Source organism: Notothenia rossii (genome assembly GCF_949606895.1).
Source record: "Notothenia rossii genome assembly, chromosome: 7".
Taxonomy (NCBI): Eukaryota; Metazoa; Chordata; class Actinopteri; order Perciformes; family Nototheniidae; genus Notothenia; species Notothenia rossii.
The window spans coordinates 7,073,093-7,144,849 of NC_136905.1; the positions used below are offsets into that span (position 1 = coordinate 7,073,093).

The 71,757-nt window shown below is 41.0% G+C and overlaps 4 protein-coding genes across 8 annotated transcripts; 2 read left to right on the top strand and 2 right to left on the bottom strand.

The window, feature by feature from the left end:
• Positions 1–1,250: 1,250 nt before the first annotated feature.
• On the bottom strand, positions 1,251–17,663 carry herpud2 (HERPUD family member 2). The gene is made up of 9 exons (XM_079691479.1): positions 17,522–17,663; positions 14,775–15,150; positions 12,608–12,685; positions 10,574–10,681; positions 8,190–8,344; positions 5,760–5,885; positions 3,998–4,339; positions 2,831–2,939; positions 1,251–2,034 (listed from the first exon to the last, which is right to left on the bottom strand). Exons 2-9 carry the CDS (start codon positions 14,919–14,921, stop codon positions 1,855–1,857), a joined length of 1,245 nt encoding a protein of 414 aa, XP_079547605.1. The 5' UTR covers positions 14,922–15,150; positions 17,522–17,663; the 3' UTR covers positions 1,251–1,854.
• A 2,809-nt stretch (positions 17,664–20,472) lies between these two features.
• On the bottom strand, positions 20,473–25,223 carry pkdc (protein kinase-like domain containing). Of its 2 annotated transcripts, none has more exons than XM_079691483.1 (3): positions 25,056–25,223; positions 22,351–22,733; positions 20,473–21,292 (listed from the first exon to the last, which is right to left on the bottom strand). In XM_079691483.1, exons 2-3 carry the CDS (start codon positions 22,719–22,721, stop codon positions 20,701–20,703), a joined length of 963 nt encoding a protein of 320 aa, XP_079547609.1. In that variant the 5' UTR covers positions 22,722–22,733; positions 25,056–25,223; the 3' UTR covers positions 20,473–20,700. The 2 variants fall into 2 exon arrangements, with proteins under 2 accessions (XP_079547609.1, XP_079547608.1); XM_079691482.1 differs by having other exon boundaries at positions 25,047–25,222.
• A 3,380-nt stretch (positions 25,224–28,603) lies between these two features.
• Positions 28,604–34,739, top strand: LOC307013420 (C-type mannose receptor 2-like; the record flags this gene model as incomplete). Its single annotated transcript, XM_079640817.1, has 6 exons — positions 28,604–28,726; positions 28,922–28,957; positions 29,345–29,719; positions 31,494–31,838; positions 32,911–33,005; positions 34,656–34,739. Exons 2-6 carry the CDS (start codon positions 28,924–28,926, stop codon positions 34,737–34,739), a joined length of 933 nt encoding a protein of 310 aa, XP_079496943.1. The 5' UTR covers positions 28,604–28,726; positions 28,922–28,923.
• Positions 34,740–41,040: 6,301 nt separating this feature from the next.
• On the top strand, positions 41,041–58,287 carry casp2 (caspase 2, apoptosis-related cysteine peptidase). 4 transcript variants are annotated; one of them, XM_079691466.1, is made up of 12 exons: positions 41,041–41,195; positions 42,518–42,680; positions 43,676–43,846; positions 44,148–44,306; positions 45,673–45,739; positions 46,381–46,472; positions 47,205–47,387; positions 49,199–49,327; positions 49,852–49,942; positions 51,933–52,121; positions 54,989–55,098; positions 56,527–58,287. In XM_079691466.1, the coding sequence occupies exons 2-12, from the start codon at positions 42,531–42,533 to the stop codon at positions 56,659–56,661; spliced, it is 1,476 nt and encodes a 491-aa protein (XP_079547592.1). In that variant the 5' UTR covers positions 41,041–41,195; positions 42,518–42,530; the 3' UTR covers positions 56,662–58,287. The 4 variants fall into 4 exon arrangements, with proteins under 4 accessions (XP_079547592.1, XP_079547593.1, XP_079547594.1 ...); XM_079691467.1 differs by having other exon boundaries at positions 51,933–52,109; XM_079691468.1 differs by lacking the exon at positions 44,148–44,306.
• Positions 58,288–71,757: the final 13,470 nt, after the last annotated feature.

Here is a 71,757-nt window from a genome sequence, read left to right on the forward strand (position 1 = left end):
GGGTTAGGGTATGAGCATGAGTGAGGGAGGTTAGGGCACTGTTATATTTCTTAAGGAGTACGGGGGGTTTCATAGGATTTGAGGTGTTATTTATTCATTTTATTATTATTATTGTGAAGGGATTTAGATCGTGAACCAAAGCGTATTGTCTGATCCACACTCGAAACAGAAAAAGCCAGTAAAGCATCATTAAGCTGGATGCCAACCGCCGTAAAACTCCAAGAAGAAGAAATCAAGGAAACACCCCCATACTTCCTTTTTCTACTCTCAGAAATGAAGTTGCTTAGTTAGTATACACATATGGGTTTCTTTTGCTCAAGAAAACCTATTTTTGGGACCTGGTAGAATCTTTTAAGAAAAGTTCTCGGCTAAAAAAGTGAAATTTCCATTCCAGTACGGACTGTTTAAAAATATTTGGACTATTTGAAGCGAATGTATTTGCAAGATTTTAGCTATACCAAGTTTCTATCCTCATGGTACATGTTGTAAGTTGCTTTGAATAACAGTGACAGCTCAAATAAACGCTTTCCTCGTTTGAATGGGGATGACTTATCACCACATGCTTGTATGGAGTTTTTTCCTCTCACAAAATAGCAGAACTGAGTGGTTGTTGGTCTTTGTCGTGTGTTCGAGTGCTACTTCCTGGTGAGGACGCAGGCAACGCAGTAGCATTACGCCTGTGTTTATATACTGCACTGCTCACAGGTTCATACACATCACCTGCAATTCAAACAATATTGCATCTCTGGAGACTGTAAGACATCCACAAATAATATAAATATATGGTTAACTTTAGCAGTAAGTATTTCATTTTCATTTGTCCAGTCGAAACTGCTTTGCGTTTTAATATTTCCTTTCTTTTGTTGCCTGCATTTTAGAAACAGCTTATTGTAAATTAAAAGAGATTGTTATTATTGACACTGATAATAATTATATGCCATTTATCATTTTTAAGAAGTCAGTTTCAAAGTCTCTGAGTGGTGGAAACAATATGACAAACATTTGGAAATATAGAAATGTTAAAAAGTAAATCAAATGTATGTAAATCAAAAGTATAGACGCACTAAACTTAAAGAATCACCGGTTTGAATAATAATAGTTTGCATGAAAACTATTTAATGTCCCATATAAGGAATTTAAATCAGCAACTACTTCAGACACTTCACCATAAGTGTGTGAGCAGCGCCACCTGCAGGACATCAGGGGAACTTCATGTTGAATAACAGGAAGTGAAACACATCAGACCGTGGTAACCGCAGCAACGTTTTTATTCAAAAAAAGCATATATTGAGGAGTTAAAGATGCATATACTTACATGTGTAAATAATGTTCAAATACACACAGTTGGAAAACAATGTGCTTCAGCAGCTGCAATGTCGTTACGCACATCCTCTGCAGGGATGTTATGTTCTAATGAATCTCCCTGAAATGGAGGGGAGATTTCTTTTTTTGGGGTGGGGGGTGGGGGGTGGGGTGTCACATCCCTTTTTAAAAAGTTTCCGAAGCATGAAGCTTAAAATGGAAGACAGCTCCTTGCGGGGGTTTCTCACCTTCATCACGACATCTCAATGAAAGAAAAACACTTTCAGCACTTACTCCACCAACACAACGTGAGATTCACTTTCTGGATATTCCTTTATTCTTTACACACTGCTCTCACATTTCAGAGGAGCTTTATCTTACACATCGGTCCATTAGTTGGCAGCATGTCGGAGCATGGTATCCGACAGGCTGGAAAGTCTCTGATAAAAGTGTATCTGAGCGTTTTGGGGGGTCTTTTGGGGGGCGTTTCTGGAGATACTTCTTTAGAGAGGTGCCTGCTTTCAGAGGGAGGGAGGCAGGGGGCGGGTCGGCCTAGTTGGCGGGTTGGGGTCGTCCGTCAGGGATGAGCGAGGTGAAGAAGGTGCTGATGAAGGACCAGGCAGTAGAGAGGAAGGGAGGCTCGGGGGGGGCAGCAGCAGCCTGGTCCTCTGCGACTCCCCCCCCCTCCTCCACGGTGTCCTCCTCCTCCAGACCCTCGTCCATCAGACGCTCCTGAGACACACACAACAGTGAAGATGAGATGCTATACGACGTGATCATAACATAAAAGGGGGCTCGGGCTTTTAGCTGCTCCCAAACTCTGGAACCCCCCCCCCTTCACATCCCACAGTCTAACACAATCACCACATTCAAGACCCTCCTCAAAACCCAACTGCTCAGATCAGCCTACTCACTGTAGTGCTCCCTATCGTCTAAATAGCCTGTCCCCATCATGTGAGTCTTCTCCATGATGGTATGTTTGTGTTTGATCATGTTCTGTTGCTTTTACCTCTTAGAATATTTACGGTGTCCTTGGGTGTCGTGAAAGGCGTCTTAAATAGAATGTATTATTATTATTATAACGTTTGTCTGTGTTTTGAGTGTGTCATTTAATTTATATAGCACTTTACGAGATTAGATTAGATGGAGCTTTATTAATCCCAGAGGGGAAATGAAGTAGTTTAACAGCCACAGGGTAAGATTGAAAAACAGGACAGCACAGATTCACACAGATGAATACAATTAAAGATACAAATAAAATGATATGCAGTTAAGTAACAATAAAATAAGAAATGAATTCAAATGAACATATATACATATTTGGCGTCAATACTCAAATGGAAACAGTAAGAGCACACACAGCAGTCGAATAAAAAACCCTCAATCGGTTCGGACAAAGAAACTACAGAACAGAAAGCAGACAGACTGGCGGAGTTATGACGTAGGAGTTCCTTGTTGTGTAACTTTGAACATTACCAAAACAATTCTAAATGAACTAAAGCAGGTTAAGGGACATTCTCCAACTCACCATTTCCTGTATGTCTTGGTGTCTCTCTGCTTCCTCTCGAGGCGCAGCTGCTCCTCCTCCTCCGACGTTCTGCTGATCCGGCCTGAAGGGAAACCAACCGGCCTGATGCCTGGAGGAGAAACGCAGACATCAGCAAACTCTCAGACTTGACTTCAATGCTCTTTAAAACCCTTCCACACATGAACAAGTTGAACTCAAAAAGAACAACAGGTGGGACCTAACCTTTGCCGTAAACACTCGGTCTGACTCCAGACTGAATGAGGTGTGAGGAATGTACAAATATTCAAGATTCAAAGGTTCAACCCTAACCCTGTACAAGGACAGAATATGAAATTAAATAATGTACTCTAAAGGTCCCATGTCATGCTTTTCCGGTTATCACCCGTCCCCTTGTGTGTTATGAAGGTTTTTCTGCATGTAAACGGTCTGCAGGGTCACAAACCCTCAAAGTACACCCTGTAGGGAGTAAAACTCTAACACAGAGAAGACCTCCCCAAAACGCCTCGTTGGAGATACGTCACTGTCCATTGATTCTTCCGGGTAACTCATGATGTCATGCGTTACCCGGAACCAAATGGACCAATCCGTGGAGCCGTTACATTAAGCCCCCGCTGATTGGTCCAAATTGACCAATCCACGGACTTCCTCACACACACACTCAGTGCAGGCAGCTCTGCTGATCTCTCCTCCCTGGCTGCAGGCTGATAACAGACAGTTGGGATCGCGGCAAAATGCTCTCTGCATTCTCACAGCGTTTATCAACCTTTCTCTGACTCAATATCAAGCCACACTTATTGTTTTTACTTTGGCTGTGACTTTGTGTGTGCTCAAGGTGAGTTTCGCTGTGTATCTCTAAACAAGGAAACCACACCTCCACGGAGCTCAGCGCGATTCACAAGGTCCCGACCAATCAGAGCACACTGTGCTCACAGGGAGGGTGGGGGCTGGAGCTATTGGAGCTACAACGAGCCGTTAAAGGCAGAGAGTGAAATTCAGTGAATACACGTAGTTTACAGAGATGCTGTTTGAGAAACCAAAGTGAGTTTGGGAAATTACACAATATAAATCTACTCTAGTAGACCTCAACAATGGAATTATGATCAGTGGAAATGGCCATGACATGGGACCTTTAAGACAAATATTCCTCTTTAAACCCAGGTGACTCACAGGTATACGAGCAGCATGGCCCCCACCACCATGGCGAAGCGGCTGAAGGAGGAGTAGAAGTAGACGATGCTGAGCAGCACTCCGGCGCGCGACACTGTGTAAAGCCAGTCCAGCCAATCACGGTTCAGCTCGTCGTCGTTCATCACCGCGCCGCCCTGCGCGTTCATCTGGATGTTGGGGTTGGCCGGCTGGTTCTCGGGCAGCGGGTTGGGGGCCGGGTTGGGTCCCAGCGGGGGGTTGGGCTGCACGGCTTCATTAGGCTGGGCTGGCTGATGGGGTGAGGAGGAGGGGGGGGAGGGAGGGGGGTCGCTGGGAGGCTGGGAGGCGGCTACTGCTGCTTGACTGGAGAGAGAGGAGGAGAGGGAGGGGTCAGGTGTTAAGAAGGAAATGCAATAATTAAACTTAAAGGTCCCCTATTATTATGTTTCTCATCAATATATAATAGTTCTTAGATATATATAAAACATGTCTCTGATTGGCTAAAACACCAAACAGATCATTGCAGCATTACCCATAATCCTCTCTGTTTCAGCCCTGTTTCCAAAGTGCTGATTCTCTGTCTGTTACTTTAGATGAAAATAAGGAGCCCCTCCCCACGCCCCTCTGAAAGACATTTGGTTACAAAGAACACAATGGAGCTCTCGGAGGAGATTCAGGTGATAAGGGGGGGGGGGGGGGGGTTACCTTGGTTGGTTATTGGCTAATGGTTACACAAGCCAAAAAATGGGAGGGGACACATGTTGATGTAGAAGAGACATGAAGAAGAGGGGACACATGTTGATGTAGAAGAGACATGAAGAAGAGGGGACACATGTTGATGTAGAAGAGACATGAAGAAGAGGGGACACATGTTGATGTAGAAGAGACATGAAGAAGAGGGGACACATGTTGATGTAGAAGAGACAGGAAGAAGAGGGGACACATGTTGATGAAGAAGAGACATGGAGAAGAGGGGAACATGTTGATGTAGAAGAGACATGAAGAAGAGGGGACACATGTTGATGTAGAAGAGACATGGAGAAGAGGGGACACATGTTGATGTAGAAGAGACATGAAGAAGAGGGGACACATGTTGATGTAGAAGAGACATGAAGAAGAGGGGACACATGTTGATGTAGAAGAGACATGAAGAAGAGGGGACACATGTTGATGTAGAAGAGACATGAAGAAGAGGGGACACATGTTGATGTAGAAGAGACATGAAGAAGAGGGGACACATGTTGATGTAGAAGAGAGATGAAGAAGAGGGGACACATGTTGATGTAGAAGAGACAGGGAGAAGTGGATTTTGCTTAATAGGTGACCTTTAAAGGAGTGATAAACAAAATGTTACCTTAAAATGCACTGAAAGCAGAACGGCTGTCAAAGTGTGAAAGTGTTTTCCCGGAAGTCTTTAAAATAGTAGGGTTTTAGTAAAAGTGTGTTTTTAGGAATTGGCCTGGATAAATGAGACTTGATATAGATTTGAAATATAGATGTTATTAAACACGGTCTATTTACATCAATTCATAGAATTTCTTTTAATGTTTGTAGGTTTGTTGTTCACCGTGGAGGCATGACGGAAAGAAAAAACGTTACTTCACAAATTCAAGATAACACAGTGGAAAAAATGTATGTAGGAAAGATCAATCTGAGGGTGTATTCGTTCAAATATACAGATTCGGTTTCATTTCAAATTATTCAACACTTTAAAAGTAAGAGAAAGAGACATAACTACACTGTAGCTATGCACACATGACAAGAAAAACCTCCAATCACTTACTACTGCATGTAGTAGTGGCGTGCGTACATCTGCTGCCACCACAGCATCTGCATGGGCATGTACATGGGGTGGGGGGGCATGTTGGCTGGGAGGTCGCCCTGCAATGGGACCTGCGCTCCGTCAGGCCTGTGGAGGAATAACAGGTCTGTTATTAAATGTGTCAACACAAAACAAACACACAGTCTAATGACAACAACAACATATTCTGTCTGCCGTATGCCTTAAAGGGGACCTATCATGCAAAATGCACTTTTGTACGTCTTTTCTACATGAACATGTGTCCCCGGTGTTCCAGAGAACTCACCAAGTGTCAGAAAATACAACCCTCTTTCTTTTCCTCCATACCCAAATCTCTAAAAACAGGGCTGCAACGGATCTGATACATGTGGATTCTGATTTGCACCTCTATGATGTCACAGAGGTGCACTCCGCCTGTATGGTCAACTCTCCACCTATCAGGGGAATGAGAGGTTGCCGTGGCATGGCAACAGCATAGCTACAGCATGGCAACAGCATAGTAACATGACGCTTGTGCCTCGCCCCCTCCTTTGCAGGGGGGGGGGGGGGGGGGGGGGGGGGGGGTCAGCTCCAGCTCATGCAAAGACAGAGCTGGAGTGAGGCAAAATGAGGCATGGCTAAAATGCATGATCTGTTTGGTATTTTGAAAAATAAAACGTATAAATATACCTTTTATAGGTATGGCCCTACAATATATTATTCAAATATAGCATGATAGGTCCACTTTAAAATGAACACATTTGGGTCGATACTCAAATGGATAAAAACACACTTTACAAAAGCAGTCACATAAAAAACCCTCAATTGGTTCGGACAAAGGAACTATAGAACAGAAAGCAGATTGGATAAGTCTCTGTTATTATACGAGTCAACACAAAACCAACAGTCTAATGACAACAACAACATATTCTGTCTGTCTTGTTAGTTTGCACTCCTGATTATCCACACAAACATTCAAACAATTAAACAGACTTGAAATGATGAAGGCAATTGCAAACGGCAAGGTATTACAAAATGCAAACCATACGTTGGTGTTTGATTTTCACCTCTATATCGAGAATTCATTTTCCTTTAGGTGTTCATTATGAATTGAACTAAAACACTGACAACAAATAAAAACGTGGGTATACAAGAGGGAGATTCAAAATATGAACCAAATTCATCATACCCTCATAATATAAAATAAACAAGGTTTGAATTGAAGTTAAACACTAAATAAAATACTTAACCCTTAGATGCATAACTGGGTCTTCTTTGACTCAGTGAGGTGGTTTTCTTGAAGTATCTTTACATTTTTTTATCATCTCATATTCCAGCTATTCCTCAAAAAACATGTTTTGGAAATCATGCCATTCAAATTTTAAATGTACATTTTAAGAAATTGTAGTTTTTCTATTTCTACCCCAAGCTTCCATAAGTGGGTCAAAAATGACCCGCATGCATTTTCTATGGGATCCTCTGGGAACCTTTGATTCTTATCACCTGTTGCTGTCAGGAATACATTCACTGTGGACCACACAGACTACATCACAAGTGACACCTCTCAGGGAGATTGTCTTACACAGCAAGATCTGATACCTGTCAGTATAATAATAATAATAATAATAATAATAATAATAATAATACATTATATTTGTATAGGGCTTTTCAAGTACTCAAAATCGCTTTACAATATAAGGGAAGGTTAGGGTGGGGGGGGTATAGGACTATCAAACTTGATCAACCGGCATGGATTGATGGGGGGTGGGCTATGAGTAGAAAAGAGGAGAAGAGACAAGTTTTGAAAAGGGACTGGAATACTGTGAGGGTCTCAGAATAGCGGAGATCTTTGCATAGATATGTTCAAAACGTGTAAAAAAAAAAATATAAGATTATAAATAGTGAAAATTAAATATAAAATATTTCTAGTGTGAACCAAAATATAATACTAAATATAATAAAAGTGATTTTTCTTAAACAAAATGACAAAAATGGCATAAAAACACATATTATTCTAATACGGGTCCTTTTTGACCCACTTATGGAAGAGAGTAGGGTCCAGGCACTCTGAGGGCATCTAAGGGTTAAACATATGATTTTCTGTTTATGTTGTATAGTTTATACTGCTACCATCTAATGGGAGATACAGGATCCCTCGATTCAATAAGGTCACACGGAAGCATCCTTTGTGCTCCAGTCAATCCTCTCAGTAGATACAGAGCTGAATCCAGATCAAATGCACACAGGCTCTTTGACCCTGTTTTCTCTCAGTGATCGTGCCGTTGTGTTAAATGTTTGTTGTTTGTTTTTCATGTATTGTATCTTGATATGCGTCTGTTGATGTCACACATGGAGCTGCTGTGATGTCACATTTCAGACTTGATCTGACCATTAAAGGGTTATCGTATATTGTGGTGTCAGAGGCTTGCTCACCACTGAGGGACTCCAGCGGGGCTCTGAGGGTTGGACTGGGGGAAGCCGCCGCGATACCTCAGGCCATCATAACTTCCTGGGACAGAAGAGGAGGAGGAAGAGGAGGAAGAGGCGGTCTGACTGGCGGCGGAGGCAGAGCTGGCACCGTCTGAACTCTGGAGATAAGAAATGTAACAGCCATTAGGAGCTGGGAAGGGCACATTGCTGCACAATTAAATAATCAATACACCGAAAATACAATGTGTTATAAAGGTGTGTTCAAATAGAACATGAAGCCAGTTTGAACAAGGTCGGGTGACTGCAAACATGTACTTAGTAAGGTCGGTATCGGCACAGATAATCTGGTGCGTCAGATTGTGTTTTCATATCTTTAATTACAAGTAAGTAAAGTACAGGAGTGTTTTATTACAGTGCTCCGAAAGGTTTTTTGTTTTATATTTGATGTATGCACCATGACATCAAGTCAAATTCTTCGTACGTGTCAACCTACCTGGCAATAAACCAGTTTCTGATTCTGATGACATTTCATTACATCCCTACAAATATCACTTCTGCAGTAGTTATGTTGGCTGTCTGAGGTCAGATACAGGGTGACTGTGAGGGAGTGCTGTTGTGGGTTCGATCCCAGCCCAAGCAGACAACATGTCGATGTGTCGTTGGGCAAGATACTGAACCCTGAGTTAATCCCGATGGCCAACGGTGTGCGAGTGTGTGTGAATGTTATGGCGCATTTCCACTGCAGGGCCTCGCTTGGCTTAGTACGGTATAGTTAGGCCCTGGTAGGCCAGGCTCACTTTATGCTGCGTTCCCATTACAGTTTAGGAACTGGGGCAGTAACTATAGTAACGCAGTGTAGGCGGAGCTGTGACGTCGTCTTCAATGAGAACCACAAAACCAACATCAGCCGTTAACTGTTAGCCCTCAGAGCTCACAGCTCCTCATATCTGTTCAGAAACTAGACAAAAGTTAAACAAGTCCAAACCACAGACTGTCTGTGTCATGGAGAATACTGTCACTGGTTTATTTATGTCTGTAGGCCGTTGTTGTGAGTGTGGACGGTCGGAGCATATACTGCGTTAGCTTAGCCGATCTCCATTCAGAAAACACGCATTTTAAAAGGTTTTTCTCCTGCCGTCTGTCTGCAGACTTGTCAAAGCATTAATTCATGGTTTTTAGTAACCGGTATCAGTATGTTGTTACTTCGGCATCATTTTGAAACGTGCATTACAATTAAATCACGGTCAAATATGTTCATTGTGTTGTAGTTGTAGCCCCCTTGCCAGCGATTCTCTCACTAGTTTAGCAAACTCAGCCCGACTCAGCCCGGTTGTTGGCCCGGAAAGAACCTCGATTTTGGAGAGCCAGAAAACTGTGAAAAAGTACCCGTTAGCTGGTACGTACGTCCCCTAGTGGAAACGCAACAAAAAACGGGCCGGGAACGGGACGCTCTAACCGCGCTGTAGTGGAAATGCGCCATTAGCTTTGCTTGAGCAAGTGGTGCTGCTCTGCATGAATGAGGTGTGAATGACTCGTAGCATTTAAAGCACTTCACGAGGGGCCGGAAAGACCTGATAAAGCGCTATAAAAGTACAGTCCATTTACCGTTAAAAAACCTCTCTTATAGTCAAAACCTGTTTGTTTTTTTAAAGGCCAAGTTTTGCTTGCCGTCTAATTCTTCTCAAGTGAAACGACAGGAATCCACCATCACGCGCCGGTTGGATGAGGGACGTAACGACACACTTACAATATTAAAGAGCTGAGATATTGTAAAGGATGGATGCCTTTCCTGGATTCTTTTAACAAAAACCCCCTGTGCCTCTGACTGCATAAAGCCCCCTGTTCCCTTTTATTTTATCTAATGAAATGTGTATTATTTATTGATTTGGGTGGGTATATGTGTATGTGCATATTAAATGTACCGTAATTGGTATATCATTATTAATTTGTAGTATAAATGTATTGCTATCGATGTACGTACGACTCTTTGTATCTATACATCTGCTCTGTTCTCTGCTCAGTGTAAATGCAAAATCATAAAAACAGTTGAGGGAAAAAAAGGTGACGTTTACATTTTCTTGAGGTTTAAAACAAACAGGATTTTGAAGATAGGGTTTATCTGAGTTCGATCTCTGCCAACACAACACAGAGCTCCAAATCAACACGGTTCAGCAGCTTCATGGATGTTTGTATAAGGATAAACAACACTGCTAACAAGCCTCGACTGTCACACACACATTGTTTGAGCCCCATAACAAAGGTAAATACAGAGCAGTGTGTGTGTGTGTGTGTGTGTGTGTGTGTGTGTGTGTGTGTGTGTGTGTGTGTGTGTGTGTGTGTGTGTGTGTGTGTGTGTGTGTGTGTGTGTGTGTGTGTGTGTGACTCACGCTGGAGTCAGGAGCAGAAGAGTTGGCCGTGGAGGGGCTGCGGGGGGAGGGCGAGGCGGGGGGGGTGTGAGAGGCACACACCAGGTGCATCATGTGGTATTCATCCTGCTGCAGGTCGACATGGTCAGAGCACGAGAGGAGGATGAGGAGGATGAGGAGGAGGAGGAGGAGGAGGAGGAGGAGGAGGAGGAGAGATCAGAGGGATAGGATTAGTATGGAGACGTCCAGAATCAGACACAACACTCCTCCTTTGTTGGTCCAACACATCAGAACAGCTTTCGTTTCCTTGGCAGATGGTTTCATTTCCCCCAAAGACTCAGACACGTGCCTTCTGTTCCAAGCTCCTCTAACGTGTCAGCTTTTCTGTCAGACATGATTTTTAAATGTATATTTTGGACAAGCTATTTGATTCTTTAGGGCAGTGGTTCTCAAATGGAGGTACGCGGACCCCTATGGGTACGTTGGAGTACTGCAGGGGGTACGTGAGATTTATTTTAAGTTAATGAAAAAAAAAAACATAAGTAATGCATTTAAACAAACTACTAATAGTAGATGAACTACTTTATTCAAAAGTGTACAGTCATTCTGGATAATAAAATGGGAAAAGTAAACGGGGTGCTCTCTTTTCCTCTCCTGACAGCCCGTCAGTCTCGTGCAGTTCGCTGAACCTGTACTAAGTGACCCGACAGTAAAGAATAAACATATGTATTGCTAGTTTAGCTAGTTCCAGGGTAGATAAACTAGCTAAGTGTGTTAGGTCTAACTCTAAGTGTATTTTGCTCCGCTCAACGGTCCGTCACAGCGGCGGAGCTGTGATCATGCAGAGCTGCGTGTTCTCCGTCAGCAGCAGCTGATCTGATCTCTCTCTCGCGTCCGGTTAGACTTCACTCGCGTTTATGTCCAAATCGATCAGATCTAGCTAGTTCTAGTTCATGAAATTACAGCCTGCTTATCAAAAGGACCTAAACAATAAGCGTTGCTTGTTTATATGAGGGGTCAAAATCCCATGCTCATAAAATGCTCATATATTTGATTCTCTTCATTCCCCACGCCCCAAAATAAAGAAATATACCAATTTTAGGAAAAGTAACGAAGTTTGAGCAGTGTGGGTTTTATATGAACTGTTACACATATTTCAAAACGTGAAGTGTAATAAGTGCAGTTTACCTCCCTGTCAGAATGACAAAGATCAGTTCAATGCAACTAATGTCGTCTCAGTTTTATTGCATGATGTTAAAATTGGTTTGCCATGAATTTAGTGATGGATTCTAAACATTTGAAATGTAGCATTTTATTGTTTCTGAGTTAAAAGGTTGTTGCTTTAATAAATCAGACACTGATGGTGCAGCGCTGTACTGTACCTCTATATATATATATATATATATATATATATATAGGCTTTTTTCAAACAAATTGTTTTTGCGCTGATCAGGGGTACGTGGCTGAATTTGTACATTATTGAAAAAAGTTTGAGAACCACTGCTTTAGGGCATATTTCGATTCAAAACAATTCCTAATTTAAAATCTATTCGGGATTTTTGAAAAGTTATTATTATTTTTCATTTGTCAGTGATAAAGAAAAACTCATTTAAACAACTGCTAAGATGAGGCTAGCTGTCTTTTTACTTCTTAAAAACTTAATTTCAAAATGACATTGAAGAAAGATAACTGCTTGCCACAACTTCCATATGGTGTTTAGGATTCATCTTTACAAGTAACAATATCTAGACTCTTCTGGAAAAAAGAATGTTTCAAAAATCTTGGATAATAATCTTACATCAATATTGTTTTCCCCATCCCTCATTTGACGTCATTTTACAGACAAAAACATGACTTGCCAAATACAAAAATGAACAGGTAAGATGACCATGACAATAACCGTTAGCTTAAATAAAAAACATTTAAAAGAACTAAAAACTTTTTGGGGGGATATTGGGAAAATATATTTGGGTGAGCTGCAAAATTATTGAATTTATTTGTCTCCCTTCCATAAGTTGACCTGCAGGAAACACATCAGATCTCAGCAGCTCTTACCTTTCTGAGCACGTCTTTGAGCTGCAGGTGGTCTTGCAGGAGTCTTCCTGAGTAAACCAGCCGCTGGTCTTTGGACAGCTGCAACACAAACAACATGAAGGTTGAGAGTAAGGAATACAAAGTGCATTTAGGTCACTCGTCTGCCCTTCTATCATTTCCACATAACAATCCTTTCTTCACCGTGTAACCAGATAAGGGTGGTTCTGCCGTGTAGAGAAAAGGCCTGAGAGTAAAAACCTAACCCAACAGAGGTTCAAAGTGTCTCCAAGCTCATAATAAAGCCTCGAGTGAAACCCTGCTCTGTGCTCTGCAGATAATACATTTGAAGGTGACAATTTCATCAGAAGCAGGACAAACTCCATGTGCCGATGAATATCAAGTTATATGATCATAAGCATCAGAACTGCTTCAACATGGAGGGTTTGGTGAGGTCCAACATGTCTTTGTGTCATCGCTGATGGAGAGCAGAAACATCAGCCTTTTGAAACCAAAACATGTTCATCTCTCACGGCCCGTCCACACAGCGGCGTGCGTTGAAGCTTGCCGGTGGGCGTGCCTGAAACTCGACCAACAACCAATCACAAGAATCTCCCGCCCCTGACACAAAAGCAGCGGTTTGATTGGCTAGAGCTTGTACTGGCATATGATTCGATTGGCTGACGCTTCTGCCGAGGCTTCAAAAGTTGAACATTGCTCAACTTTTGCAACGAGCCACGCCAGCAAAGCTCCGCGTCGCTTCCCACAATGCAGTTTGGCGAAAAGTGAGGTCCCATTCAAAGTGAATGGTGAAGCTTTCAACGCACGCTGCTGTGTAGACGGGCCGTTCTGTTTCTGCTTGCAGCTGTGTGCGGGAGAGGTTGTTGCTGTGTGGAGGTTGTAACATGATATGAGGCATGTTTGAATTACATTAGCTGGGAAAGAGATTAGATTTCAAATTTGACAAAAGCACGCCCAGTTTACACAATCATCATCTCTGTGCTTCACAAGGCTCTGTGCTGAATGTCACTTTCCAAAGGACACTTTCCCACGATAGCAGATAAATACAAATGAATGATTGTATTGTATTGTATTGTGCGTTGGCTTTTATCATTAAGCTCCTTTCTCCTTTGCTGCACCATCTGATTATTTTGACACAAACAAACTAGTTGGGGTTCAAACCTTCAATGACATTTGAATACCTGTTACTTGTTGCTAGGGTGTCAAAGCTTTGTATGTTCTTGTTAAGATGACCAAACGAAACAGAAACATCTTTGAAGGGTGGGTTTTTTCAGACTGTTGCAATACAGATACACATATTTTGAAGATTCTGCAGAGATTTAACAGGTATTTAAGGTGTAGAAACATACTGTATATGTAAACTAAGGTGTGCATTTGATGAATAATTACCTAAAGAGGATATTATTTTTAAATAATGTGTGAGAGCAGGAGGCCCGACAAACCAACACAAAGCACCTGTGAACGACCTCTACTACACAGTCGTCACTGAGAATAAAGACAGCAGCATTGTGTTGAGTGTTACTGATTGTTTGGAACCTTCTGAGCGTACAGGAAGTGGATTATGCTGCAGGACTGGTTTGAAAAGTATTTTTCGTCACAGTAAAAAAACAGCTGAGTTCAGAGCTGAAATGGTGAGTACATCGAAGAGAACATTAACAGCATGCTAACATTTTCAAGAAAATACGACATCTGTTCGGTTCCAGTGTTAAAAAATGTGAGAAATGTCTAACATCATTGTGAACAAAATATCTGTTGGTTTTGGACTGCTGGACTGAAGGCAAAACAATACATTTGAAGAACTCTAGGAAATGTGTTGCATTGGTTTAACTGTTTTGGAGAATAGCCGTTTAATCAATCAATTGAGAAACTGAATAGAAAATGTATTAATAAAACATAATTTATTTGTCAGTAATGGGTATCCAGAATAAGTTGTGAAGAGAACCTGTTCCTACTGTAGTTGTCCAGAAGTGTGGTTTTATTGTCTCGTGCTTTTACATTTGTTTCCTTGTCCTATTGGTTTTGTCTAAATGTATTTATTCTGCTATTTATAAATATATTGATGTACAGCACTTTGGTCAACTCTGTGGTTTTTAAATGGGCTATATAAATGAAGTTGGATTGGAGGTAGAAGTACACGAAAGGAAACCAGAGAAGGTGGAGAGCTACTCACCGGCTTGCTGGGGTACACGTTGGAGATGTGAGTCTTCAGCCTCTCCACGGTCCAGTTGAGGAAGCAGTTTATGGTCTGGTCTTCATACTTCTGGTTGGGGGCCTTCAGGACTAGGGTCACAGGACTATCAACTGCCCAGGAGTCCATGGCTCATATTACTAGCAGGCTCTGAAGAACCTGAGCTTAGTGTTACAACCCAGGACTGACCTGAGGAGGAAGGGACTTCAAATCCTCTCCATGCTGGACTCAGCTAAACCTCAAACTGTCCCTGCAAACAGACGAGGGGGGGTTTTCATCTACAACATCTCCGTATGAGAAGTTGGTGGTTTCCAAGTTTATCGATGGGAATTCTTCCGTGGTGTTAGTTCTTTGATTTCTGGTAAAAAACAAAAGAAAAGAGGAAGAGTCCCTGAGCTGTGGAGGAGGTATTTGATACAGGATAAAATGATCACATTAAAACAACATGTATTTAAATCTAATATAGTTTTTTTTAGGGATGCTCCGATCGCCGGAATCAGTATCGGCCGATACCGATTGCCGATCCGATCGAGTGGGCGGAGCTATGGGGATCTTCCATTTAAAGTGATGTTTAAAACTCAGTTAATGGGGCTCATTCACTGGCGCTTCCACAAACAACAGCATTATTACATTCAAATGAAGTATATTATTCAAGTTTACATTAACTTTGGAGAATAACACGGGAGAAATCAGCGGAAGCGCTCTCTTTTCCTCTCTCCCTCTCTCTCCCTCTCCTGACAGCCTGTCAGTATCGTCTCATGCAGCTCACTGATCCATTAATGAGTTTCCCGACAGTGAAAAATAAATATATTTATAACTAGTTCATCTTGTTCCAGAGGTAGATAAAATAGCTAAGTGTGTTAGGTCTAACTCTTAGTGTGTTTTGCCCCCCTCACCGGTCCGTCACAGCGGGCGGAGCTGCAGGATTTCTGCTTCCAACACGTTGCATAGCATACCACTATTTCATTGTCATTTTCGGACAAAATACTGCCAGACTGGTGAAGCCATTTAGGCGAGCTTGTTTTGCCGCACAGAGTGTTGTGTATTTTACGTCATGCGATCGGCTCTCGCGATCGGCCTTTTTAGAGAGCACCGATCGATCGGCAGAGAGTGAGTATCGGCTGATATCGATCGGCGGGTGATCGATCGGAGCTTCCCTAGTTTTTTTCATACACATAATACGTTTTATTTAAGTTATGTCTAATGTTCTGTCAGTTGTTATACCCTGGTCCTGATAGAAACTAAATCTTAATTCAGCTATGTTTTTTTATGAATTCAGAGGCTGTAGTTTGAATCAACACCACTTTAGACCGAGTGTAATGACGGCATAACTTATTGCAGGGTTGTTTCTATATGGAAAAAAACCACAATGTTGTTGTCCAATAAAGTGTCCGTCTGTCTCTGAATACCCTCCAGTTGGCACAACATGTCTGTGGCACTAAAAAATATTTTAATGAAGAGATGCAATTTTAAAAAGTGGTTATTCAAGTTATATCTTCAAACAACTTGGCCTCTTATAAATGTGTGTGTTTTTATTAAAAAAGTATGTTTAACAAAAAAACAGTTCCTTGGCAAAAACATATCGACATAGTGTTATGATACAAATAGGAGGATTCCAAAGAGTCTCACCTTTACATATTAACCTGACAGAACAAGCAGTAACTAGTTAAGATGAGCATGGAGGATGCGGCTCAGAAGATTCTAGTTTAGTTCATAATATGATGCACTTCTGAAGTTTGTAGGCAAAAACTAGAGGTGGAAAAAGTACTCGGATCTTGTACTTGAGTAAAAGTAGAAGTACCAGAGTGTAGAAATACTCTGTTATAGTAAAAATCCTGCATTCAAAATGTTTCTCAAGTAAAAGTAGAAAAGTATCATCAGAAATTACTTAAACTATCAAAAGTAGTCATTGTGCAGATTGGTACATTTCAGAATAATATATATGATATGTTTTATAATGATTGATCATGAAAGTGTTATCAAAGCTGGTAAAGGTGCAGCTAGTTTGAATGACTTTGTATACTGCAGGGTAGCTTGTGAATTTACTCCAGGTGGAACTAAAGTCTGATTTAAGTGTTGATTATATTAAACTTAATTAATCCAAATATCTAAAGTAACTTAAGGAGTAAAAGTACACGATTTACCTCTGAATTGTAGTGGGGTAGAAGTACAAAGTATCAAAACATGGGAAATACTCAAGTAAAGTACCTCAACATTTTACTTAAGTAAAGTACTTGAGTACATATAGTTAATTAGTTAGTTATAGTTCATTTACACTAGACTAGTGGCAAAAACATTGAAGCATAAAAAACGCGGATAAAGTTGGAATTTCATTTTGACTTCCTGACACCTGACATGTTGCGTCATCTTTACAGAATACTGTCAAAACAATGAACTAACTATAAATCATCCCGAGCCCGAGGCAAACTGAATCCGGGGATTAATATCATAATACACTGTTAACCAATACTACTCTAGTGTTCACAAAGCAACAAACACAATCATTCCTAGCTTTAAAAGCCAAGTATTCACTCCTGCTTAGGTGTTTGACCCTTCGTGAAAGCAGGAGAAAGTGTTAGCTTGTTGGCTAACACGTTAGCTTAGGTGTTGCTAGGTAGAATATTCGGTTGGCGTTGCTAACCGTTGGCCGCAGTGAAAACACAATTAACGGTATTAGTTTAACGACATGAAGACGGTCTATAAGTATCAGAAGAGGTTTATTATCGTACCTGTTTATTACTCTGGCTGTGTTACCGTCGTCTCTTCTTCCCAGCTCCCTTGTTGTTGTAATGTCGGGTGTGAGACCGGAAGCCACGACATCATCTTCCTCACAACAGCTGATCAGGGAAAACAATCCAGAGGTAAAGGAACTAAGCAATACTACACTGTAAAAATACTCTGTTACAAGTACAAGTCCTGGTTTAACCCATAAGAACCCGGACCCATTTCTACTTTTGGGGAAATTAAGAGGAACGTAATTTAGACTAAATAGACCACCTAGAACACATTTCTGACAAGAAACCCCCCCTAGTGTCAAATATCTGAAATGTGACATTATGTGACATTGGGCTTTAATGGTAAAACATCTCTTATTTATAACTTAATTAATGAGGATGATTTGTTTGGTTTAAATTAGTTTGAACATTCTTTGAATTGAAGAATAAAGAATATATTAACTCAATATAATTGAATCAGATAAATTAACTGAGCACATTCTAATTGTGCGTATATCTCACTTTGGGTTTACTGTGAAAGTGTAGGGTCCCGATGTGACACCAGTGTCACCGCGATGTTTGTCTCATTTGTTTCATATACATTTGATCAATAAATGTTTCCACAACAGGTTAAATGTAATAAAGGACATTTTCATTCTTAAATGGCTTGAATTTTACCTTTAGCAACCAACAAAAAAACTTGTGAAATGTAGCTAGTCGTTCGGTCACACGTGTTAGCCTGGCACATGGACATGTTGGACATGTTATTATGGGAACACAAAGTCACATGACCTGGACCATGACCCACCAAACTGTTCAGTGTGTGTCACTTAGGGACTTAATGAGATAAAATAAAAGCTAAAGCTGTATAAGGAACTTTCCAGAACATTTAAAGTTCAAAGTTCAGCTCCCCATTGAAATCAGGAAAGCAGATAGCTTGCTCATCTTCCGGCGCAGACTGAAAACTCATCTCTTTCGACTCCACTTCGAGCGATAGAATTACTAACAAAGCACTTATACTAATAAAGGACTGTTTTATCTAAAGCCAGTTGAGTAGCACTTGAAATGTTTGGCTCTATGAAACCTGATGTACTTATATGATTCTGTTTTCTTCAAGGTTGTATCTTCCTGGTCGAATGTACTTATTGTAAATCGCTTTGGATAAGCGTCAGCTAAATGCAATGTAATGTCATGTAATGTGACACCCGTGTCACGTTGGGTCCGTACTGGTTGATTTATTTGTCTGTATTTTAAAGCATTACCGCAAAGTTGCTAGTAACTACATTTGTTTAAAACATCTAGTGCAGACTGCAGAGGTGCCCAGTACGTCGACCGCGGTCGGCAATGCTGGTAGATCGCGAGTGATTCATAAAAAAAAAATCCAGTTCCGTTCAAATAGACTAAACAGGTTTTGATCCCTCCTCCCTTGGCCTCCCTGCCACTTAATTCAGGAGTTTACTTGATTGACAGGAAAAGCGACCTATCGCTTTCCAGTCTGTTAACCCAGAATGCAAAGCGATACAAAATCAGTCAAATGCTGGGAAAACTCAAATTATTTTAGAGGCAAGCAAGAGACAAACAACAAAATGAGTGCGGGACCGAGCAAAAAGCTAAAAATATACCACTTCCACTTGTCAACCCTCCCGATTTTCGCGGGAGACTCCCGATTTCATTGCCCTCTCCCGGTTTCCTCCCGGGGTCATATTTCTCCCGCATTTCTCCCGATTTCTGACAAAATCAGATTTACACACGACTGTTTCCACTCGGACTTTAATACAGCTACACCATTGTTTGGTTTCCATGGTAACACGTCTCTTTAGTAGCGCGCGCAACTCAAAGTGAAATGCTCCCGATTTCTGAGGTCTAAAGGTTGGCAAGTCAGAATGGCAAAAAGTGCACCACGATTCGATAAAACATTGTTGTTTCTTTTGATGTGAAATATTCTTTATTTAATTAATAAAAAGCAATGTTAATTTTGTTCACAATTTGTTTAGTTAATTTAATTATATGTTTTTTTGAATCAAGTATTCATCTTTATTGTCTTCATTGTTAGTTTCCACATGCCTAAAACAACCTCAAGCTAAATCTAAAAGTTGATGGCTAAATAAGAGCGTTTGAGAAATTTTGAAAGGCATAATAGTCCGAATAGTCGAATAATCGTTTCATTAATCGATTATCAAATTAGTTGTTTGTTGCAGCCTATTTGCCCCATGTATAAATAAAACGTGTTATTCAGCAACCGTTGCAATTTGGGATTTTATTTTTGTTTGGTAGACCTCGGTGAGCTGGTCATTTCAAAAGTAGCTCACCAGACAAAAAAGTGTGGGCACCCCTCAATAAAATGTGCAAAATTGCCTCCAAAAATTAAGTAAAGTAAAACTATAAAGTATAACATGACAATACTCAAGGGGAAGTAAAATAACCTCAAAACTGTACTTAAGTACTTGATTAAATGTACTTAGTTACTTTACACCGCTGGAGGTGGACAAAGTACAAATCCTCTGCAACAACAACAAAGTAAAAGTCCTGCCTTTTTTTATCTTCATATTGTAGAATAAAAAATTGCATCGAGACATTAAAACAATTCATATCATTCAAGCTGATCATTTCGAGCAATAACCTTGTTTTAATCATTAATACCTTTATTATGACATCACTGTATTTGTTGTAATACATTTCTTTTTACATATTTGTTGTTATAAATTGAGTTGAATCCTTTGAATTAAACTTCCTATCTTTTTTCAACATTTGATTCTATTTTATGTTTTTATTTAATGCGTTCTAAATTGTCACAAAACCTGATTTAGATAACGTCATGACTTTACTTTCAATAGGATAATATTTTCAACATCGTAGCCGGACATTTTTTTAAGAGAGAAAAAACCCAATAATATAGGAAAAAACCTAAAGACACTGAAAAAAGGGAAAAAATACAATCTTCGTATAAGACAAGCTAGAACCAGTGCTTACTTGTTTTTTTGTTTTGCTTTATTGAGATGGTACAATGTTTTCCTTTTCAAAAGAATGGCAGTTGAGTGAAGGGACAGAGCATTTTGCACACACTTCAATGTATCCAGAAGCCTTTCAAAAAGCATGCTTAACTGTACACAGGTTTTTTAAGGAACACATTTTTCCATTTACAGATTTTCAGGTAGCCTTCCAGCCACACTCCCACTTCTCCTAAATGTGTTTGGTTACAGCTTCAGTTTTCGGAGCACCTCCTTGGTCAGCTGTTTGCTGTAGCGGTTGATCTTCCAGTGTCCAGGCTTCCATCCCAGCAGAAAGCGATGAAAATCTGTCCAGGCATAATCAAACATCTCCCTCCACTCCGTCTCCAGGGCAGCAAAGTCCACATCTTTTTTCACAGATTGCTTCAGTTCACTAAAATAGTAGTCCAGCAGGCCTGGTACCCTCTTTTCACACTGCTTCTCCTCCATGCAGCTTCCTAAAAAATACACAACGTCCTTCATCCCACAGCCTCCTCCCACATACTGAAAGTCTACCGCCGCCACGTCCCGCCCACCTTCGGAGAAACAGAAGTTGGCTAACTTGGCGTCTCCGTGAACGATCGTCTTGAAGCGACATTCGTTGAGGATCTTGTCGATGTCCCCGGCTGCTGCTTTCAGCTCGGGATGGCCCATGGCCTCCAGCTCGTCGGGCCGGGTCTCCAGGTGCCAGTATGTGCCGACGGGCCACAGACCCTCAGGTTCCACGCCCAGGAAGAGAGCGTGGAAGTGGGCCAGCCAGCTGAGACAAGCCTTTATTTCTCTGTCCTTCACGCTGGTCCTACAGAGAAAACATCCTTATTTATACAGCATGAAACATTTGTATTCTCTCATAATGTCTCACACTTCTCCATGCCGTGGTACAACCTGACAAGCATGTAATAAACAGGATGTTGAAGAGGAATGGTCAAAAACAGAGTGCTCAGAAGAACTGCCAGATGTTGTTTTGGTTTTATTTTGGTTCTTTGAAAATGAATAACGGTTTAAAATGTTAAAATGCCTTGTTAGGGTATTTGCATCTTATTTTATGAGCTGTGAGAAGTATTTGCATGCATACATCATGCACCCAAAACTTGAAAACACTTGGATTCACTGATTGTATTTGGAAATATGAGTTTTCTTTTTAACATCATGAAGAAGAGGTCAGATACCACACATAACGGTGAGTTTTTAGTGCTTATTTGTATCATATTTTAGTCTAATTTGTATTGTTTTTAAGCAATAACTCAATAGGATAAAGGGGTTTTGCATTTCTTCACCTTATAAATATGTCCTGCCAGTGTGAAAAACATTAGCATTTCTAACAGTATATTTCCACCCACGTATAAGATTCATGACGAGCCACCAAAACGCCTGTATTTTTATTTTGTTTGTATTTCATGAAACCTTATTCCTTCCCCTGTGGATTATATGTTCTGAAAAGTAACATGCAATGTGAGCATTTTGACCTATGACCTCAATATTGATTTGTTGAATCCTGGCTGTTTATGTGGATGTATTTATAACGGAAAGTCTTTGAACAAATGTATGTTTTGCTCAACTGCTTCTCATCTAGGAAATAAGAAATGTAAAACATGATGATTCATTAGATATTAAAGTGACTGTTATTTTGTATATATTGATTGTTGTGCTTTTATTTAGGTCATAATGTGTGCATATGTATACATATTTGCACACATATTTTTATATATATATATTTGTTTTTGTACTCGGGATTGTGGGAAACGGTATTTCGATCTCTCTGTATGTACACACAAACTGAAAGGTTGACAATAACGTTGACTTTGATACACATTGCAGAGCTACAGACCGACCAGTATTTCTTACAAAATCTCATACCTCCTCTGATCATACCCGGCCACATCCAGGTCCTCCAGCACGATCAGCATCTCGTCTCCATAGGAACGAGCAGCCAGGCAGGCGGGGGTCCTGCAGCTCTGATTGGTGGAGAAGTTCTGGTACCAGTGAGTCTCCACCTGGTAAGATCTCACTTTACGTGTGTGTGAGCGATCTGTGTTCCAGCCGCCGGGATGCTCCGCCTCCTCTGGAAACTTGACGTGTTTGAGGACCACAGACGGCCAATCAGAGCCCTGCAGCTGCAGCCGCACGATCTCCCCGTAACCGCTCCACAACGTCTGGATCTTTGCCCCCACACACAGGGAGGAGGCCCCGCAGGCCTGCAAGACCAGATCCTGGTGTTCCGGCTTCATCTCCACTCAGAGCTGAAGAGGAAGTACAGTGTGTGTTTAACATCTCTGCTCTTAAAGGTCACCTATTATGCAAAATCCACTTCTTCATGTCTCTTCTACATCAACATGTGTCCCCTCTTCTCCATGTCTCTTCTACATCAATATGTGTCCCCTCTTCTTCATGTCTCTTCTACATCAACATGTGTCCCCTCTTCTCCATGTCTCTTCTACATCAATATGTGTCCCCTCTTCTTCATGTCTCTTCTACATCAACATGTGTCCCCTCTTCTTCATGTCTCTTCTACATCAATATGTGTCCCCTCTTCTTCATGTCTCTTCTACATCAACATGTGTCCCCTCTTCTTCATGTCTCTTCTACATCAACATGTGTCCCCTCTTCTTCATGTCTCTTCTACATCACCATGTGTCCCCTCTTCTTCACGTCTCTTCTACATCAACATGTGTCCCCTCTTCTTCATGTCTCTTCTACATCAACATGTGTCCCCTCTTCTTCATGTCTCTTCTACATCATAATGTGTCCCCTCTTCTTCATGTCTCTTCTACATCATAATGTGTCCCCTCTTCTCCATGTCTCTTCTACATCAACATGTGTCCCCTCTTCTTCACGTCTCTTCTACATCATAATGTGTCCCCTCTTCTCCATGTCTCTTCTAGATCAACATGTGTCCCCTCTTCTTCATCAACATGTGTCCCCTCTTCTTCATGTCTCTTCTACATCACCATGTGTCCCCTCTTCTTCAAGTCTCTTCTACATCAACATGTGTCCCCTCTTCTTCATGTCTTTTCTACATCAACATGTGTCCCCTCTTCTTCATGTCTCTTCTACATCAACATGTGTCCCCTCTTCTTCATGTCTCTTCTACATCAACATGTGTCCTCTCTGTGTAAAGAGACTCTGAAAGTTTTAGGGAAAAAGATTCTCTCTCTTTTTGTCCTGATCCATTTCTATAAAAACCTGTCTGAAAATGAGCTGATCAGATTTTGGCCACTTTATGATGTCATAACGATGTTTTGGCTTGTGTAACCATTAGCCGATCAGCAACCAAGGTAACCCCACCCCACACCATCACCTGAATCTCCTCCTAGAGCACCATTGAGTTCTTTGTAACCCAATGTCTCTCTGAGGGGCGTGGGGAGGGGCTCCTTATTTTCATCTAAAGTAACAGACAGAGAATCAGCACTTTGGAAACAGGGCTGAAACAGAGGGGATTATGGGTAATGCTGCAATGATCTGTTGGGTGTTTCAGCCAATCAGAGACAGGCTCTGTATATATCTGAGACCTGTGATATATTGATGAAAAAGAGTATTATAGGGGACCTTTAACTGGACTTTTCTTCAGACTGTACATTTATTCAAATTCAAATTCAAAGGTTTAATTGTCATATGCAAAAAGCTACAGTGTAGAAATGGCCATGAAATTCTTCTGACCTGAGCTCCTCCAACAATGCAACATATATAATAAAATACAAAAATACAAAATAAAATACAAAAATAGTGCAAGAGGTCTATATACATGTCAATAGAATATGATATGTACAAGAACAGAATATGAAATTGAATAATTGACATTAAGACAAAATTAAATAAGGTTTATTGCGGTGATAACCATTTAGATAACATTTATATTGAATTAGTATGCCATTCTTCACACACTTAATGCTAATAATATCCGACTTTTAAACTATGTTAGCTGTAATTTGGCCCTCCATGGCGTTTATTAACAGATAGTCTGCAGATTTGCATCTTTCACTTATTAGTTCCGTTTCATTTTTATATTGTGAGATGTTATAGCTATTTTCTATTTGCAATTTACAATTCAGAAGTAAATCATGTATTTTTACTCCACTACATGTATTTAATACATTTAGTTACTTCACAGATGTGGATGAATGATGTGAAATCTAATCAAGTGTTAAATCAGACTTTAGTTCCACCTGGAGTAAATCCACAAGCTACCCTGCAGTATACAAAGTCATTCAAACTAGCTGCACCTTTACCAGCTTTGAGAACACTTTCATGATCAATCATTATAAAACATATCATATATATTATTCTGAAATGGACCAATCTGCACAATCACTACTTTTACTGTCGCTACTTTAACTATATTTTGATGTGAATACTTTTCTACTTTTACTTGAGTAACATTTTGAATGCAGGACTTTAACTGTAAAAGAGTATTCCTACACTCTGGTACTTCTACTTTTACTCAAGTACCAGATCTGAGTACTTCTACCACCTCTGCTTCTTCCATCACTGGGAATAGTAATATCACACACATCTGGAGGATTGTTGGTGTCACTGTGTTATAGTGTGTGACTTACCTTACTCACAAATGATCAAGCTTGTTCATCCAAATAAAGCAGACATTATCTCTGTTTCCTTCTCAAACATTCAGTGTAATTGTCTCAGATATAAACCCTGCAGAAAGAGAATGAAACAAGCTTCTCTTTCCCCTCAGCTTCATGTCAGGTAGCAGGAAGTATTTTCTGTGTGACGTTTATAGCAGCAAGCACACAATGAAGTAAGCTTAATGAACACCACTGCCACCTGCTGGACCGGAGTGCATCCACAGCAACACTGTGTGCCTCTCATCCTGAATGTGTCTAAATGAAGTCGGCCTGGACACTTTGGGATCAAAGGGACAGGTGCATGGGATGACAAAAACGGTCAGTGAGTAAATATGGTATTTATTTACATTCTCAGCAAGAGGAGCAGCCAAAGACAATCTGGCAAATCTTAGTCAAATTTGAACACAGTCATGATACTCATTTTTTTATTCAGTTTGACTCGCATTTTCCAAGGATATAGTCTCTGAAGTCCACTGCGAGGGGGACCCAAGTTCCCATCAGCAAAAACACGTGGGTTTGCTATCCTGGCTCCAAAATGGTGGAATGAGCTCCGTATTGAAATCAGGACAGCAGAAAGCTTACACATCTTCAGGCGCAGACTGAAAACTTATCTCTTTCGACTCCACTTCGAGCGATAGAATTACTAACAAAGCACTTATATACTAACACAGCACTTACATACTAACACAGCACTTATATACTAACACAGCACTTACATACTAACAAAGCACTTATATACTAACACAGCACTTACATACTAACAAAGCACTTATATACTAACTAAGCACTTACATACTAACACAGCACTTACATACTAACAAAGCACTTATATACTAACTAAGCACTTACATACTAACAAAGCACTTATATACTAACTAAGCACTTACATACTAACAAAGCACTTATATACTAACTAAGCACTTACATACTAACAAAGCACTTATATACTAACTAAGCACTTACATACTAACAAAGCACTTATATACTAACTAAGCACTTACATACTAACTAAGCACTTATATACTAACTAAGCACTTATATACTAACAAAGCGCTTAGATACTAACAAAGCACTTATATACTAACTAAGCACTTACATACTAACTAAGCACTTATATACTAACTAAGCACTTATATACTAACACAGCACTTACATACTAACAAAGCACTTACATACTAACAAAGCACTTATATACTAACTAAGCACTTAAATACTAACACAGCACTTATATACTAACTAAGCACTTACATACTAACAAAGCACTTATATACTAACTAAGCACTTACATACTAACACAGCACTTACATACTAACAAAGCACTTATATACTAACTAAGCACTTACATACTAACAAAGCACTTATATACTAACTAAGCACTTACATACTAACAAAGCACTTATATACTAACTAAGCACTTACATACTAACTAAGCACTTATATACTAACTAAGCACTTAGATACTAACAAAGCACTTATATACTAACACAGCACTTACATACTAACAAAGCACTTATATACTAACACAGCACTTACATACTAACAAAGCACTTATATACTAACTAAGCACTTACATACTAACTAAGCACTTATATACTAACTAAGCACTTATATACTAACAAAGCACTTATGTTATATACTAATAAAGGACTGGCTTATCTAAAGAAAGTTGAGTAGCACTTGAAATGTTTGGCTCTATGAAACCTGATGTACTTATATGATTCTGTTTTCTTCAAGCTTGTATCTTCTTGGTCGAATGCACTTATTGTAATTCACTTTGGATTAAAGCGTCAGCTAAATGCAATGTAATGTCATGTAATGTTAAACTGCACTGTAACTTTTATTCATGTATTTTTCATTTTAATGTTTAATTTATTATCTTTGCTTTTTAATGACTGATTTTAAATGCCATTTTCTTAATGTCTTTCATTTTTGTAAAGCACTTTGAATTTCCTGGTGTTGAGAGGTGCTATATAAATAAACTTCTCTTGCCTAAGGGATAGACTTCAATAGGTACAGTACGTTTTAACACTTGTAATTTACCCCATGTTAACAAATGTCCTTTGGTGGGAAACAATAAGTGTGGATTTTGACTTTATGGTTAACTTACGTGATGCTAAAAAATAGGGTGTTGCATTGTGTAATAGAAACTTCTGGCGCATATAGTCGAAACACAATGAAACACGGGGAGAGCTGGAGCTTGATGGCAAGCACTGAAGATTTATTTGAAGTTACGAACGGAGAATTGACAAAGACACTTGCTGCAGCCAGAAGTTGACACAGCGGTATCCCAACCAATCCTCAAGGTTTCTACCCCAGAGCCTTGTATTTAGCTGGTGACAAGAGAATAATCAACATTGTGCTTAGATAGATCAGGCAAAGCACTAAGACACCTCTATCAGCTGACGCCAACAGGCAGGAATGAGGAGACAAAACACAAGGTTGCAGGCCTGTGCTCAGCGAGGGCAGTAAAAACGGATTAACTGGGTAAAAGTCAAAGTCAACTTTATTGTCAATCTCAAAATATGTTTGTAAACACAGAAAGATCGAAATACTGTTTCCCAGTCGCGAGGTACAACAGAAAAACACATTAAAATGCATACCGTTGCTACGCTGGAAGGGGGGGGGGGGAGGGAGAGAAGGGAGAGAGGGGAGAGAAGGGAGAGAAGGGAGAGAGGGGAGAGAGGGGAGAGAAGGGAGAGAGGGGAGAGAAGGGAGAGAAGGGAGAGAAGGGAGAAAGGGGAGAGAAGGGAGAGAGGGGAGAGAAGGGAGAGAAGGGAGAAAGGGGAGAGAGGTGAGAGAAGGGAGAGAAGGGAGAGAGGGGAGAGAAGGGAGAGAAGGGAGAAAGGGGAGAGAGGGGAGAGAAGGGAGAGAAGGGAGAGAGGGGAGAGAGGGGAGAGAAGGGAGAGAGGGGAGAGAAGGGAGAGAAGGGAGAGAGGGGAGAGAGGGGAGAGAGGGGAGAGAAGGGAGAAAGGGGAGAGAGGGGAGAGAGGGGAGAGAGGGGAGAGAAGGGAGAGAGGGGAGAGAGGGGAGAGAGGGGAGAGAAGGGAGAGAAGGGAGAGAGGGGAGAGAGGGGAGAGAGGGGAGAGAGGGGAGAGAAGGGAGAGAAGGGAGAGAGGGGAGAGAGGGGAGAGAAGGGAGAGAGGGGAGAGAAGGGAGAGAGGGGAGAGAAGGGAGAGAAGGGAGAGAGGGGATCCTAGGAAATTATTTCCCCAAAACATTGTACTGCATTATGTTGTGGTGAATAATAAATATTACAAGCACCAAAAAAGATTTCCATCCATTTGAGTAAAACATTACCAGGGCTCGTCGGTAAGCCCTATGATCTGTCAAATACAAAAAATGTCAATAGATGTTGTTAGGTTTGTATGTATCTGTACTTTGCCCCTAAACACTATTATAATAAAGTTTTTGCATTGTACACGTTCCAGAGATTGCACGTTTTACATAAGAGGAAGAAACATTTGTATAATGGATATGACACACTGGATGTAAACTCAACCCATGTATGTTCAAACTACATAACCACATAGCCCTGTGATCACAGAGGGGAGAGGGATTCAGAGCTGAAAAAAGAACATAGATATTATTTTTAAGAAGAAAAGACACAAACAATGCAATCAACAATTGACCAGTGAAGACTTAGCATACGTCAGGTAAATCATTTGTTCATCTTTTTATTATTAAATCTCAATATGTTAAAAATAAAACTCTTCATGCTATAATCTTTGGGCATTTGGTCAACTATTCCATGAGCTAATCCCACTTTTACATCTTGAACTTTGTCTGTTAAATTCAGTCTTTTAACAATTGTATTGCAGTATAACTATATCTTGTTTTCTCCGCCTCAGTTATGGATTGGATTCTAAATCCCATTCTACTTTCAGGTAAGTGTAACTCCTTTTACTTTCTCTAAGTGAACAGTCTCTGAGTAAACATTCACTTTCGTTTGACAAACCAATGGGACTTACAAGGATCAATTGTCACAATACTGTAGTTTCTCTCAGCTGCAGAATGTTTTTGATTTTCTATTACACAGTTTCTCTCCTCCAGATATCAAACCAACCAATTAACCAATCGTTAACTCAATCAATTACTACATTAATCAGTTAACAAACCAATCACTAACTTAATCATGCACTAACTAAATCAACCAATCAATCAATTCAAATCATAATTTAAATGGCTCTTAAAATATAAAAGTGTAATCGAATATCATTTGAGTATGTTTATGGTATTTTTCAGTTGAAATCTCCATGACTTCTCTCCCACAGCGCTGTGCTCTCTGTCTTCATGTGTACTCCAACCTGAGTTTGTCTTATTCAAAGAAAAGAAAACCTGGCGTGAGGCTCAGAGTTTCTGCAGAGAGAATTGTCTCGACCTGGCCACCATAGAGGACCTGGGAGATATAGAAACAGTGCTGAGATCTGTTGAGGGCCAGTACGATGACGCCGTGTGGATAGGACTCATGAAAGGGGAGCAGAGGTGGCACTGGTCCATAACTGAAAAAGATTTCTACAAGAAGGGAGAAAGAGAGGATTTCATTTGGGACATCCAAGAAGATACTGGTTTCAACTGTGGAGCCTTCAACAACGGGACACTGTTTGTCAGAGAGTGCATCACCACACAACGTTCAATTTGCTTTGATGGTGAGTGACACTTTTGGCGCGTTTCAACTGCAGCGCGGAGCTCGCTTTAAGCGTGCCGAGCCGTGCGGGGCCCGTTTTTGGTTGCGCTTCCACTTGGCCTAGTTTTGGCCCGATGCTACTTTTTCACCTTTTTTCTGGCCCGACTAAATCGTGGTGCTATTGAGTCCAACAAACAGGGCTGAGTTGGGCTGAGTCGGGCTGAGTTTGCTAAACTAGAGAGAGGATCGCTGGCAAGGGGCCTACAACTGCAACCAGATGAACATATTTGACCGTGATTTAATTGTAATACACGTTTCTAAATGATGCCGAAGTAACAACATACTGATACCGGTTAGTAAAAACCATGAATTAATGCTTTGACAAGTCTGCAGACAGACGGCAGGCGAGAAACCTTTTAAAATGCGTGATCTTCTTATTATACACACATGCATTTCCTCACATTCGGTCTACCTACGCTGTAAAATGTATTATCTCTTCGATTTACACACGGCATCTATTGCACGTCTGTCCGTCCTGGGAGAGGGATCCCTCCTCTGTTGCTCTCCCTGAGGTTTCTCCCATGTTCCCCTTTAAACTGTGGTTTTTTCTCCGGAGGTATTTCATTGTACGATGTGAGGGTCTAAGGACAGAGGGTGTCGTTTTCTCATACTGATATTCTGAACAAACTGCTGTTGTATTTGCTGTAAAGTGTCTTTACTGTAGGCTATTTTTATTATATGTACAGCACTTTGGCTCGACCAAAAATCGTTAAAAAATGTGCTACATAAATAAAACTTGATTTGATTTGTTGTCTAAATGGAGATCGGCTAAGCTAACGCAGTATATGCTCCGACCGTCCACACTCACAACAACGGCCTACAGACATAAATAAAGCAGCAACTGTATTCGCCATGACACAGACAGTCTGTGGTTTGGACTTGTTTAACTTTTGTCTAGTTTCTGAACAGATATGAGGAGCTTGAGTGCAAACAGCTAACGGCTGATGTTGTTTTTTCTGGGGTGCTCACGGGTGCTCATTGAAGATGATGTCACGGCTCCGCCTACACTGCGTTACTATAGTTACTGCCCCAGCTCCTAAACTGTAATGGAAGTGCAGCATTAAAGTGAGCCGGGCCTAATAAGGCCTAACCAAACCGAGCGAGGCCTGCGGAGGAAATCCGCCATTTGATTCTGGAGTCACACACACACACACACACACACACACACACACACACACACACACACACACACACACACACACACACACACACACACACACACACACACACACACACACACACACACACACACACACACACACACACACACACACACACACACACTTTAAAATATGTGCCTCTACTGTGACATGTTTCCATGCTTTTAATTTTTCTCATACTACCTCTTTTCACCCTCTGTCTGAAACCAGAGCCCAGTCTGCTCTGATTGGTTAGCTGGTCGGCTCTGTTCTGATTGCTCAACTGCTTAGAGATGTCCCGCCCCTTAGCCTATAACGTACAATGTGTTGGTGCGCTAGCCAATAGGAGAATGAGTGTTACATAGTGATGTCACTATGTTACAGATGTAAACAAAGGAGTCCAATGGAGGCGTTTCAGGCAGGGGTTTTAGCCTTTGCATTTACATGCACACAAACCAATATAACGCACTACAGTAGAAGGGAAACCCCAAAAAGCCTGTATACACAAGGCGCCTCGAAGGATGAAAACAATCAGCACCAGTCTTTCTAATACACAGAGAGACACAAAAAACGATAAACTTGTGGTTTCCTTCATAGGAGGAAAACAAGGTAGAGATCAGTACGTGCACGTTGCAAATGCTAGGACCTGGATTGCTGCTCGAGACCACTGCAGACAATTCTACACAGACCTGACCAGTGTGAGGAATGATGCAGAGTATCAGATCATCAGGGAAGTAGCCGGGGACCAGCAAGTGTGGGTTGGCCTCTTCAGGGACATCTGGGTGTGGTCGGACCAGACATTATCCTCATTCAGATACTGGAAAACAGGCAAAGCTGTTTATACCCCATCTGACGGAAACTGTGGAGCTTTGATGAAGAGCGTTTCTGGACGATGGGGAGAACGGCTACGCGCAGAAAAACACCCATTCCTCTGTAAATGTGGTGAGTTCTTCAATTTGATTCTTTCATATTCCCTGACTGTGTAGTTAATTTTTTGAGCTCATAATCTAAATTATTTTATTATTTGTGAGAACAGGTCAACATACAGTATATGTCCATTCAACAGTGTGTGTGTGTGTGTGTGTGTGTGTGTGTGTGTGTGTGTGTGTGTGTGTGTGTGTGTGTGTGTGTGTGTGTGTGTGTGTGTGTGTGTGTGTGTGTGTGTGTGTGTGTGTGTGTGTGTGTGTGTGTGTGAGCTTAAAGGTAGAGTAGGTAAGAATGGAGAAACCCGCTCGAGTGCGCTAGAATTTGAAAATACACAACCGAAAAAAATCTGCCCCTTCCTTCAGACTTCCTTACAGAGCCCCTCCTCCAACACACACAAATCCGCACATGACCAATGAGGGCACGAGATAAGTTTGTGCACGAGATGGAAGGCTGACAGGCAGGTGGGCCATCCAATTATCTGCTGCGGGCCGAGACAGATTGGTGGTGCTTTTTACAGCGCCACGGCTTCCACAGATGAAATATTTGTAGGCCTATATATTTATTGCCAAAGCATTTAATTTATTCATTGCTATCGGGATGTTAAGAGCATTCCATGGAATATAACAAGTGTTTCTGAAGTGAATTACCTTTAACTGTATTAAACAGGAATGTTCTGTGAGCTCAGATTTTATTTCTGCTTTTTTAAACTGCAGTATGTGCTCGTGTGTTTCATTGTTGGTGTGTAGGCTACTGCCTGATGATGCTTCATGAAAGGCAGGTTTTCCTATCAATAACATCTCTGAGAAAAGGACACATTTTAGACCCTAAATATCTTGGTTTTTTCTTCTTTTAAGGTCACATGGTTCAGTTGTCATACAGACAAAAACATCTTATTGGTTATTATTTTTCTTGTCTTTTGTATTTATTTCCATTTGATCTTGAGGTAATCCGAAAGCAAGAGAACGTTCTATATGTTGATACTCTGATTTGATAGCAAATCGCTGAATAAAGTTGAGTTTATAAACTACTCTGTCTTTTCCGGTCATGATGGAAATATTGAAACCTTTTGTGTCTCTCATTATATCAGGTCTTACTATGATGCATTTGAAAATGACGATCAGCTCACAGGACGCAGTGCTGGAAGAAAACCTTCCTGCAATGAAGAATGACCTCTTGATTCAAGTGAGTCCAAGGTCCCATTTTAAGTGTTGCGATAAAACACAGATGACATTTTGGATTCAAGCCAAATATGGCCATCTCCCATAAGCTATAGGCATGACAGGGGGGGAGTGAGAGACCAGGAGGAAAAATTGTTATTTAAGAAGAAAAAAAGATTTAAAAAAAAGAAAATCATAATTAAAAAAATTGTTGATTTGAAAATAATATGATACAGTACTATTACCAGGGGTGCACATAACTTGTTTGCCCTGGTTCTCAAAGGAGCACCTGGAGATGTTGCTTGGTGCTCATCCTTAAAATGAAATAAACCGTAGCTTTTGAGGGGGTCTTTATTTGCCAGACACACGGCACTGAACACACGTGCAGAGGTGAACACAAGACAACATTATCACCACCAGTAATCCTACAAGCTGTCATCACTACCCTCCTCCTGACTGTTCTCCTCACTGTCTTCCTCTCTGTCAGACATGGTAGCTGATGATGTAGGCCTGCTTCTTTCTCTCTGGTTGAGTCTGCGATTAGCTGCTTGCATCCACAAGTCAACAGAGCTGGTTTTGGGTCGAAAGTCTCTGTTGTCATCTTAGACAAGTGGATGTAATCAAATAAGTATGTGAACATAACCAATAACCTAATGTAACTTATTTTTATTTTTGTTGTTCGTTCATATCTTATTTTACCTTAACATTTATTTATTTATGCTTTTTTTTTTTATCTCCAGTTTTAAAGGATATTTTTGGTTACTGTCCTATAGTATACATTGAAATTCAAATTGTGCAAAAATTGCGACGGATAAATGAGAAAGAGGGTTAAAGTTCAAGATGTAAGATGTTTGTTCCCAATTGGGTGTATTCTGGATACTAGTGCAGTTGCACTACATACTGAAAGAAAAAAGTATGCAGCCTTATTTTTGCATCCATATGACCTTATTTGGTCGTATCATGTTATTCCGCTCTGCCAATAATAATAATATCAATAATAGATTTATTTCGTTAGCGCTTTTACAGGTGCTCAAAGACGCTTTACAGATATAATGAAAAGAAAAGAACAACAAATAAATATATATGGTTAAAGTTAAAGAAAAGCAATACAGAAACAATCACACATTAAAAGCCAGATTTAAGAGGTGAGTTTTTGTGAGTGTTTTGAAGGTGGTGAGGTCGGTGCAGTCTCTGATGGATTGTGGGAGTGAGTTCCAGAGGGAGGGGGCAGCGACGGAGAAGGCTCTGTCCCCCCAGGTCCGGTGCTTGATGCGGGTGGGGATGGATAGGAGGTTGGCTTCTGATGAGCGGGGCCAGCGGGAAGGGGTGTGGTGGTGCAGCAGGTCTGTGAGTTAGGGGGGGGGGCCTGGTTGTTGAGGGCTTTGTAAGTAATCAGGAGGACTTTGAAGTTGATTATCCATTAAGAAGGATCGTCCAATTCAAGTTGTCCAATTCCTTTATTTTTCAAATGTAATTGAGATTGAAGTACGAAAATTGTACGACGTACATTGGTGTACATTTATGCGACTACCATACTAAGACAATTCAACAATAGATAGGCATGTCAAATTTAAGTTTAAGATTTATTATTATTTCCCTGAATTTCTTGCACATTTTCCTGAAATAAAAAACATATTGTGAGCTATGTTTTTAATTTCTTTATTTTCTATTTCAGATCAAGAAGGAGCTGGCGGAGAAGGGTGTGAATGTTACGGAGTTACAGTGGAAATCTTTTGTAAGAGCTACAAAGCAAAACTAACAATTGTAATATTAACATGTGTCTGAATTATAATCCTGTGATGACTTTCTTGAGATACAGCAACACATCATTATCTTTATGTTGCAGTTATTATTTTTGATATGTGTTTATGCAGTGAATTATTATCTTTCTGGTCTATTCCTGCAACTTCCCTGAATGTGCATTCTCTCTATCCAAGAGGGGGCGTCTCCTCTGGTTGAACACATCAGGTTTTATAGAAGTTAGTGAGAAAATAATCTTCCTATCACTTCATGAACTCGCTATCACTTCCAGCAAACATATTCTTTATACGTTTACGGTCTCTATCGCTAGTTTCAAATCTAAAAATTGTGATTACTTAATAAATATTTAAAACAGTAAACAGTTTACTTATTCCATTTAAGACAATAAGCAGGCCCGCCCCTCCCTACACGCAGATCAAGTGGGGCCTCACATCGCGGAGGGGGCCTCACCTCGCGGAGGGGGCCTCACCTCGCGGAGGGGGCCTCACCTCGCGGAGGGGGCCTCACCCGAAGTGCAAATGCGGCGCACCTTTATGAGCTTATGCGGCGCAACTACTGTAAGCGTGCTCCACTACCAATCCCCCCCCCCACCCCCCGGGTGTTTTTTTTATGCTGAAACATTCAGACTGTTGGAAAAACCCAGAACACCTGGAGAAAACCCATTCATGAAGACTACATGGACTTAGAGGGAAAGGGGGAACAATGGGAATACATTAAATTAATATGGTATGGTATGGGGAAAAAGTGGGTTAGGGGGGTAGGGGGGTAGAGGGTAGGGGGTAGGGGGTAGGGGGGATGTAGATTGGCCATTTAATTCATCCCAGCTATCGTGAGGTGCTCCTGCTCCCTCTTGATCATTTTTGTTTGCTCAGTGGCAAATCTGAGCAATGGTTCCCCTGTCACTGTCCTGTGGGCTCGCAACACAACCCGAGCGGAACAGATCTTTACTGCAGGAGTGTTTGTTGTTGCGATTGGTGGGAGGGGGGTACGCTGCAGATTCTTTTCACTGTTCTTGTGAAGAAGTGGGAGGAGGGTACGCTGCAGATTCTGTTCACTGTTCTTGTGAAGAAGTGGGAGGAGGGTACGCTGCAGATTCCCTTTACTGTTCTCCTGCTTGGTGTCCCGGCTTTTAGGAGTGTCCAATCTGGGCAACCGCTCTCCTGTTTCTTTCCCACGGTTCTTGGATGACTCCACCCCAGTTGGGGCAGAGTGTCGTGCTACAGGTGCTCCTGGTGTTTTAATGGTTGGGGGGCGGGTTGGCCGCAGATCAGCAGTACTGCTCTCTCTGAGCTGGAACTTGTCCTTTTCCAGGTACTGCTTGATCTTTTCCTCCGAGGAAGGGGTGCGCTGCCATGCAGAATTTGCCTTCGTGGGCAACGGTTCACCTGCACCTTTTGAACCATGGCGGGTATCACCAGCTCTGGAAGGTGTTGGCCTCACATCCACCGTGGCTAGCTGCAGGCTGCAGCGTTCCCGATACCGTTTCATTAAGCACGCCCTGCTTAACGGGGCAGTACCGCGTTTGGGTAACCGCTCATCAGTTTCTCGACAGAAGTAATTGTAATCTGGCACCTCCTGTCCTGTCCGAGCTGCTGGAAGACGCTCGCCCTCCTGCTGCATGTATTGCTGGATTTGTTTCTCTCCCTCAGCAATCTGTTTCTCCCTTTCTCTGGTAGCATATAGTTCCTCTCTTATCTTCTGTTGAAGAAGGGCTTCATTTTTAGCAGCATCGGATAATAAAACCTTGTAATGCTTAATGTTGTTTTGTCTTTTTAAATACACTTCTAGTTTATTTTGCTCCTCAGACAACCTGTCACACTGTTTCATTTGATGTAACAAGTCCAGGCTGCCCTCTTTCTCCTCTCTCTCCTTCTGTTCATTCTCATGGTGTTTTTTCCCTCTGTGAGTGGCGATGCTCTTCAGAGCCGCAGCCCTCTTCTCCTTCGCGTCCTTCTGCCGTTTTATGACTTTAGCCTCGGCCTCGGCCACTTCCTTGGACAGCTTCACGTTCTCTCTCTGGATTCTCTGAGCAGCCTGCTGTTTGGTAGCATCTGCCAGTTTGTCTTTAACTATGTCCTTAGGAATCTGCCTCTTCTTGAACTGTTCTGACTTCTCCTGTTTTCTCTGCTGCAGCACTTCCTCTCTGTCAGCCTGAACACGTTTAGTTTCCTTCTCCTTCATGTTCCGTGTTTCTATTTCCCTTTGTCTTTGCCAGTTTTTTCTACAGATTTCCTCTTTGCGAAGTTTTAGTTGTTTGTCCTTTGCCTCCAGTTCTTTTCTTCGCTCATGTCTAAGCTTCTGTTGATGCTGTTCATCGAGGGCCCAGAGTTGGTCTCTTTCTTCCTTCTCCTGCTGTCTCTCCTCTTCTCTCAACAGCTTCTTCTCCTTCGTCCGCTTAATAAGCTCGTCTTTCAGAGCCAGCCTATCACGGCGTCTCTGACGAGTTTTGTCCTCCTCTTTTCTCTGAGCATCAATACATATCTGACGCACCTCTTCTTCCTTCTCCCTTCTCTGTTGGTCAGCCTTCCTCTCTATCCCTCTATTAGACGCAGCAATAACTGCATTGTCCTTTCTGATTCTTTCTTTTAAGAGGTCGCTATTGAACTTTCTGACACCTTCATTCTGGAAGAACCTCTTATCATTGGCTGCGTCAAGCGCTCGCTGCCAGTCCTTTCTCCTGAAATCCACCTCATTTGCAGCCGTCTCAGACCTATAGTCCTCCTCTGCCTGTTTGCACATCATTATTTGTTCCCGCCGCTTCAATATGCAGGCATTGTAGATTGGATGGGCCATTTCAGTTTGTTCTGTGTTGCCCTGTTGTGTTGGGAAAATACTGTCCGTACTGCAACCCGTGTTGTGTCTCAAAGAACTGCTGGACTCAAGACTCAAAACTTAGTCCTATAAGAATTTGGTTCAGACAATTTCAAAGCCATTAATGACATCATCGCATCATGTGACCTGATGAATTCAGATAGTGACCTCTTCACATTCTGTGTGACATCACTTGACTTTGTTCAAATATTTGCATTCCGAGTTGCCTAGTTACAGTTGCTAGGCAACCAACATCATTTAGTTGACACCTGATTCTAAACTAATGTATTCCAATCAGGGGCGGATCTATACAAATATTCATGGGGTGGCAAGAGGGTGGCAGGAGATGTTGAGGGGTGGCATCCCCTGGCGGAAGTATATGCTGATTTAATCGCAGTCAATGTTAACTTGGAAAGCCACAATATTAATAGTTTAACTCAATAACAACAGGATACATCATTGTGGCACATCAGTAAAGCCTTAAATATAAATATATAAGGTGGCAGACATAATTTAATGAATTTTAAATGAACAATAACAAATAAAAGACCAGCAGGGGTACCAAATCTATGCAGACTGCAATACGTACATTAATTAACTGTCTCGTCAATGTTTGTGTGAATTAATATGATAATATTTTACAATCATATTATTCCTATCAGCTGTCAATTACTTTTTTGATTTACATATTCATTTATTATTCAATAAACTACATCTTTTTGAGGAGTTAATGATGAATGTTCCTCAAGATGTTTGCTCCCCCTCCTTCAAATTTGAATGACTATCATATATTAAAAGATTAAAAGAAACAGTTCAGCGCCCCAAGACTTTACTGCAAACAGTTTCAACCTTGACTTCACATCAGAAAGAACAAACATTAAAGAAGTGACTAACTGCATCAATTAGGGTTAAAAAACGTGTATTCAGCTAAAACATATACATGGCTGCAGTTATTATCCAGTGGAAAGTCCTTACCTACTGGCCTAGTTAAATCCTTTGTGCCTGCTGTAGCCATCAGGCTGCACAACAAAGGGTCAACAATGTTACTGGACATAACTACACACTGTTTCCATACATCCATGCCAATATATGTAATATTAATGACCCAATATGTGTTCATTTTAATTTTCATTCATTTCTTACTTCATAGTTTATATGTCCCAATGTGTAACTAGCTATATATGCTCATTTTTATTTTTATTTTGTATTCATTTGTTATTTCATAGTTTTTCATCATTTGTATTTGTATCTTTGATTTTATTAATCTGTGTGAATCTGTGCTGTCCTGTTTTTCATTCTTACCCTGTTGCTGTTTGAACTACTGAATTTCCCCACGGGGATTAATAAAGGTCCATCTTATCTTAAATCAAAGTGGTTACTTTTTTTTGGCTTGGCAGTGTAGTTTTACACACCGTCTTATTTGACTTTCTCAGGACTTAAAACTGTTTTTTGGGGGCAGACCCCCACACAGAAAAATAAATATACACACATACAAGGTCATAATTGTAACAGTTTTTGTATGATCATCCATTCCGTGAGCAGAGCATCAAGTTGGCATGCTGAATGCGGCGATTACCATCTTGTTCAGAAAAACACCTCACAAACTTATTAAGATCCAAAGCTTTAGTGCGTTTTGATTCAATGCTGAGTACAGACACAGACTTGACAGTCTCTTCTCTGTCATTGTAGACCACAAATACCTCATTCCTTGGGTCCGAATCGGTCCGAATGCTTCTCGTTTCCGCCGTCCCGTTCAAATGCCGTCAATCGTGTTTCCACGTTCGTGCCAAGGACGGGGGAAGGGTTACAATGCTCGGGTCTTGTGCTGCATTAACTTGCACTCGGACATTAGAGACTTTCTCTCATAAATGTCCGATGAGCCACAACTTTTCTTTCAAAACAAAGCTGCCAACTGGGGTGGCAGCTGGGGTGGAAACGCTATTTTTTAGGGTGGCAGTTGCCACCCCATGCCCTGATTCCAATTAAAAGTACAGGTATCTTAATTAGAAGTAATAAATAGCATAAATATTAGTTTTGAGTACAAGTTCCCTAATAATGTTGAGTATTTCAGTATTATAATCTGTAATTACAATACTATGAATTCTGGGGTGGGGGGGGTTGGTTTATGTATTTGGGATTCGCCTTGAACTTTCCTCATGTAAGAGTTTGCCGGTTTTTCCTGAGTCAATGCGGGTTTTCCCACCACAAATAGTTGAGAATAAATGGCTTTTTTTGTGACAGGTCAAATGTAAGATAACCACAAGAGGGCTCCATATTCTTTATAAAACATTTTCTAATTACTGTACAATGCATGCATCTGTGCATTTTCTACCCATACATGCAGTTGATACAAATAAAACAAACGTATTTACACATCATAAACATGGGGCCAATTTCAGCCTTACATCTTTTTGACATAAGGGGAATCTGTAAATAGCTTTCATTTAAAAATTATGAATTTCAATTGGTTTGTGAAGTGTTTCTGTGTCTTAGCACAGTACTTAAGTGGGTTGAAGTATTTGACCTTAATTGACCCTTCAGACAAAAGTTTGCATTTGTTAATCCTGAGTCTGCATGTGCTTTACATTGAGAGGATGAAACATTTACATTGATCAGTGGATGTGACCGACAAAGCCTGCAGGAGAAGTTTCTAGTTTAAATCCAAGACATAAAAAAACACCGCCATGGGATCACTTTGAATTTTTTTATTTTAAACTGTGATTATATGAAAATGTATGTTGGACAAATGCAGGGTTTGTTTGGTGAGAGCCCAAAACAATGACAAGAGAAAAAACAATATGCCAATTAATGGAATAACTTGATTGATCATGTATAAAATGTTCTTACTGACAAACGTTTTGCAGATAATAACACATTAAGCACAGGATAATTGTATAACTGTACATTTTACATTCAAACAAATAAAAAATAGTTCAAAAGAATAAATCCCTGCTTTCTCCGCGTCATACAGTATTATGATATATTGCTGAATTATTATAGCTGATGCTTTGAGTTGGATCTATATTTTCACAGTGAACAAACAATGTATTTGTGAAATAGTGGAGTTAAAAATACAGAGTTTCTCTGTATTAGAAGTATAAAACAGCACGAATACTGGAGCAAAGTACATCTAAACAAAGTATTGACGTTTTCTTCTCAATATTCTGAGCTGCTGTCATGCTATATGAGTGGAAATCTGTTTACTTGGAATCCCATTCCCTTTGTTTACAGCCAATAACAGCCCATCATCTTGGAGATAAATGACTTCCCATTAGTCAAATGTTTATGACTATCTTCAACGAGCTCCTTATCAATTGGCTACTTATTTACAGATAACAGATTCAAATTCAAAATGCCCCTTTTAGCCCCACTTGTGAACTCCTTGTGGGTGGCACTAATCTGGGTGGCACCAATCTGTAAGAAGCCTTGTGATTGGATACTGGACACGTCACTCAAAATATAGTCTGCTCTCATTGGTCCTAAGCCCAAAACATGTATCCTAGAAGCCACGCCCCCTTTCATGCAGCACCCGTCGGAAGTTGCTGTGTGAAGTGGAGTTAAAAACGGGATTTTGAGGCAGTTTTTAAACTCTTCGACATTTCTTTGGACATTTTTTATATTCTGTTGCAGACACAGAATAACGGTAAGTCGTGGGTTTGAAAGGAATTACATATTGCTCACTTAAATGCAAGAAAAAAGGGGAGGTCCGAAGTCAGCTAGCTAGCTAGTTAGCATTTGTAATTATTAGCCATCACGTTTTAACTATCATTTAAAATCAACAACATTACAGTCTCTTACAATACATCGTGACATTTTGTTAAGCTTATTTTATTAAGATGTCTGTTTTGTTAGTTGTTGTCAACTATGAAGTTACCTATACCTTTTCATATCGTGGCATCGTCTAGCTAGCATCTTTGGCTTTATTTTAATTTTATAGTAAATTATAAGTGATTGATAATTATATTTTGTACTGGCACGATCACCGAAGTTTTATTTATAATTATTTAGCGAAATGTCCGATTAAGAAAGCCAAACGACAGTGAAATGTGCACCGATAGTATCTCGTCGCTATCTGAATAAATACAGAGGAACACACACTAGTGCTGTAGTAAGAGTAAGACGTTGGAGTTGTTTACATTCCCGGTCACGTTTTTCTGAATCAGAAATCCTCTATTAGTCCCGCAGCTGGGAAATGTACTGTATCAAAGCAAATCATTGGCATAGCAGGTTTACAAAAAGGCATGCAATAATAAAGAATAAGCTTATTGAATGTGGAGAAGACAAAAGACACACATTAGTCATAATAGAAGTACAAATCCATGGCTAAGAATCAGTGGTGTACAGACGGTACAGACACTAAGTACATCTACTCAAGTACTGTCCTTAAGTATAATTTTGAGGTACTTGTACTTTACTTGAGTATTCAAATGTTCTGCTACTTTGTACTTCTGCTCCACTACAATTCAGAGTTTAAAGGTGTAGTTTTACTCCATTAAATGTATGTAATACTTTTAGTTACTTTACAGATGTGGATGAATGATGTGAAATATAATCATCTCTTAAATCAGACTTTAGTTCCACCTGGAGTAAACTCACAAGCTACCCTGCAGTATACAAAGTCATTCAAACTAGCTGCACCTTTACCAGCTTTGAGAACACTTTCATGATCAATCATTATAAAACATATCATATCTATTATTCTGAAATGGACCAATCTGCACAAGGACTACTTTTACTTTTGGTTCTTTAAGTATATTATGATGCCCGAACTTTTGTTATTTTACTTGAGTAACATTTTGCATGCAGGACTGTTACTTGTGTTAAAGTATTACTACACTGTGGTACTTCTACTTTCACAAGATTGTCTGTATTGTGTAGGGGTCTACCAGGGGCCAGGGTGGTTATACAGTCTGACTGCTACAGTACACGGAGCCTCATGTGTCTTGTTGCCTGTCCTGTCTCTAGTCTACTGGGCAGTATGTTGGAGTGCGGCATGCAGGAGCAGGACAGACGGGCTCTGCAGAGAAACACTGCTGTCCTCTGCAAACAGCTGGTGGTGGACGAGCTGCTCATTCAGCTCCTACAGGCGGACAGCATCCTGACTGAGAGCATGGCCGAGGGCATCATGGTATGTGGACTCTGATATACAGGGTCCCCGCGGATCCTTAACAAGTCTTTAAAGGTCTGGAATTTTAGGAGGGGAGTTATTGAATGTTATCTGGGGCAGAATGAATGAGTGTGCAAGGGGGGGGGGGGGGGGGGGGCATTGGTTTCCATTGGTCTACTGCCATACGATTTTTCTTTTGTCAATGCGAAGGCAGTCATGTTGGGCAATGTGCACTGAATATCTCCCGTTATTCAAATGCCATAAAACTCAGTAACGGTTTACACTGTTGTTTAGTTCATCGATTTTTTTGTATTGGTATTATTTTTTCCTTTTTGAGGCCTTAAAAAGGTCTTAAAAGTCATTACATTTGTACTTCAAATATGTGCAGATACCCTGAGATATGATTATTATTATTATTATTATTATTATTATTATTATTATTATGTATGCTATAAGCTGTCTATCTGTCATCAGGTGCATTTATGTAATTTATTTTTAAGCCGAATTCATATGACTTTGAGCCTGTTTAATTAACCTTTTGATAGCACTTGGTATTTCAAATGTAATGCCGTATTTATTCATCTCAAGATTGTGTGATTTTCTATGTTCTTACTGTGCTCATTTGCATTTATAGACAATTTTTTGGTTTGCTTGTGTCTGTAGACAATACATCGTATGTTAATATTCATCTCAAAAAAATACTTGGCACTAATTACAGCATCTTAAGTGCTTTTCAATGATAATAAACATTCTTTCAGCTCAGCAGCAAAGGGCCTTTTCAATGATTGAAATACACATGTCTGCTTGAATAGCCTTCCCCTGGGGTCAATAGGATCAGTCACTTTTGGCTTTCCTGTAACTTGATTTTAAGATACATCTGCTTAAGGGAAAGCCTAAGTACATTGGTTTCTCCGTGGCTTGTTATAGTGGTTTGATGCCCCCTCTGAACCTCCAGCGTTAAAATGTTTTCATTATTTGTAATTGTTATGTTTTCTGGTTTGTCTCCTCTGCTGTAGGCAAAGCAAACATCTCACAAGCGAAGCTTTCATTTACTCCTTCTCCTGCCGAAGCGAGGGCCCAGAGCCTTCAGCGTCTTCTGCTCAGCGCTGCAGGAAACTGAGCAGCAGCACCTGTATGACCTGATCAGACAACCAACAGAAACATATAGCAAGGAGACATCTTTAAAGGTGAGTGTGAGAAGAGAAGTGCAGTGAAGTTTCTACACTGCTTTCTGCTCACAGGTTATTCAGCCTGAGGAAGAGCCAGAGGGAAGTGCAGTGCGACTAGTCATGTCTGAAAAGATGAAAGAGGTGGTCAGTGACTAGGATCCTTGCAGGCATGTGTCACTCTGAACAGAAGCTAAAGCCTAGAGAACTTTATGTCATTAAAAATCTGTCTTTTTTTACTGAGATTTGTCAGCTAACAGTTAGAGAAAGAAAGTTTCACATTTCCTACGACAGTATGGTGAAGTGAAATGGTCTTCCGCAGACGTCCTCAGTAGACAGAGGAGAGGAGAACGAGGTGCGCAGCAGCTCATCAAGCCCAGTGCGAGCCGCAGATAGCTGCCTGCCCTCAGAGTCTCCAGGCAGGGAGGAAGACAGGAGCTCACAGAGGACGAGGAAGAGAGGAAGAGAGGAGCAGACACATGTGAGAATCATAAACCACATCCATCTTGTGTCAGACAACAACCAGATGATGAGGTAGTCAGACCGCAGGCAGGAGGATATTTAAGTCAGGAGTGCAGGTGACCATGACCACAACAAGCAATCACTGCTGCCACAGAGAACATCCTTCATTATAGCGCTAGGCATAATGGATAATATCTAACAATATTCCTCACTAAATACCTCAATATGGCTAAGATGTTGTACCGTTAAAAATGTTTACACAATGAGATTGTGAAATCACTCTACTGTAAGGCAGTGTATCTGTCCTCTTATCAAAGAATAGAGTATAATCAATAAGTGTAATGTTAAGGTGCGAACAGTGTCAGCCCAGGTGCTGCAGCAGATGGGTGTGTGTGTGAGAGCTAGTTCACACGGGGTTGAACAAGAGTGTGTGTGTGTGTCAGGTGTGATTCAAATGGGGGGATGGGCACATAAGGGGGGGGAAACTGTGTGTGTGTGTGTGTGTGTGTGTGTGTGTGTGTGTGTGTGTGTGTGTGTGTGTGTGTGTGTGTGTGTGTGTGTGTGTGTGTGTGTGTGTGTGTGTGTGTGTGTGTGTGTGTGTGTGTGTGTGTGTGTGTGTGTGTGTGTGTGTGTGTGTGTGTGTGTGTGTGTGTGTGTGTGTGTGTGTGTGTGTGTGTGTGTGTGTGTGTGTGTGTGTGGACAGCTGTATTTGCACACTGCACTCAACAGGGTTCTTACGGTCATTAAAAACCTGGAAAAGTCATGGAAATTCAAAATGCTAATTCCAGGCCCTGGGAAAGTTCTGGAAAACAATATTTTTCCCAAAGTTTTGTAAAAGTCATGGAAATGTAACTAAAGTTGCATCAAATATAATTTATATTTTATCTAATCGCTGAAATAGTAATACTCTAATGATAATAAATACTGTATAGTAATGAAATAAAATGGCATTTAGCTGACGAGGTGTTTTGCTGGTGAGAGATTTGAGTTGCTTTAGCGTGTAGAAGCTAGTAAGCCTACTATTTGATTTGTTTTAGATAGGACCAACATGTTTCAGACCTTATTTTCCTGTTCCATGTTCAAATAAACCATTTTCAGTGGTACCGCTGAGAAAGAGTAATGGACCTGGAACATTAAGTAAAGGTCATGGAGAAGCATTAGGAAAAGTGTATGAACCCTGACTCAAACATTGTTTGTTCATCGTCCAGCCCAAACTTGGATAATATAACCAGGAAAAGACAAACAATTTTGCCGTATTACGATCTTTACAATATCCAAAATGTAAAAGTACATCAAGTCTCATCTTACCACATGGATGTGATATTGAAATAAAGTGTTAATCAGCTATTCTAATGTTCTGATGTTTGCATGGTTTTGAATTTCAGAGGTCAGTGGACTCTTCTCTTCCACTTCCCACTGAAGAGACGAATGCCAAGAGAGCGAGGACACAGGGTGAGTGTGGCCTGCATTCAGGTTCAAATACTTCTCACTGTGTTCAATGTTGCTGTCAATATTGTTCTGTTTCCTTGGAGACAAGGGGTGGTGTCAGGAAAAACGGCTTTATCTGTTGTCTAGTTTAAATGCGCAGCGGATTGAATTTAGCTCAGCACAAAGCAGCAGCTACAGAGAGTCCAATCTGTGAGCAGTGTTAAAGACAATCTTATTTCTGATATGCGTACGTGTGTTATTACTCTATTGTTCAGCTACTGTCGGCACCTACAAGCGACACGCCCAGAGAGTGACTCATTCACAGCTCAGAGTGTATTGAGTTTAACTGCTGGCGGCAGCACACAGCGATGTGAGAACCTGGCATCAGCACTTATCTTGCAACACGCAGAGTTCAACTTCCTAATTGTGTGTGTGTGTGTGTGTGTGTGTGTGTGTGTGTGTGTGTGTGTGTGTGTGTGTGTGTGTGTGTGTGTGTGTGTGTGTGTGTGTGTGTGTGTGTGTGTGTGTGTGTGTGTGTGTGTGTGTGTGTGTGTGTGTGTGTGTGTGTGTGTGTGTGTGTGTGTGTGTGTGTGTGTGTGTGTGTGTGTGTGTGTGTGTGTGTGTGTGTGTGTGTGTGTGTGTGTGTGTGTGTGTGTGTTGTGCAGAGTCCATGGAGCTGAGTCTGGATGCAGACAGTCCCATCAAAACTCCCGTGCTCCCGTGCTCTCACGACTTTTACCTCTCGCACTTCCAGCAGGTAAACCTCTGCCTTGTTTGCAGAAACGGACTCTGCTTTTAGATTCGATGATACAAAGTATTTTGATAAGCAATTGGTTTTGTTACAGTAGCATGTTATGAAGGCATTGCACTTGATGTTTCATACACTAAAGACAACACAAAGAGCTTTACAAACCAACCAAGAATGCAGTATACAGAGAAAAACTGTTCATAGGCAGAGCAACTTATAACTTTATAAAAAACAATTAAATAAAAATAACAGGACTGAATAAAACGAGAGCCAATACAATTCAGTTAAAGGTCTTATGGAGGCTTTTCCACAGTTGTCTGCAATAAATATATCAATTATCTATATAATACACTCTATCAAATGTACAGAATAAGCTCAAATATACAAGAATGAACCAACCTACTACCAAGAAAATATAAACACAGTACACCATACTGTATATATCACACAGGTTCAGTTAAATATCTCATTATGATTGAACAAGGACCATGCCGACAAATACATCGATTTTAACAATCAATAAAGTCTCAACCCGACAGACAGTTTAAAATACAGATCTATAAAATATGTACAAGCTGTATTTACTTTTGAAGGTCATAATAGTATTCAACGTAACGTGAACAAGCAAGGTGTCAAAGCCCGAATAGAAATATTGTTTTCCATAAGAAGGTTCTTTTAAAACCATTCGATCCCGTCTTCCCCTTTCCCTTTCTTCACCTTGCACCTTTGTTGATTCTCCAGTCCTACAGAGTTAGTTCGTCCCCTCGTGGCTTGGCGCTGGTGATAAGCAACGTGACCTTTGACCCCTGTGCTGCGCCTGAGCTTGACACGAGGAAGGGAGGGGAGGTGGATGACGATGTCCTGAGGAAGGTCTTCACCGAGCTGGACTACAAGGTCACCGTCCACAGAGACCTCACGGCCCAGGTAACACACACACACTCACTCACTCACTCACTCACTCACTCACTCACTCACTCACTCACTCACTCACTCACTCACTCACTCACTCACTCACACACAGACACACACACACACACACACACACACACACACTCTCTCTCTTTCATACACACTCTATCTTTCTCTCTCTCACACACATACACACACACATATACATACACATGTACACGCTCTCACACTCACTCACTCACTCACTCACTCACTCACTCACTCACTCACTCACTCACTCACACTCACTCACTCACTCACACTCACTCACTCACTCACTCACTCACTCACTCACTCACTCACTCACTCTCTCTCTCTCTCACACACTGAAGCAAACTCAATGTGTATTTACGGGATGTGATTTCAAACAGAAAACCATTCATGTTATTTCCTGGCCAACGCTTGAAAAGGGAAGTTGTAAAAGGGAGAGGAAATACATTCTGACCTTGAATCATTTAGAGAGCGTCGGCGTTGGTAGAAAGAGACTGCTTTGGTTCCCATTTGCAGCGTGGCGGCGTTTCCACAAAGCAAACACACTTTACAATCTAGTGTGTTTCTTATCTCTTGTTAAAGATGTCACCTTTAAACCCAGGAGCAGCTACTCCTGTATGTAACGGCGGGACAGCTTTACCAACAGGGCTGTCATGGTTTGCTCACTTGAGTCAGATCGTAAAGGGGTCCAGCTGACTGATTGGGGAGCCACAGCTAAACCTGGAGACCCTCAGGCTGTTATCCAGCTCCATATTAGACGATGACTCCCACCCTCTGCACTCAGAATTCAAGCTTTTTCCTTCGGGCCGGGGGTTACTTGTCCCAAAGAGTAGAACGAAGCGGTCCCAGCAGCTAATGCACAAATTAACACATCATTGAGGCGTCACACAGATGCCTATTTTTATTTATTTATGAATTTTGAATATCCATGTTTGTACTAGTGTTTTCCTTCTTAAAATGTTTTTGAAATATTTTTGAGATTTGGTTGAGCAGGGTGTACTTTTACTTTTGACGAGTCCTTTTATTAGAGATGTGCCGGTTGTTTGTGTTTGTTCTTAGTGTCAGGATGGATCCCTTGTCTTTTTCTCTGCAAACAAAATGTAGCTACGGGTAGGGCTGCTCGATTATGGCAACAATCATAATCTCGATTATTTGGGTCAATAATTTATATCACGATTATTAAAAACGATTATCCATTTACTTTGAAAACATCCATTTATTTAAAAAAAAAAATTGAACTTTATGTTTTTAACAGTTGATCTTGAAGTAGAATTCAACTGAAAAAAAAAAAGAGTTTTATTTCGATTATGTTGTTTTCATAATCGTTGCAAGCCAAAATCGTAATTGCAATTAAAATACGATTAATTGAGCAGCCCTACCTACGGGTACAAATAAAGAACCTGAACCTGAGGGTTGCATGATTTGGCAAAAACAATCAATTGCAATTCTTTTTTTTCCATTTGCAACAGCAATACAAATGTACCATATAAAGACGGTGTGATTATTGAAAACCACATTCACAACATCATTGAAATGTTTTTTTTAAATTATGATTTTTGATTTTATTTGAAGAGGATCTGTACCAAACACCAATCCCAATTGTAGTCTGGGACTTCTCTGCAGCTCCACAAAATAACACTTGGATATTTTAACATATCTTACCTTTACCAAAAATTGTACTTTGAAAACTATACTCGTCCATTTTGCAATTTCAATATGATTCTGTTGGAGTGCAGCCCTTATTTACCAACATGTATTTGTATTTAAACTGAAATAATCCCTTCTTCTTTGTGCAGGACATGAGGACGTGCATTGAGAGCTTCACCCGGCGGCCGGACCACCATTCTGGGGACAGCAGCGTTGTGTGTCTGCTCTCACACGGGGTGGAGGGGGCGATATACGGTACAGACGGACAACTCCTAAAGGTGGGTGTGGAGGGAATTCTTAAGATTCATGGACAAAGTTTGTCTTTTGTGATATATTTAATAAAGTAATAAAGAAAGTCAATATACAAGTGACATCGATCTCAAATGCAGGAACAGCTACTTCCTCCTCAGGAACACAGCTCACAGTCACACTATATAGTCGAGAGAAAAGCCAACTGGTCCCACCCTTAAAGTCTCTTAGGCATCATCTAAACATCCCCACCATTAAACCATAACACCCCCTCGTCCTTAACCATTTGCAAATCCCCCTTTCACACTTCCTTTGCCCTCCTGCAATGTAAACCCTCAACATGTGTCTCTGTTAAACACATACAAGACTAAAAATACAATTTAATTTAACAGAGTAAAAGGCAATCAGACTATAAGGCTACATGTTTTAAACGATGATATGATCATTTGACACAACATTGAGTTCCTTTATGTATATATGTAGTTTATGTATGCAATGTTTTTGATTGCTTACTGTTGTTAGATATTTAATTGTGTCCCTTGTTGACTTTCAGCTGGACTGGGTGTTTGAGTCCTTTGACAACGCGCACTGTCCGCTGCTACAGAACAAACCCAAGATGTTTTTTATTCAGGCCTGCAGAGGAGGTAAGGCTCTTATGATGATACGTTACACCCTCTATCGTCATTCATTATTGACATACAATCTAATCTATGTCACGATATATATTGAAGGGCCAGGGTGTCACTCAGTTCTTCAAAAACACCTGCACTCAGCGTTTCCGCCAGGGGGGCGTCTTGCCGTCATTTGACGCCCTTATTCAGTTCGGGACGCCCTGGACTCGAGCCGATGGCGTCCAAAAAATATTAACAATTCGAGAAAAGATCGAGAGTTTTTATCGTTTGAAATAACGAAAAGGAAAGGAAAACTGAGGGTCCGGGGTAAACTGTGGTGGACGCCCTCTCAGCCCTGGTCTGGCGGAAACACACTACTTCAAAATCGCTTCAGCATCGCAATGTTCACAGTCTCAAAAGACCCCTCGCAGGGCGTGAAATAAAGCATATTAACCCACACGTGACTCACTTATAGAGGGGTCTGTCTGACTGAACATCATTTACTACAAGTTAAGGCTTCTTACATTCACAGAGTTTGTTTCTAGAGAGTGACATGTGCTGCACACTGAACCACAAATTGTAATCATCAGTGATGCGTTTTAACAAACGATCAAAGCCAGTCGCGCTAGTCCTCTAACGTAAAGTGAGAGCTTCGATGATCACAAAAAACACCCAAAAATGAAGATTTGGTAGCAAAAAAGATCAGTTTAATGGAAATAAAAGAAGGATTTTGACTAAAAACGGATACTTTTCCTCATTTTTTCATTCAATAGTTTTTGCATTAAACATAAATTGGGATCTAAGTTCTTTCCAAAATGGTGCAGCCTCACACGTTGCACTAATCTATGAACCGAAGGAGAAGTCCTTTATTCATCCCACAGTGGGGAAATGGACCTTGCTAAAGGAAAGGGACGGTGCAGATAAGAGAGTAGTGGGTATTAAATAAAAACACACATTAGATGGTGCTGTTTGGTCTTGTGCGTTCATTCAGTTTTTTCACATATGTTGTGTAAATATTGTTAATTTGTTTTTATTGATGTCGTTTAGCGACGTATTGTTCTTTCTGTGTCTTTGTATGCACCACATATACCAAAGCAAATTCCTCGTATGTGTAAAACTACTTGGTAATAAAACCGAAACAGTGAAGCACATGTTAATAAAAGAAAATCAATGAAGTGAAGATATGGATAATGGCGTCTGTTAAAGCTTCTATCAGATTGGTTAGACCCCCTTCCATATAATCAGACGTTGTGCTGTTAGTGAGAGGACAGTTTCCAGGCGGTCCCTCAGCGTGTCCAGATGTTGTCTCCTGTCGCCCTCCTGACCTCTGGGACAGGTGACGACTGACACATCTGTCCATCATCCACACATCTCCAGGTGCTGAGCACAGTGTGCCAACACGTCATAGATGGGCATGGGTCTTCAATAAATCGCAGGATAATAGTCAAGTCAAAGTCAATCTCAAAATATGTTTGTCCACACAGAAAGATCAAAATACTGTTTCCCACAGTCCGAGGTATAAAAAAAACTCACACATTAAAATGCAACAGGGGCCAGTGCCCCCGTAACACTGACCAGGGACCCCCCCTGTAGCCCCCCTCCAAAATAAAGTTACAATATTATGATTTGTTGGAACTAAATCCAATCAGAGACGCGGATGTACAGTGGAGATTAAACTGCTCAATACCTTTTTATAAAAGCAAATTAATTTAATGAAATTGTCACTTACATTTACTAAAACAAATACATTTACTAAAAAGAGAACATTTACTAAAACAAATACCAATTACTGTATTTTATGTTTATTTTAAATGATTAATTTATACTGTCTTTTTAACCCGCTCTCATTGTGCCCCTCTCATGAAATGACTGGCCGTAGCCCCCCCAGTAAAATTGGTCTAGAATCGCCACTGATGCCAACAACATCCTTAGAATGTCTCCTACACCAAGTCTACAACGATAGCACAAATAAAAGGTTTTAGGTGAATTCAAAATGTTAAAAAGTAAGAATCTTGTGTTCCAGAGGAGATGGACTGTGGCGTGGAGCAGATTGACGGCCCGATGAGGACCTGCTCCCCCAGCTGTGAGCAGAGAGACGCTGGGAGGGAGGTGGATGCCTCCTCCAGGCAGGGGGGGGGGCTGGGGAGGATCAAACTGCCCCAGCGCTCTGACATGATCTGTGGCTACGCATCGCTTAAAGGTCAGAGCATTTGTAAGTCTGTCCCTTTTGATACTCTGGGCTGGATTCATAACAATAATAATAATAATAATAAAGCTTTATTTATATACAGGGGGTCCGCGGGGTCTTAAAAAGTATTAAAAGTTGATTAATCAATTTAGCGAAAATGAAGGCTATTAAAAATTATTAAAGGGCATTTCCCAAGGTATTACATTTTGTAGCTTGTTTCAATAAGTATATGAATTGTCCAAAGAGGTTGTGTTCTACAGTCTGCCTGAATGTAATCATTGCGTAGGTGTGTAGTGTGATTCTGTGTAGTTTATTTATGGAATCCCGTTGGATTTGACGCCATCTTAACAGGAGATCGCACGCTCACTGCTTGATAGCGCGCGACGGTCCGTTTACGCCGGTTGCTAAGCAACATCGTTATGGGGAAATGCAAGTCTGCGTCCAAATGGTTGGAAGATAAGGAGGAAGGACAATCAATACTGTATATAGTGAATGTGAGGTAAAGTGTGTCGCCAAGGTAACCGGTTAGCACTCCAAGTGGCGATGAGGTCTTAAAATGTATGGAAAGGGTCTTAAAAAAGGTCTTAAAAGGTTTTACACTTCACTTCAGGATTCCTGCATATACCCTGTATATACTGTAGCACTTTTCATGCAACACATGCAGCTCAAAGTGCTTTACAAAATGACACGTCAAAAGTTAAAAGCAAACAACAAGAAATTCCCCTCAGATTATTTGCTAAGAACTTTTAAAGGTACTTGCAGCAACATAAAACATTCGATCAGGTTGATAGACACAAGGAGCTAAAATATTAAAAAATAATGATTTCTCTCCGACAGATAAGACTCAAGACAACTGAGTCGATGCAACAATATAATGTTGTGTCATCATCATGACTCATGTCTGTGTGTTAGTCATCTGAACTGCTGTTCAAAGAAACAGTGTTGTTCTTTACTGAAGCAACATTTCAACCAGCAGTAACAAACCATCGTGTTGAGTTTCTACCAGTGAGGAACAGGTTCTGCAACTAAACTAAATATGAGAGAATATCTGTGCTTTATGGGGAACGCCACTGGTTTAAATGTGTTGTGGAGTCCTACTTGTTACAATAGCATGCTACCAAGTCATAACACATAAAGGAAATATCAATCTGGAGATTTCACAATATAAAACAACCCAACTACTGCATGAAAAATATAAACATGAGTTAATATTTAGTAAGTAAGTTTTTTTTTTAATTCAATTTAAATAAGGGAACAATTGTATAAAGCCTTTTGTGACTTCAGAGACGCACTAAGACTCATAAATCGCCTTGAGTCAGGTTAGTTACAGAAGAATACAGGAAGGGCTGGGCCGCTCTCTAGAGGTGAGGTATGTTGCCTCATAATTTAAAGGGGACCTATCATGCAAAATGCACTTTTGTACGTCCTTTCTACATGAATATGTGTTCCAGGTGTTCCAGGGAACTCACCAAGTGTCAGAAAACACACCCCTCTCTATTTCCCTCCATACCCAAATCTCTAAAAAAGGGTCTGCAACGGATCTGATACAGACTGATCCAGATTTGAACACTTCTGTGACGTCACAGAAGTGGCGCTACGGCTATTGGGCCAACTCCACCAATCAGGAGGAGACAGCCACGCACATTGCCGTTGGAAAGCGCTGGAGACGCTGTAGTACATATGTCAGGCCTGTAGATGGTGCTGTTCTCACAGAATCAGCCCATGCAAAGACAGTGTTAAATTGAGCGAAATGAGGAATGGCTAAAATGCATGATCTGTTTGGTATTTTGAAAAATAAAAAGTATAAATATGCCTTTATATAGGTATGGCCCTACACTATATTATTCAAATATAGCATGATAGGTCCACTTTAAATTAAAGGTGGGGTAGGTAATTCACTTCAGAAACACTGTTTGTTATATTCCATGGAATGCTCTTAACATCCCGATAACAATGAATACATGAAATGCTTTGACAATAAATACATAAACAAATCTCATCTGTGGAAGCCGTAGTACTGTAAAAAGCACGACCAATCATCTGAGCCGGCCCGGCTAAAGTAACTGGATGGCCTACCTGCCTGTCAGCCTTCCATCTGTGCACAAACTTGTAGGAGGCTCTGTAGGGAAGTCTGAAGGAAGGGGCAGATTTTTTTCGCCTGCGTACTTTCAAATTCTAGCGCACTCGAGCTGGTTTCTCCATTCTTACCTACCCCACCTTTAAGCTCTCCAAAATATTTCATTTATTTTGTTACAGAAAGTGTTGGCAGCTCATTCGTTAAAACAGAAGCTTCAGATTCATTATAATAAGGGGGAAATATGAAGAGTACATTTCAAGCTTGTTTTACAAATAAGTTATTGGGCTTTTTTCTTATCAACTAAGATATGTTAGAAAATGTTTCCAACTTGAATTGACAGAATGTATTTGAACATTGGGCTTACGAACACATGAATGCTACACTGTAATATATGTTTAGATATATTTAAGAAGTACAATAAGAGCACAAGTTTCATGTGTGGGCCATATTCAATTACACTTTAAAAAATGTGCTGCGGGCCGCTTAGTCTGCCTTTGGTGAAGTCAACATCTCTAGGGGTTCAACACTTAAAGCTATAACATGACTACTGAGAACAATATGTGGAGTAAAACCTCAACTTTCAAAAAATCTGTACTTTGCGAGTCTGAACGTGTTAGAGTAAGAACAAAGGAAATGTGTCCCAATGGCTTTAGTTCATACACTGTCCCTTCATCTCTGCCTTCCTCTATTTCACTCTAAGGGAGATTGAACTGTTGTTGTATAAGAGGTTTTTTGACTTTGTGTAAATCCCAGACCCCACCTTCGTCTCTCTCGACACATTAACCCTCCATCGTGTGATCTCTCCCCCCTGAAGGCACGGCAGCCATGAGGAACACGAAGAGAGGCTCGTGGTTCATTCAGGAGCTGAACTCCTCCCTGCGCCTGAACGCCAGAGACACTCACCTGGCAGACATCCTGGTGCAGGTGAGCCAACACATCGCCTGCTCTCACATATCTACATTTACAATGAACGTGTCATCGTGTCATATCTTGAGTATATGTTTCTTAGTGCTTCCTTTTCTTATTATTGATTTGTTGTCTACCGACTGGTTAGCTTTTCAGCGTTTGGTTATTTGTTTTTATTGTTTTTTACTAAGTTATGTTTGCTCAAGTTTTCTTTTATTGTCACATTTCTTTTCTCCTTAGTAGATTAAGATGATATTGAACAACTAACCAAATTGTAAGAGGTTGTTCTCTCACAATATCTTAAAACTATTTTATTAATGATCAGTAATTTGGAAATAATGACTTGGGTGGTTGGGTGGGTAGGTAGGTTGGTAGGTAGGTAGGTAGGTGGGTAGATGGATAGGTAGGTAGGTAGATGGGTGGGTAGGTAGGTAGTTGAATAGGTAGGTAGATGGATAGGTAGGTAGGTAGGTAGGTAGGTAGGTAGGTAGGTAGGTAGGTAGGTAGGTAGGTAGGTAGGTAGATGGATGGATAGGTAGGTAGGTAGGTAGGTAGGTAGGTAGATGGATGGATGGGTAGGTAGGTAGATGGGTGGGTAGGTAGGTAGGTGGATAGGTAGGTAGGTAGGTAGGTAGGTAGGTAGGTAGGTAGGTAGGTAGGTAGGTAGGTAGGTAGGTAGGTAGATGGGTGGGTAGGTAGGTAGTTGAATAGGTAGGTAGATGGGTAGGTAGGTAGGTAGGTAGGTAGGTAGGTAGGTAGGTAGGTAGTTGAATAGGTAGGTAGATGGGTAGGTAGGTAGGTAGGTAGATGGATAGGTAGGTAGGTAGATGGATAGGTAGGTAGGTAGATGGATGGGTAGGTAGGTAGGTAGGTAGGTAGGTAGATGGATAGGTAGGTAGGTAGGTAGATGGATAGGTAGGTAGGTAGGTAGGTAGGTAGGTAGATGGATAGGTAGGTAGATGGATAGGTAGGTAGATGGATAGGTAGGTAGGTAGGTAGGTAGATGGATAGGTAGGTAGGTAGGTAGATGGATAGGTAGGTAGGTAGGTAGGTAGGTAGGTAGATGGATAGGTAGGTAGGTAGGTAGGTAGATGGATAGGTAGGTAGGTAGGTAGATGGATAGGTAGATGGATAGGTAGGTAGGTAGGTAGGTAGGTAGGTAGGTAGGTAGGTAGGTAGGTAGGTAGGTAGGTAGGTAGGTAGGTAGGTGGATAGGTGGGTGGATGGGTAGATATAAAGATTGATAGATAGAAATATATATATATATATAAAGACATTTCTACAGTAGAAGACCATTAACTTCATCCAGGTGACAATTCCCGGAATTTACCAATTACAAATGTGTGTTGTGAACAAATAACGATAATAAAAGAATGAATAAACTCAGACTAAATAAGTGTTTAATCTCCTACAACTTTAGTCATCCTGTATTTCTGATTTCTCCAGGTGAACGGGCGTATTAAGGAGCGGGAGGGTTACGCCCCCGGCACCCGCCACCACCGCTGCAAAGAGATGTCGGAGTTCACCAGCTCTTTGTGCAAAAACCTCTACTTTTTCCCCAAGTACCACCCGCAGTATTGACATGCAAATAACCACAAAACACACACACACACACACACACACACACACACACACACACACACACACACACACACACACACACACACACACACACACACACACACACACACACACACACACACACACACACACACACACACACACACACACACACACACACACACACACACACACACACACACACACACACACACACGGAGAGCAGAAGCCACTACAGATCATTCCACTCCAATTACTGCCACACACTCGCACATTCCTCTTTTACAACTTCATTTATATTCTCCGTGTGAGTCCATACACACTCTCTCGTTAAAAAAACCCGGAAAGGGAAACAGAGCCAGCTTATGTTAATCCGCATGTACTCGGAAATGTGCAATGTATGAGTACACAACTAACTCCTGTCTCTGTGTGTGTCTATGCCAGTTAGAGGGTTTAGTTGATAATACTTTGTTAGTTTTGATTTCCTACTGCACAGCTACTTTGAGGATTCACTCTCTCCCTTTTTAAAAATGTATTTTCTACACAGGTCTATTTTTGTTGCTTTATTTTGTACGAGATAGTTTTTATAAGGATGTTTAAGCCCGTCCTCTTTATTTGTATATAATGTTTTAATGTAATTTCGTGTAATTTCGCGTAGTGACAGGCAGGGGGCAGCACATCAACTCTTTTTCCATCAATGTTATCCCTTATGTGCAGTTCGAACATGATCTCTGTTGTCATGATTCCAGCTTTTATTTTTCGGTTAAAATAGGCTGAAGTGATGACTTACCAGTTTCTTTGTGCAGCAGGAACAAATCTGTTCTCACAGGTTTTCCCTTAAGAAGAGGGGAAACCAAACAGGGCAGCTTCAAAACAAGACCTTGAAATGTTTCATTTATTTTTACGCTTTTGTTTGACGACGTTCAACCAGAAAAAAAATCTGCTTTTTAATCCTAAATGTCCCCCACTGTATATTTCAGCGGTGTGTTACTGTATATGTGTCAGGGTGGGTGGGTGGGGGGGGGCTGTGGTGCTACTTGTGGGGTCTTCCTCCAACCGTGTGAACTCTGACCTTTAAGCTGACTCCTTATAGTGTCTCTCCTTATGTGGGAGCTGCACATATTTGACTGTAGCTCATACAGTACGGATGTATTAGTCTTCCATTAACAATATGCAGTTTTTCTACCGCAGCCTGTGCCATGTGACGACGATCTTTCAGACGAATGTGTGACCGTGGAGCTCTCAGAGAATATTGAATATGTTTGACAATCCATTCCTGAAGGCCGTGTGAGCTTTGATGTTTCCCGGGAAAGCCCGGAAGTGTTTGTTACAACAGTGTTGTAGTCAAGGAAGAGTTGATATGGTCCAGGCAGAATTGATTGTTAATCATCTGTGTGTGAGGCGCTTGGGTTCAAGTTAACCCCGGTCTGGAAGGGGCTCACCTTTCTTATTTTAGTTTTCTGTAATAATCCAAACCCAAACATCCGAGTGGTGTAAGAGGTTTACTCTGCTGTACTCAGACTGTTTGAAGGTGGATGTTTGCTGCCAAAGCTCTGCTGTCGGTCCAAGAGATTTTATTTCTGTCCAAACCAATGACTGCCAAATGTTCCACACAATAAATGGGCCAATGATTTATAAACAAGACAACCTGGTGTGTTTTTTTTACAGCTGCATGAGCATTTGATGCTTTTCCTGTTGCTTTTGTTTAAGCTGAAATCCAGCTGTGTGAGTGTGAGGCACTGATGATAAAGAGAACAGGAATCACAATAGAGGCGAAAATACCCAGAAACCCAGGATCTTATGCATCCACTGCCTTTTCCTTAAACCCCGCCTCCTCACCATTACCTAACGTCCAATCTCAGGGGGTGTTTCTCAATGTCGAGTAAAGCTGCTCCAGAGCCACTATTTCAAGCAGACTGTTCCAATCTCCAGCATACTTGGAATTCTACTGAGCCCGGCGTACTTCGTAGCGGGAATTATTTTTTTTAAATCCACACAATGCTTTGCGCACGGACCAATTTCCCCAAATCTGTGGTGGAAAATGTAAGGTGGGGCCTCTCATGACGCACACCTGCACACCTGCTCGTCTGTTCCACTCTTTGTTTTCCGAATGCCAGGAAGGATTCTTGCCTCGCTTCTGAAGCAAGTGACTCGGAAGACATGTGCTACCAAGCAAGCGTACTCGATATTGAGAAACACCCTCAGTTTAGTGAAATGCCATAGAGCGGTGCAGTGAGGACGAACTTTTGTTGGCCGACCCGGAAGTGAGCATCGCAAGGGGTCCCTTGACAAAAAGACAATAGGATTTTACCATTAGTTTTCGGAATATTGCAGGAAATAAACTTGTTTAGAAAACGTTCACATTCGTTCATCAGCATAATCTCTACATATTAACACCGATTTATGATTTTTTTTTTTAAGCGTAAATGCAAACTTCAGAAGCAAAAAGCTAACATTATGCTATAAAGGAAATGAATCATGGTCACATGACGTTGCACGGCTAAGCTAAAGGCAGATAATGTTTGGTGTGATGACGTTAGGCCGTCTCATTTAGTCACTTGCCGTATTTAAGACATGTAAAAAGCTTCAGACTGATGTGTCTTATGTCGTAAAACTAAATGGGAAAATCTCGTAAGTGAGTTTTAGAAAAGGTAAAATGCTAACATACTTCTGTGTTTTAGGACTCATTCCTGCACCACTCTATGGAGAAGGGAACATACATCTGAATACAATGTCTCTTTTCCAATGTAAGTCAATGGAGTCACATCGCTGACACAGAAGATTCGGCCTCTACGAAACCTTGCTTCTCTGCGCGGGTCCCTTCCTGGGGGCTCGTTGTGATGTCCCTGTATATGAATACCCTCCCGTGCTTGTTGCTGTGTTTGTGTGTGTTGTCCTCTGATCTCAGGTGTAGAATAACCCGCTCGCCTCCATTCTGCTGCGCTCAGGTCTCTCCGTGTTTTCACTGGGAACACTCACAGTGATAATGTCCTGAGTGTATCAGATAGAGGCCCGGCCAGCTGTCCACAGTCATTCTCCCCTGACACACACACACACACACACACACACACACACACACACACACACACACACACACACACACACACACACACACACACACACACACAGAGTAACACATTTCTCGCTGGCCTCCGTGTAGCTGTGAGATTAGGCTGTTATGCGCTGGCGTGTGTGTGTGTGTGTGTGTGTGTGTGTGTGTGTGTGTGTGTGTGTGTGTGTGTGTGTGTGTGTGTGTGTGTGTGTGTGTGTGTGTGTGTGTGTGTGTGTGTGTGTGTGTGTGTGTGTGTGTGTGTGTGTGTGTGTGTGTGTGTGTGTGTGTGTGTGTGTGTGTGTGTGTGTGTGTGTGTGTGTGTGTGTGTGTGTGTGTGTGTGTGTGTGTGTGTGGGCCGCCAGGCTCATCAGCCTGAGAGGGAAACCAGAGGACGAGTTTAGATGAACTTGTCAGTGGGATGTTGTCTCAGCCCTGATTGGCTTGTGGCTTTTCCAGCTTTTAGTGATGACGTGCAGCACAAACAAGGGGCTTCATACACTTTGTTGATTATTGGATAATTGGCTTTTTTTGTTTTTGTCAATTAACATTTGATCAATCAGAATAATTCGATTTGGTGAGTTGCTCCTTTTTAGAATAATATAGAAAGATGTGTATTGACATAAAAACTTAAATATGAATATGCACATTGCACTACAAGTATTGACAACAATAAATATGCAAAATGTGTCTAGTATAATATATAACATATTATTTTTGATTTAAAACTTTACAATTAAAGGTGGGGTAGGTAAGTTTGAGAAACCGGCTCGAGATACACTTTTTGTTATATTCCATGGAATGCTCTTAACATCCCAATAGCAATGAATATCTGAAGTGGTTTGACAATAAATCCATAAACAAAAATCATCTGTTGAAGCCGTAGTGCTGTAAAAAGCACGACCAATCATCTGAGCCGGCCCGGCTAAAGTAACTGGATGGCCTACCTGCCTGTCAGCCTTCCATCTGTGCACAAACTTATCTCGTGCCCTCATTGGTCATGTGTGCGTTCGTGTGTGTTGGAGGAGGGGCTCTGTAAGGAAGTGGCAGATTTTTTCCTGCTGTGTATTTTTGAATTCTAGCACACTCGAGCTGGTTTGGTTTCTCCAAAATTACCTACCCCACCTTTAACAGTAAAAATATACATATCAGCAGTGGGAAGGAATATATACTGTATATCCAAGATATATGCAGAATAAGTTAGAATACACTATAATAGACCAACATATACATTATACAACGTGCAAAGTACTTGCAGTTTTTCAAATGAAAACTTAAATGCAATGAGGAAGCGTTCGTAAAAATATTGCTCACTTGTTCAGGCTTACTAAAAGGGATAAACAATGTGTAGTACAGTTAAAGAAACTAAAGCGTTGATTATCGTACAAGCCGGAGTGAGAATATTTTTTTTAAAAAGACCTAAAGTGCTACAACAAATAAAACTTAAAATGTGTTTACTTAAATAAATACAGTGGTGTATTAATATCCAAACAGATATTAATTGATATATTAGTCGATTAGTAATGTAATCATGCGTTTTAAAGCTCTATGACCTACAGTATGTCGGTGAGACGTATGAGCATCTATCTGGGAAACACAGGATATAAAGTGCAGGTGCTTCTGCATGTTTCTTTTTGCAGTTTTACAGAAGTGTCTTTGAAGCCAACTCAACAGAACCGTCTGCATGTGAGTCCACTCAAAGGTCCGGCCTTCAGATGGCTTAGCGCCCGTCCTGTAGCTGCTGCAGAGGTTAGGCAACACAGAGATCACTTACAGAGCTCTGCAGGGGGTCCTGGAACACTTTGGGCTGTGTTTCACTGTGGGGGGATTTATTCAAGGTTCAAGGCTTTTATTGATGTGTGCAGCTACAGTGTAGATATATCAATGGAAATCTTAACTCACAGGCTCCTCCAACAGTGCAACACAATAAAATAGAATATAAATAGTGCAAGAAGAGTCTATATACAAGTAATTGGAATATTATAATATATTAGATACATCATTTGTAAGTTGCAAACGGATGAATGTTATGGATGTTCTTTCAAAAGTGCAGGTGTTTATCAGTCTGATGGCCTGAGGGATGACATTCTGTCTCCTCTAAAGAGAGCTACTGTAGCGTGTGAGTGTTTTGGGGATTGCCTTGCATCATTGGCTGATTAGGTGTGTGCTGTCACGGGGGGGGGGTCGTGTGCACCTTCCTGCTCACGTTGCAGGGGCAGCCCTATGGGGGGTGCCCTGTCCAAACAAGAGCAGTCCATCCCACACACACACAGACACCTAATGACCGGCTGGCAGAGAGGGTGCTGCTAAGGGCAACAAGTTGTGTGTGTGTTATTAGGTGTCTGCAGTTCTAATAAAGGAAAGCTCTGCGTCCTTCACTGCCTCATCAGATGGCTTTGCTGTGCTGTGTCCGCCAGTCTGAGTTCTGACCGTGTGTGTGCGTGTCCGTCAATCTGCAGTGGATGGCTCGCAGCCTCTGGATCACCTGGAGTCTTTGGGAAGGACGCCATCTGTGTTTTTTGGAATTTCTCCAGTTGAGAATGAGTTTATGGGAGAGTGAGAAACTTTAGAAGATGTTTATTTGACTTGGTGTAAAGTGTGTGTGTGTGTGTGGGTATAAGTATATAGATATAGGAGAAAGAGAGAGTGTCATTGGAAATGCTGGGGTGTCCAGCGAGGTTATTTTTGGACCAGTGACAGCGTGTCAATGGCTGCAGATGCGTCGCAAAGGAAGGCTCTGAGATACCAGCAGACCCTGGTAAGTCTCTTCTAAATCTTCCTCTACCTGTTGGCTTGTTTTAAAGTGTACTTTCTTCCCCTCTAATGTCAAGCCTTTCCACCTGCTCTTCCCCCATCTTTCCATCTCCCAACCTGTCACTTCTTACCATCCCTTCAATGCTGCTCTTGTCTTTCCTCCCCTTTCTTTTCAAAAAGTTTCTTCCACTTAACTTTAGTTTTTGTCTGCCTGCTGCATCCTATTTCTTCTAGCAGCATTGCTGTTTTACTTTCACTCTACTCAATGCATACACACCTCTTTGAAATCAATACATCTCCACCATCTTCCTCCTCTTCACTTCTTCTACAATCTGCAACTTAATGTCAAGTTCATCTGAGCAGCCTTCAAGCACATGTGCACCCTCCCACGCTATGAAAGTGATAAACCCTCATCCCTGCAGAACCCAGCAATCCCCGGATTATACGTCTCTCTGTGTGACCCTGTCTATCCTCTTCCATCTGTACGCCTTCTCCTCGAGCTGCCGCCTTGTAAAGTCATCGCTGTTTTTCATGTGTTGGTGGATATAAATACCGATATACAGGAAACCTGAGCAGACAGGTTAGATGTACGTGTTGAAGTGAAGTCATGTCACTATATCCCCCGCTTCATCTGTTTAAATGCTCACCCAGAGCAACGGCCATCCACTCGTATTTATCTAATAACACCTGCTCTATGGACCTGAAGCATTGTATTGTTTGCAGCAATCGATTTGAAGCACTGTTTATTGTTTTTAAGGGCAATTCCTGCAGAGTTTAATGTGAATTGTAAGAGAGAATGACAGATGAGTACCAGGTTGGAGCAGCTGTGTGTTTATGTGTTAGAGCGGCCTGAGAAAGTGTTCCTCTTTCTCTTCATGGGACGACAGACCATAAACAAATATCTAACTCCTGTGAGGAGGTCAGATTTAAATCGGAAAACTCAAATAATCCCACCATGTCTCTCTGAGAAAGGTGTAACGTCGTTTGTGTTTGAGACGGAAAGGAAACAAGAAAGCCTTAAAGAATATTTGAAATGTATTTATTGAGCAGCAGGCGGATGTTGCTGATAATGTATATTTGTATTTGTTATCCTACTAACTCAGTAATAATATACAGGGACTAGAAAACAAAGTTGGAAGCCAGAAAGCACAAGACAAGACAGCCCAGCGTATTTCATCCAATTATGTCATTTTTGGTCAAATACGAACCTCTTAAGCCCCACGGACTCGTATCCGGGGCCGAAATCGCGTCATTTGCAGGAAACAACATCTAAGGAACCTTCATATTTAATAAACTATGAATGTTTTATATCCATATAACGGGGAAAAACTAATTTAACTGATCTTTTTCATTTTTTTTTTAAACTCAAAATGCTATCACTGACCCTCTGAATTAGCCCCGAGCGAAAAATGCTAACCTATTACTGCACCGAAAATCCCTCCTAGCACCCTTATTACTTATCCTAGCTGGACATCCAACACATCGTTTATGATCGTAAGGAGACACAGAATCTATTGGTGCCCACTTCAACACTCAAAGATTACAAATTTGCGGAGAAAATAACAAAAACCTACATCAAAACATGTTGCGTTAGGTAGCCAACAACGCTAACATGGCTTACCTTGGTCTTTGTCTGGTCAAAACTGGTCTTCAATGGCATTAAAACGATAAAAACGATGGTGTAGTTCATCCATAGGTTAATCCAATGTGTTTGTGTCCCCTTTGAAATGTTCTGATAATCCATAAGCAATAAAACTGCTTTTCCGTTTCCAGATATCAGAGCAGGGACACTCCTACGCTCTGCAGAAGCTTGCATACGCAAAGACGCCACCTTTTTTTTTTTTTAAACATGAGAGTCTATGGGACGATTTCCCTTCGATTCTATTGGCTCTAACGGTCAGGAAGAGATGTCACATGTCAAAATCGAGCAAGGGGGGCCAGAGATATGGAAAATCCAAATGGCCCCAGAAGAGGTTTTTGTTGCTAAATCTGTCTAAAAAGGTCAAATATCACTTGTTTTGCATCAATCTTGATACATGGTACTTATTATATGTTGTACTTTGGATTCCTAAAGCTTTGAGTCTACTAACCCATCATCTAAGGTTAGTTTTCACTATAAGTACAAAATATCTTTTGGACGGACACTATAATTTACAGTTTTTTACCATGTTCAATCTGAATTTTCTTTAAAATAAAAAACATCCATATTGATTCTGACTTTTTTACATCCAACTGACATGTTTATCATTACTTTGAGAAAAAAGATTATTAATTTAACTCTTTTAGAAGGGAAGATATGGTCATTTGTTCTGGGAATGTCATTTTCGAGCTTGAAACCTGAAAAGCAGGCTTGGGGCCTAACAGGTTAAATCTTATGGCAAAATAGCTACATGCTTTATGATAAATACATTTCAAAATGTCTAAAAAAACAAATACAAAAATGAAATCTCAAGTTAAGAATTTAACAAAGGCGTGTACAGGTGTTTAGATTATAAAATGTAAAAAGAAAGTCATACAATGTCATCAAATGTATATACAGATAACAAAACAATTGACTATATCCCTATATAAAGATTTAAAGAAGATTAAAGTAAATAATTTGTATTCTAGATGATGTGATCTTGAATAAAATATCCCTGAGGTTCGATCTGAAGCTGGATACATCTCCTCAGATGATGTGGCGGTGTTGCAACAGGCGTCATGTTTTTAGTGTTCCCGGTATGTGTGGAGGTCAAAGGTCACATTCGGTCAGGAGGTGAAGGCGTTTAAGATTTCAACTCGTAATTAGTGAGGAGCTGCTTCACACTGAAATACGGCCTGCGAAAGTTCAGCTTTAATTAACATTATACAGTGCGGGGTGCACAATTACATGTGTGAATGATTGAATGGAGAAATTAAATAAGACCTGAGTACGAATAAAAACATCTTATGCTTTATTTGTGATTTCCAAAACCTTTTCTTCGAAGTTTCCTGGAAATAACTAAATGCTTTCTTTCACATCTTATGGAAAACAGGACATTCATTTGAACTGCACCAATTTAACACAGCTTCTCATTTCTCTTTAATTGTATTTGATTAAAGGGTACAGAGGGGCAATATGACATAATGCCCCTCTGTACCCTTTAAAATAAAAACAAAGTGTTATTAAAACATTCTTAACAAGACGTTATCCCGGTTTTAACTTTGACTTTTAAAAGCAACCAATTGTCTCTTTCCTGGTCTTTAAAGGTGTCTTCATGACCTCCAAGTCACACGGCTGTGTTTGACCCTTAACCTTTCCAAAGAGGAAGCAACCTCTGTTGACTTGTGCCACACTGACAGACACACTCCAGCTGTGTGTGTGTGTGTGTGTGTGTGTGTGTGTGTGTGTGTGTGTGTGTGTGTGTGTGTGTGTGTGTGTGTGTGTGTGTGTGTGTGTGTGTGTGTGTGTGTGTGTGTGTGTGTGTGTGTGTGTGTGTGTGTGTGTGTGTGTGTGTGTGTGTGTGTGTGTGTGTGTGTGTGTGTGTGTGTGTGTGTGTGTGTGTGTGTCAAATGTTACCGGCTGCTGCTAAACGGGATGATGTTCACCTGGCAAATGTGTCTCGGACTGGCATGACTGCGATGTAGACGATTAAGCCATTAAAGTTCACCTGACACCGCGGTCACTTGATTTCAGTTACAGAGGAGGCTGGAGTCAGGCTTTGGGAGTAAAGGATTACATGAAGCGTAATCAGGATACAGAGAAAGGTAGCTGTTTCCCCTTAGTTACATACAAGAAGACAGATTACCGTTACATTTCTGAACATTCGGGATTACTTGCAGGATGGAGTGTTAGTAAAAAACTAAAAAGAGCTTATAATGTTTGTTGTGAAAGGATCAGATGTTCTCTCTTCTCTGTAGGCTAATACTTTAAAGGTGACCCATCATGCTAAATGCACTTTTGTACGTCTCTTATACATGAATATGTGTCCCCGGTGTTCCAGGGAACTGACCAAGTGTCAGAAAACACAACCCTCTCTATTTCCCTCCATACCCAAATCTCTTAAAAAGGGGCTGCAATGGATCTGATACAGACTGATCCAGATTTGAACACTTCTGTGACATCACAGAAGTGGCGCTACGGCTATTGGGCCAACTCCACCAATCAGGAGGAGACAGCCACGGACATTTCCGTTCGAAAGCGCTGGAGACGCTGTAGTACATATGCCAGGCCTGTAGATGGTGCTGTTCTCACAGAATCAGCCCATGCAAAGAAAGGGTTAAATTGAGCGAAATGAGGAATGGCTAAAATGCATGATCTTTTTGGTATTTTGAAAAATAAAAAGTATAAATATGCCTTTTATATAGGTATGGTCCTACACTATATTATTCAAATATAGCATGATAGGTCCACTTTAAGTGTGAATCTATACGCCTACTGCCTGGATCTGCTTTATGGTTTTCACTTTCTTTGTTTCATTTGTTCTGTTCAACCTATATGTTCATAAAATTGTGAATTGCATTCTGACTTCAGTTCTGGTTTTTTAAACTGCAGTATGTGCTCATGTGTTTCAGTGTTGGTGGAGAAGCTACTGCCTGATGATGCTTCATGAAAGGCAGGTTTTCCTGGACACATTTTAGATCCTTAATATCTTGGTTTCTTCTTTTCTAAGGTCACATTTGTCAGTTGTCTTACTTAATACTCTTGAGTAAAAGACGACTTATTGATATGTATTTTCTCTTGTGTTATTTGCATTTGGTGTTGAGGTAACCCAAAAGCAACAGGAAGTAATCAGGTTACATTACTTTCATATTGCGATACTCAGCTTAGGTTACCATAGACATTTTTTAACTAATTGTTAAGTAATACATGTTTAAAGAGGCCCTCTTATGCTTTTTAGAATCGTCCCTCTCCTGTAGTTTGTTATATAGGTTTGTGTGCATGTAAATGGTCTGCAAAGGCTCCTTTGTTTACTCCCTGAACACACTGGGTGTTTCTCAATGTGGAGGAGGCTTGCTTGGTAGCACGTGTACCTCCGAGTGAATTCCTTAAGAAGCGAGGCAAGAATACCTCCTAGCCTCCAAAGATTTTCTATGGGGTTGAGATCTGGAGACTGGCTAGGCCACTCCAGGACCTTGAAATGCTTCTTACGAAGCCACTCCTTCGTTGCCCGGGCGGTGTGTTTGGGATCATTGTCATGCTGAAAGACCCAGCCACGTTTCATCTGCAATGCCCTTGCTGATGGAAGGAGGTTGTCACTCAAAATCTCACGATACATGGCCCCATTCATTCTTTCCTTTACACGGATCAGTCGTCCTGGTCCCTTTGCAGAAAAACAGCCCCAAAGCATGATGTTTCCACCCCCATGTTTCACAGTAGGTGTTCTTTGGATGCAACTCAGCATTCTTTCTCCTCCAAACACGTCAAGTTGAGTTTTTACCAAAAAGTTATATTTTGGTTTCATCTGACCATATGACATTCTCCCAATCCTCTTCTGGATCATCTAAATGCTCTCTAGCAAACTTCAGACGGGCCTGGACATGTACTGGCTTAAGCAGGGGGACACGTCTGGCACTGCAGGATTTGAGTCCCTGGCGGCGTAGTGTGTTACTGATGGTAGCCTTTGTTACTTTGGTCCCAGCTCTCTGCAGGTCATTGACTAGGTCCCCCCGTGTGGTTCTGGGATTTTTGCTCACCGTTCTTGTGATCATTTTGACCCCACGGGGTGAGATCTTGCGTGGAGCCCAAGATCGAGGGAGATTATCAGTGGTCTTGTACGTCTTCCATTTTCTAATAATTGCTCCCACAGTTGATTTCTTCACACCAAGCTGCTTACTTATTGCAGATTCAGTCTTCCCAGCCTGGTGCAGGTCTACAATTTTGTTTCTGGTGTCCTTTGACAGCTCTTTGGTCTTGGCCATAGTGGAGTTTGGAGTGTGACTGTTTGAGGTTGTGGACAGGTGTCTTTTATACTGATAACGAGTTCAAACAGGTGCCATTAATACAGTTAACAAGTGGAGGACAGAGGAGTGATTTTCTGGATTTTTTTTTTCTCATTTTGTCTCTCATAGTTGAAGTGTACCTAGGATGAAAATTACAGACCTCTCTCATCTATTTAAGTGGGAGAACTTGCACAATTGGTGGCTGACTAAATACTTTTTTGCCCCACTGTACGCAACACTCACGCTTCTATTGGCTAGCGCTCCAGCACATTGTACGTGATAGGCTAAGGGGCGGGAAATCTTTAAGCGGTCTACCAATTACAACAGAGCCGGCCAGCTAACCAATCAGAGCAGACTGGGTACATACTGATATACACCTGAACATCAGCCGGAGAGGACTCTTTAAAGTAGAGACATTACATACTGATATACACCTGAACATCAGCTGGAGAGGACTTTTTAAAGTAGAGAAACTACATACTGATATACACCTGAACATCAGCAGGAGAGGACTCTTTAAAGTAGAGACACTACATACTGATATACACCTGAACATCAGCTGGAGAGGACTCTTTAAAGTAGAGACACTACATACTGATATACACCTGAACATCAGCAGGAGAGGACTCTTTAAAGTAGAGACACCACATACTGACATACACCTGAACATCAGCAGGAGAGGACTCTTTAAAGTAGAGACACTACATACTGATATACACCTGAACATCAGCAGGAGAGGACTCTTTAAAGTAGAGACACTACATACTGATATACACATGAACATCAGCAGGAGAGGACTCTTTAAAGCAGAGACACTACATACTGATATTAACCTGAACATCAGCTGGAGAGGACTCTTTAAAGTAGAGTCACTACATACTGATATACACCTGAACATCAGCAGGAGAGGACTCTTTAAAGTAGAGACACTACATACTGATATACACCTGAACATCAGCTGGAGAGGACTCTTTAAAGTAGAGACACTACATACTGATATACACCTGAACATCAGCAGGAGAGGACTCTTTAAAGTAGAGACACTACATACTGATATACACCTGAACATCAGCAGGAGAGGACTCTTTAAAGTAGAGACACTACATACTGATGTACACCTGAACATAAGCAGGAGAGGACTCTTTAAAGTAGAGACACTAAATACTGATATACACCTGAACATCAGCAGGAGAAGACTCTTTAAAGTAGAGACACTACATACTGATGTACACCTGAACATCAGCAGGAGAAGACTCTTTAAAGTAGAGACACTACATACTGATATACACCTGAACATCAGCAGGAGAGGACTCTTTAAAGTAGAGACACTACATACTGATATACACCTGAACATCAGCAGGAGAGGACTCTTTAAAGTAGAGACACTACATACTGATATACACCTGAACATCAGCAGAAGAGGACTCTTTAAAGTAGAGACGCTACATACTGATGTACATCTGAACATCAGCAGGAGAGGACTCTTTAAAGTAGAGACACTACATACTGATATACACCTGAACATCAGCAGGAGAGGACTCTTTAAAGTAGAGACACTACATACTAATATACACCTGAACATCAGCAGGAGAGGACTCTTTAAAGTAGAGACACTACATACTGATATACACCTGAACATCAGCAGGAGAGCACTCTTTAAAGTAGAGACACTACATACTGATATACACCTGAACATCAGCAGGAGAGGACTCTTTAAAGTAGAGACACTACATACTGATATACACCTGAACATCAGCAGGAGAGAACTCTTTAAAGTAGAGACACTACATACTGATATACACCTGAACATCAGCAGGAGAGAACTCTTTAAAGTAGAGACACTACAAACTGATATACACCTGAACATCAGCAGGAGAGGACTCTTTAAAGTAGAGACACTACATACTGATATACACCTGAACATCAGCAGGAGAGGAGTCTTTAAAGTAGAGACACTACATACTGATATACACCTGAACATCAGCAGGAGAGGACTCTTTAAAGTAGAGACACTACATACTGATATACACCTGAACATCAGCAGGAGAGGACTCTTTAAAGTAGAGACACTACATACTGATCTGAACCTGAAAATGAACAGAATAAGGCCCCTTTAAGATAACCCTCCCAACCCTGGCTGTAATAGTTATTGAGCTGTTAGTGAGTAGTAGTTGCAAGATGAAACGCCATGTTAGCGTCACACAATGTTGTGAATAAGGTGTCATTGTTTGTGTTTAAAGGTCAAAGTCCTCCCTCTGTCTGCAGTGGGGGAGGGGGAGAGATGAGTAGGGCGAGAGACAAACAGCGTGAGAGAGGTGTGGATAAGTGTGTCAGTGAACACTGCCGCCGCTAAATTTATCCACGAGTAGGGTTTCACCTCAGGGCCGGAGGGGGGGTGGATGGATGGGGACAAGGGGTGCTGAGAGGGAAAGTTTCAGGGGGGAGAAAAGAGGGGGAGAGAAAGGTGAAAGGCTTCAACAAGAGTTCAATCGCAGGTGAGACGTTAGGGGAAGTAAAAGGAAATGTGTTCAAGGGCGTAGAAGAACACGATCTGATTATAATGTGTGTTGTTATCTTACAGAGGTTTGCATTTGGGATATAAAGAAAACAACATGCTGAATATAAATCAAAGTGTTATTTCCCAAAAGCATCTCAAGGTTAAGGTGATATTAAGACATTTATATTCCGATGATTTGTGTCTTTGCGTTACAGATCTTTAGGGAGTCTCAAGCTCGTGGAATAAGTTAGTGTCTCAAAACGGACTAAATGTGTTTTCTGGTTATTAAATCAATTTCTAACTGAAGTTATTTTGAAAAGGACACGGTCTTTAATTTATATTGTGTGTAGCTTCTGTTTTAAAGAATTTGTGTGTTTTGCTTTCTAACTTATTTTGCATTTGGAAGAATAAACGCATAAAAACTAATCAGGACAGCTTCAAGATAGCATCATGTGAGCCCTAAATAACACTTTTGTAACAATCAAACACTGAAGATATTAAAGGTGCACTCACCATGTAATAGACTCAGGATCCACGGACTCATTATCCACGATTCGGGATCCACGACTCACGATCCACGACTCATGATCCACGACTCGGGATCCACGACTCATGATCCACGACTCGGGATCCACGACTCATGATCCACGACTCGGGATCCACGACTCAGGTTTAACGGACTCAGGATTAACGGACTCAGGATCCACGACTCAGGATCCACGACTCAGGATTAACGGACTCAGGATCCACGACTCAGGATTAACGGACTCCGGATCCACGACTCAGGATCCACGACTCTAAATATAATGTTGTTTCTTTATTATATATTCATTTCAAGTTTAATCTTCAGAGCATCTTTTTGCGAAAAGTTCCCTCATTTATTGCCTCTGACATATTTACAGTTTGCCTCCTCAGC

What these genes read in the sequence shown, in the direction of transcription:
- pkdc (XM_079691483.1), bottom strand. Translation starts at nt 22,721, where the DNA reads ATGAAGCCGGAACACCAGGATCTGGTCTTGCAGGCCTGCGGGGCCTCC. An exon ending in GCCGGGTATGATCAGAGGAG is followed by an intron (nt 21,293 to 22,350) that starts GTATGAGATTTT and finishes TTTTCTCTGTAG; the next exon opens with GACCAGCGTGAAGGACAGAG.
- herpud2 (XM_079691479.1), bottom strand. Translation starts at nt 14,921, where the DNA reads ATGGACTCCTGGGCAGTTGATAGTCCTGTGACCCTAGTCCTGAAGGCC. An exon ending in TCAAAGACGTGCTCAGAAAG is followed by an intron (nt 10,682 to 12,607) that starts GTAAGAGCTGCT and finishes GTCGACCTGCAG; the next exon opens with CAGGATGAATACCACATGAT. An exon ending in CTTCTGCTCCTGACTCCAGC is followed by an intron (nt 8,345 to 10,573) that starts GTGAGTCACACA and finishes TCTTATCTCCAG; the next exon opens with AGTTCAGACGGTGCCAGCTC.
- casp2 (XM_079691466.1), top strand. Translation starts at nt 42,531, where the DNA reads ATGTTGGAGTGCGGCATGCAGGAGCAGGACAGACGGGCTCTGCAGAGA. An exon ending in GAAGAGAGGAGCAGACACAT is followed by an intron (nt 44,307 to 45,672) that starts GTGAGAATCATA and finishes TTTGAATTTCAG; the next exon opens with AGGTCAGTGGACTCTTCTCT. An exon ending in TATTCAGGCCTGCAGAGGAG is followed by an intron (nt 49,943 to 51,932) that starts GTAAGGCTCTTA and finishes CTTGTGTTCCAG; the next exon opens with AGGAGATGGACTGTGGCGTG.